The following is a 72,089-nucleotide window of genomic DNA, read 5'->3' as shown; positions in this document are numbered from 1 at the left end:
TATTCACACTCGCAATATCGTTATAAATTGCAATTATTTCATCAAAATTTTCATTATCGTCGTCCTCAAAATGTGGCGGCGAATTGTTGTCGTTATCCATCCCAATAATGTTGACCTCCATAATACACAACCATGTAATAAAATTTTATTCAAATGGTTGTATTGAGTTACCATACTAGTCACAATTTTAGAGTTAGGATTAGGGTTCAACTATTAGGTTAGGGGGTGATGCTAGTATTGTGGTTAGGGTTACTATTTATGTAAGGGATTACACAATAAATATAAAAAAAAATGTAACTTAATTTTTTTATTAAATAAATAACAAATTATTTCTTTTACTAATTACAACAAATTTGTATTTTCTACAACCCAAAAAAAATATAATGTAATTAATTATTCTTCTCATAATAAATACCTTAAAATTATTTCAATTATTTTTCAAAATAGATCATAAACAAAACTAACATATAATATATTATTTAAATTATAAAATTTAATTAAAATCATTGAAAAATATCTTGCGTAGATTTTTTATACAAATAAAACAAATATATAATTGTTTAATTTTATATATAAAAATATGTTTATTGTTGATTTATTATTATATCGAAATTATATAAACATGGTTTACATAAAAGTGGCACTACAAAAAAAAATTAATTTTACCAGGAGTTTTTTAGAAGAGGTTATAAGAACCTCCATTAGTACATATGGGGTTTTTTTAAACCCCTGATAAGTTCCTATAGTTTTCTCAAAAATAATAGTTTTCTCATGTTTTATTTTTTCACAAACTACAACCTTTCTCAGATTTTTACACATTCTTCATTCGAAAGTTCATGTTCATTCATCTCACGGTTAAACATTTTTCACTGTTCCTTCAGCTCACGTTCCTTCGGCTCTCTCATGTTTTTCCCTACGTTCTTCCCTCCGTTTTTGCCCTAGAAAATCATCTTCAGCTTCCCCGTTCTTCCCTCTGAATTGAAGGTTCATTTCTCACTCTACTTTTGTTATATTAGGTATTCATTTTCATTTTTTAAATTTGGTTTTCATCTTCTCCATTTCTCATTTCCAAAGCTGCGGTGCGTTTTGCACAACGTTCATGCCTCGGGTTTTTTCTCAAGGATCGAATACAACTCTTGGAACACTGTCTCTGATTAGTCTCAGGTACAATCTTTTTTCATTGTAATGATTTTTAGTTTTTTTTGTTTGTTAACGTGTTCTTCGAGCTTTGTTTTTCTTATAAATGTTATGGATATTTTTTTAAAATGTATGCATTTTGTTTTTAAGGATATAATGTGGACTGGAGTATAGGGAGACTGTTTTTTGTAAGTTGCCACATTGTTACTGTGATGCTACTATGAAGTGTTCTTGGAAAGGTTTTTGGTTGTGTAGAAGTGAAGGGGTCTAGATAGATGTTGATGAACTTTGTGTGAAAGGATGTTGTGCTGTTGTATAGTTCTGCATAATGTTGATGAACCTTGTGTGAAAGGATGTTGTGTTGTTGTATAGTTCTGCATAATGTTGATGAACTCTGCTTTTTTTTCTGCTTTTTTTTGTCTCTGCTGCATCCTGTTTTAATTTGCAGTTTTTGGCCTTAGAAAAAGTTGCTTCTGTTTTGGTTAGTCTCACTGTAGAGACTGTGTGGTTTTAATTAGTTGAAGTGTTTGTATCACTATCAACTAAGATTAGGCATGAGGAGGGGCCACTGCAACCAAGCCCCTACCTTCCTTAAACAATAGTGGATGTTTTAAACCGTCAGGAATAGAGGGGGTTTTCAAACCGCCGACAACGCCGGTAATCACTTAACGACGTTGGATCTACCAAGGGAAAAGCAAACCGCGGGTAACGCACTTAACGTGGGTTAAAATCGCCGGTAATGCCAAATATAACATCCGTTAAAAATAATTTTTTTTGTAGTGTGGGTGGAGACTTTTTCCCTTAATTTCTGTTAATTACGAGTATCACCTTTTCGAAGAGGTAACTAATTTCTTGAAAAAGTTATCGTCCCTTTAAAAGAATGACAGTTTATATGAACACATTCTTAAAATAAAAAATATCTCTCCATTTTTAAATAATAACTTTTTAAACATTTTTCATTATTTGATTATTTTTATTGTTATTATAAAAGTGTAAGATTTAGAATCATATTCTCATGTAAATTATATCAACCGAATATTAATTGAAATAAGAAATAATTAAACATATCTTCTTTGTTAATGTATAATAAAATTTTATATCAATTAATGATTTCTTTAGTAGTTTTATAATGGACATATCTTCTTAAGTACATATAATTATTTAAAATAAATAAATTACACTTCAAAAGCCTATTTTTTACACATTTTATCTTTTATTTTGATCCATTTGAACTTTAAACCTAATAAAATCATTTAAGGTACCATTAAGAAATAATTTAATTAATTAAAATCTTAGAAAAGGATGGAACAAAAATTAGTAATTTTCTGGAAATTTAAATTTTAAAATTGAAAAAAAATGGAAAAAATCAATTAAAATAAACAATATATTTATTTTAAAAAATTGCATATCACAAATTATTTAAATACACAATCAGGACCTATTGACTAACATAATGCTATATACAACATTAAAGAGATATATTAACTAACATAAAAGTGAATATAACATTATATATTAACTAACAAAAAACTAAATATAACATAAAGAGTCCCTTAATATTACAGTTGAATTAAATATTTGATCATTTTACATCCATACAAGTTGAACAAACAAATTTAACTTTTATTTCTAAATGCTTAAACAAATCCAACAAACTTGAAAGCTCAAAAAAATTAAGGACTAACCAGAAAGAAGATTAGAAAGTCTCTAATATTATGAGAGGCTATAAATTGATTCTCTACACCCAACAACTACCGTCCCTAAACTCCACCTGCTATTGAATAGAACAAAAAAACACAAAGAACAAAACAAAACAACTCTAGTGACAATACAATACAAGGCAACGTAGAACACAAAGGAGTGTGCCCAAACCTGAATTGGAAACAAGTATATTTGAACTGGAATGGAGGCACAAGAACCTATGCTTGAGAAGGTAGAACTGTGCTGAGAAGAATGCTTCTAAACAAACCTCACATGCAACATTTCACGAAAAAATATTCAACCTTCTTTGCTTTTCACACTTTATATAATATATGACACATTACCGTTGCATGTGTTGATATTCACCCAGTGCCTTGTAAATCACTATGGACCAAGCTCTTGGTCAAGAAAACTTCACGAACCTCTGTTGCCTTTTTAGAGAATCTTCTCTGCATACATGAGTTATCTAAAAAGTACTCTGACCGTGAAACCAAATGAAACACAATGTAATACATAAATATATATTTTAATATATCAATTATTTTTTAATTTCTAATAAATAATTTAAGTTATAATAATATTATTTCACCGCACTCTTTTGAGAAAACAAAAAGAAAGGAATACAAGAAATTCTAAATCACCCATAAAAAAATCTTGTCGTAACACTACTCTTTATTATCATCCATCACTTTGACTTGTGACAGGGAAACATGTGATTGTAAGGCTTCCAATGCTATCTTCATTTCAAATATATATATATATATATATATATATATATATATATATATATATATTATTTTCTATAAGCAATATCATGCAAATTATAGTTATGTTTCCACGGCTACAAATTGGGATGAACCATAACTTCTATTATTCACATGAACCAATACTAAGGCTAGAACCTTATAAAACTCATTTCATAGAATTAGACAATCAAAGATATGGTAAATTTAACCCATGAACATGTTTATAATGCAAATGCAGGAAGGAACTTGCTTATAAAACCGCATTGAAACTGTTGCAAACTTCATCCCTGTTAAAAATTTGTCCTACATATTTTTGGCACTTAACCAAGGATACTGTTACAATTTGTGAGGCCTAGTCAAACAAAAGGTACATTGCGGCCTTTCTCATGAAGGGTGTTTCTTTTTGCACCCTATCAAAATTCTTCCTGTATCCCATCATTTTCTAAAACACATTTTTACCCTTTTTTTTAAATGATTTCTGGATTGTTTTTTACGAAAGCTTTCCAAAACATATTTTCTGATAATTAACAAATGTATTTTCGAAAAAAAATTTATTAAAAAAAGGATTTCTAGAATACACTTTCTAGAATGTAAATAATATGTTCTAGACCGTATTTTTCGGAATAACTCTTTTTGTATTTTTCGGAATAACCTTTTTAGAGTGTGTTATGGAAAGAACTTTCCAAAATGAGAACAAATTATATGGAAATTATTTAGTGCTTTGGGAGGTGTGAGACCAAAATCAAATGTGTAGTTGCACCTTGTTTTCACGTTGGCTTTGACTTCATGTTCCACATTGTCGAATTTTCTTTTTATTTGGATGTATATATACGTTCTTCACCCATGTAGGAGGCAGCTGGATGGTGCAGCCAAGCCAATGGTGGCCCAGGTTAGCGTGAATTGGTGCACCCATTGTGCTTTGAATGCTCACAAACAAAGTGAGCATTGAACTTGGTTGAATGTAGTTGGATTGGTCAGCACTTTAACCTTTTAAAGTGGTGAAGCCCACTTATATTTCATACAAATTCTATACGTTGAGAGTTGTCTTTGCCCACTTATATTTCATATAAATCCTATTACTCCTTAAAATGTATGTTCTCTTATCGAAACTTCATCTTTTTCATTCTCTTAGTCGAAGATGTGGTAAATTACTCTTTAAAATGTATGTTCTCTTATCGAAACTTCATATTTTCCATTCTCTTAGTCGAAGATGTGGTGGCTTGGATGATTTTCCATCACCGCCACTCATGAAGCACTATAGAACTTGGTGTCCACCTCTTCAACGAACAAGTCATTGTCCTAAGAGTTTGAGACTTTTTCTTGCATAAACTTCAACAATCATCCTTGTAAGAAACCATCCCATTGGAGTTGGAGGTGGACCAGAACCAAATGTATGCCTCATGGTTCTAGTTCCTTAGAGTTAGGAACTTCGCTCATCCCATTGGACAAAAGACCTTGTCCAACAAATATCCAGTGCGCTTAAGGTTGTTGAAGTTGAGAAATCTCCTCGGCATGAATTGTATCTCTCGAAATAATAACATTGCTTCAGTAGTGTTGGAGAAGAAAGGGAGCATTGTGGTCTTCTTGAGTGCCATTTTGATTTTCTGAAACACAAGAAGTTTGAATGAGAGATAACAGAGAAATCTCTAGAGTTTAAACTTTTCTCAAAGAGTAAGCTTCTAAAGAAGGAAAAGTTTTTTCTGAAAAAGATAAAGAAATTTGAAATCAAGGAGAAATGTGCAATATTCAAAATAACCTAACTTTAAGAGAGAAAGTTAATGCTAAGTTAGGGTAAATAACCTAGCTTGGACATCAAGTTAGTGCTTACATAGGTCTAGGTGATTCCACCTTCCATTGCCCCTTGTCATACAAAGAGAAGAAAGGGTCAGTAGTAATGCTTGTTATATTAACTCCTATCCATCACCACATAAACATCATCAAAAGCCTATAAATCATCATCATTCTACAGAGTCTAAGATAGACATTCCTTCTTTCTTTGAAAGTAAAAATGCTAAGGCATATTTAGAATGGGAGATGAAGGTTGATAAAAATTTTAAATGCCACAAAGTAGATTAATATAGTAAGTTTTCAAGAATATGTCATGTCTTGGTGGACACAGAGGCAAAATGATGCTAGAATTGACACAAAATTAGAAGTATTAAATTGGAATGAGTTGAAGGCATGTATGAGAACAAAATTTGTTATGCCTACATATGAGAAAAATAAGAAGTTTAAAGAAGAGATAAAAGAGCTTGTACAAAATGGAAGAAAATTTGTAGATGGAGAAAATAATTTCTAAGAGAAAAAGAATTTAGAGACAAACTACAAGCTCTTATGAGAAACAAAGAAGAGAAAGAAAAGATAGAGAGAGAAGAGGAAGATCAACAACCAATTTTTGTGTTTTTCTGTGCTCTTCATTGATCATCTGGAAATCCAAGAAGCAATCTATTGTGTTGTGATCATCATCATCCGAAGTGAAATATTGTGCTCTCGCTACTTTAACTTGTAAGATTCAATGGCTGAAATATTTGATCGATGAGTTCAAGATAAAGGTTCAGACCCCAGTTGTTGTTTACTGTTGTACGCGTGAAAAACTACAATAAGCTCTTCCAGTGCTGCCAATCTCCTCCAATCATCAAACTGTGGACTTTAAGCCTAACTCAACCCCATAAAATCGGCTCATAGGGTTGAGGTTTGCACCCACTTATATACAATGAAAGGCTCTAATCTCTAGTCGATGTGAGATCTCCAACACTTATATATATGCATTGTATCCTCTTCCCATTTTTATAATATGAAAATGACACAATTCTTTCTTCCCTCTTATCCTTTACTCTTTTTCTCTCTTTTTTCACCACATAATCTAATGTGTGTTATATCGTAACGGTGTCATTTGTCACAGAGGTTAAGCAACACAAGGAAGGTTGTTGCACACAAGTGCGCTTTGAAGATTGATTTGTGATAGTGTCTTACTTGGACAAAAGCTTTTTGAGATGAAATTGCACTTGAATGTATGATATGTGGTGGAGGATGGTTGAAATGATGAAAGATGGAAGTAAAATAAAATTATGAAAGAAAGGGATTGAGAAGGAACCTAGGATGGAAGATGATCAAGTGAAGCCTGAAGCCTGCAACTTGAATAGCTTCCTTCTCTCTTATAACTTTTTCAATTGAATTGAAGAAATAACATAAAAAAGAAGAAAAAAAATAACCACTGACCAGGTAAATAGCACTTCTGAAAAAAGTGTATAAAATTTGAGTCAACCTAAACGTGAAATGAAAGGATGTACATCCAATTTTTGAAACCCTAATTTAGACTTGAAGTTGAACACACACATATATATATATATATATATATATATATATATATATATATATATATATATACATCACGTAGAAGCCATTTTTCTTGCATATTATAATTTGTTCCATTAAATACTATAGAGGAAAAAAAAATCGTAACTTGAAGTAACACTTAAGTAATATCTTTCTCTACTTCACTTTTTATCGAAGTTATGGCTTACCTCCATTTCTTGAATTGAACTTGCAATTTGTACACAGCAACTTAGCATTGCCAACTTGTATTTATTTATTATAATATTTTTTTTATTAATATAATTATTAATTTTTCAACAAGTTGGTATTGAAGGAAATTCAACTCATATATCATAAATAAACGTAGAATTTATAATTATACACCAGATAAATTTGTGCCCAACAATTTATCTAATCTCAATTCAAAATACAACGAATTAAATAAGAAAAAAAAAGGTTATGAACTAAAATATTAAATTGACTTTTTTTATTTTTCACATATATCGTTATTATGATTAAGTTATATTATAAATACTACTTCTAATAAAATATTATATTTAAAATAAAACTTTAAAACGTAATAATAGTTGTGTTTACGTACCCAATTTTGTTTTTAAAAAATAAAATATATTTTAAAATACGACTTACAAGCGAGGCTTCACATTTTTTTTAAAGAATCACATTTTAAAATGCAATTTTAGCATTATTTAAAATATAAAATCGTGTATTTAAACATAATTTATTCATCTCTCATTTTTTAAAAATCTATCTAGTTGTTAAATTTGTAAAATGTGTCCTTAAAAGATTAAAAATTCAACATAAAAAACTTCAGTCTTGAGCTTTAAATTAAAGCCTATTTCTTTGCCATTCCAAAATTACGTGAATCAATGCGTGAAAGTAATCTTCTTCTTTTTTTTATAATAAAGTTTATAAAGTCATCCTACAAAATCTTCTGCCTAAAACTTTCTATAATTTCGTATGAAGTTTATGTAACATGTCTTACACAACAACTTATCAATAAAAAATCAATTATATAACATTAATTTATAATGATTTATTTTACGTAAAACTTAATTAACAATAAAATTCCAATTATACACATTGATCCATGATTATTAATAAATTTAAAATTTATCCTCCGAAAACAAAAAGACGTCTTCTCTATTTTTGACGTCGTTTCAAAAGTTTATACAAGAACAAAATTCTATTGTTTCCTCTGTTTTCAATATCAATATATAGCCTTTTCAATATTTTTTATCATAATTTATCTACTATTCGATTATTTTTATTTAAAAGGTCCTAAGTAGACAGCTTTATTTAAAATAAAATTATATACTTAAACTCACTCAACCTTTACTTAAAATAAAAACTCTAATATCATTTTAAGTAAATTTTTAATTTTAATTCAATCTCACAAAATAAATTTTTAAAACAAGACATGCAATCACTTATATCACTTATATAATTAAGAATAAAAAAAATAAACTCAATAACAAGTGTCATTAACAAGTGACATGATAAATCTAACTTATATATTTTTTAATATTAAAAATAAAAATTATATAAATGACAATATATCATGAAATATAACGTCAATAAAGTATATATACAAAAGATACGACAAATTAATAACAAAATAATAAAATGATAGATTCTTTGATTAAAATACCAATAAGGTTCATCAAGTTTAAAAGTAAATTGAGCATAATTAGAAGAATATCAATAAAAGATTTTTTCATCGATGAAAATGTTATTAAAGTATTAAGAGAAAAGTTATTTTAATCACTAAAAGTTGATTCCTTAAGATCTAGATTAAGAAGTTAAGATTACATGTGTCATAAGATAATTAAGGAAAGACAAAATGGATGAATTTTTTTTTTATGGATAAATAATGATTGAATTAATTGGAGAATTTTAGAGATGTTTTAGTAATCATTTAGAGAATTTAGGTTTTCTTGCTTACTTTTTTTTTTTTTACTTTAAGAAGAATGGTTAATAAAACTGATCTTAGAAATTAGTCTATATATAGATATTTGTATTAGAAAACACGTGTGTTCAAAAATATTTTATTAAGAAACACTATAACACCGAGAAACTGAAAATGGCAAACAAATAAATTAGGAATGATGTTTGCGTGCATCACAAAAATCTCACTTTTTTTAAGCATTACTACATTTTACTTATAAAGAAATATTTTTAAAAAACAAATTTAATTCTCTAAAAATTAAGGGTAGTAATGCTTAGTTATATTTTGTTATAAAAGTGATGAATGAGTTATTTAGTAGTATATTTATAAAAGATCCAACTTGTTTTTATCGAATTATCTTGTTGTAAGTTTAGTTGATATAATTATAATTATCTACTTTTTTTGGATGCTATTTTTCTTTTTTTTACTCAATTTTAGACATGAAAAAACTAATTGAAGAAAATATAAGTTCATCTTAACTTTGTAAGAACATTTGACATCCATTATGGGACTGAGTTGAATTTTTGAATGTTGCATGGTATCAAAAAGAAACATGGCCAACAACGACTGTCAAAATTCCAAGAGAACTACACAAGTGAGATTGGACTACTTGTTAAGCTCAAAAAAAGCAAACCGAACGTAAGAAGCCAAACACTAAATAAATGGATGTGTTGAAGGAAGAAAATGAATAAATAAGGAGAAAGTTGGAGGAAACCTCCAAAGCCCTTAGTGTTGAGCACGAAATGGTGGACACAGACATCCCAAGCTATTTGTGATCACCGTCATTCCATACCCTCTATACGTTTCGAGAACAAAAGTCGATGATACCTAGAGAGTCGGTTCACATCCAAACATTGACCCATGCCTCTTTAATGATTGGATGATCCCACATGCACCCTTTTGTCGACAAAATCATGGAGAAAACCTTGCAATTGATTTGGAAGAGTTTATCCATTTATCGGTGCAATGAGACAACTAATATGAATGAACACATAGACATCTATATTACCTAGGTCAGTCTCTACACACGTTCACTACTACAAGACCAAATCCTTTTGCGATAACTTATGCAAGAAGCTCACACTTGTGAAAACATGTCAATACACAAGAAGGAAGATTTGAATTGTACATTTAAACTTTTCAAAATTTTCACAAAGTAAAATCTAATAATGTATAACTAGAGGATAGTTTTATTTGACATATCATCTGTCAAAAGCTTTTATGAAACTTAGCTCATAAAAACTCTCATTCTTTTTTGTTATTGCTAAGTGATAATATGCAATGAATAAGAGGTAAGGGGAAAGAAATATTTTTTTTCTTAAAGTTTTATATTGGTTTGTGTGAAAACATGGACTACGTCCAACTCTTGATTAAGTTCTACTATATACACTAATGCTGCAAATTACAACATAATTAATTTTTGGACCTCAACCACTATCGACTAAAACAACCCCAAGTATTATTTGAAACTCAACTACTTCTGACTAATAACCATAGTATTATTTGGAACTCCTACATAAACAACTGAGAATATTATTTAGAGCACAGTTAGGTCTAGCTAAGACCCGAGTGCTATTATTTTTTGCTAAACAATTAGGGTTGGTAAAAAAGGAAGTGATATAAAAGATCACAAATTTTTCCTTGTTAGAAAGAGGAATAATGTCTTTTGAAGTATAAAAAGGTTTAACTATCTTCTTGGTTGACATTTAACACAAAAGTGTTCCTACAAATATACAAAAATAGGAAAAAACACAAGAAGAAAATGTTGAATTATGTTTTGAAGATAAAAAAAAATTGTAAATATTGTATGAGTTGATAACTATTCCAGTGATAATTTTGTTTGGCAAACAATTTATTAATGACTTGTTAACATATATTGCATTTGATATACCATAACAACATAACTTCATAATTTCACAAATTTACTTGTTTAAATAATTTTTAAAACTAGTTTTCATATGGACTCTCCTTTTAAGGTTGATGCAAATAATAATAATAACATGTAATGTAAATGATATAAGAGAGAGAGAGAAAATGCACAAGATATTTTATACTGGTTCATATGTCTCAATAGACTACATCCAAATCTCAATCAACAAATTAAGTTCCATTAGGTAGACTAATGTTGCAAAGTACAATCGAGTATTATTTGGGCTTATAGTCACTCTTGATTAACACCTTGAGTATTCTTTGGGCTCGTAGTCGCACCTGGTTAATCCCTTGAGTATTCTTTCAACAAGGCACTCTTGGCTAAACCAAGTATTCTTTTAACAAATCACTCCTAGCTCAACCGAATATTCTTTAGGATCATAATCACTCATAGCTACCCCGTGAGTATTATTTCAACAAGCCACTCCTGATTCAATTGAGTATTCTTTCAACAACCCACTCTTGGCTTAACTGAGTATTCTTTGGGATCGTAATCACTCCTTGTTAACCCCTTAAGTATTATTTCAACAAGTCACTATTGACTCATCTGAGTATTCATGCAATAAGTCATTCCTAACTCCATCTAGTATTATTTGGGATCGTAATCACTTTTGGCTAACCTCTTAAGTATTCTTTCAATAATTCACTCTTTGCTCAACCAAGTATTCATGCAACAAGTCACTATTGACTCAACTGAGTATTTTTTGGAATCATATCCACTCTTGGTTTGCTAGATGAACATTCGTAGTGTCATCTATGAAGCTTTTGAGCATAGTGCAACATTCTTTTGCTTGCTCTTCTTCTTGAAGGATAACTTCATATAGGCGTCGAAAAAATATAGTCTTTGTAAAATCGTTTCTTAACCTTTCATTTTCTTAAGCTAGCCTATATAAGCATGTATGCATCCATTTGTAAGACAACTTACATTGAATCAAAGATTGACAAAGATTTTTCTCTCCTTTGTGAGTTCTTCAAGATGTTAGTTCCTCATTTATAGAATTTTATCTTGAGTTTTAAAAATTCAAGTGGTGATTTTCTTTCTTGCACTTATCTTTCTCTTAAAAGTAATGTATTATTCCTTTTCTATATTCTTCGTCTTTTTTATTTTCCTTATTTATTCTTAGAATTCAACGTTCACACTTGATTAATCTCATTTTTAGTGGAGAGATTTTAAGGACTTGGTGTGTTCTTGTTGTTTCATTCTATAATCAATGGTTGAATCATATCCTTGTTATTTCCATGAGTTTCATTAATTTGTATCCATTAGTTGATTTTTTTTCTTGATTTCTATTGAATATTCATCAAGGAAACAACACCTTAATTAGTTTGGTTTCATCTTATCATTAATTACATTTATTTAATGAATGCAATATGAATCTAAACAAGAACAACGTGAGTTTTTTTTTTATCCTAATCATATTTGATAAATCCTAATTACTAAATCACTAAGTTAAACTTCATCATTATGTGTTCCGGTCTCCAATGGATGGGTCATGATGGAAGGGAAAACTGCGGAGGATGAATGTCCTTCGCTTGGGTGTCTCCAGATCTTATTGTTGTCCTTGCGATGTTGAGTTTATTATAGCTAATTGTCTCCTCATTTCTTTGTTTTCTTCCCTAGGAGTTCATATCTCTTCTTAATTTTTTTTTGTCTCATCTCTGCCATCTCTTTGTGTAACGACATAAGCAATGTTATTTGGTCATTCTTGCTTACTCTTTGATCTCCTACCATGTTTCGTGTTGATACCATTGAACTTCTCCTGGTTTCCTACCTTCTTGACCCCACGGTGGGCGCCAATTGTTATTCCTGGGGCTGAGATAACAATCTCTCTCATACGAATACTTCTCGGTTGATGTTCCTAATGTGGTGTCGATCTTAATCCTTAGTCTCGGGTTGTGGAGGGTATCTGCAAAAGGCTCTATAATGCTCAAGTCAATACTCGGTGTTTGAAGATAATAAATGTTGTATTAAATGTGTACCTTTATATGGTTTCAAGTCAACCTTTTATATGATTGTGTTAGGCCTTCATGTATTGGATCTAGATTAGAACAAATATCATGACTAAATTTGTCATTAGTCTGATATTGATACGGTTTAACCATCATAGGATTGTATTAGTTAAGGTTTAGATTCATGTTACATGTTCTATTATCTTTAGGGAGATCGGTCCTTTCTTTTTAGTGGTCTAGACCCTCCGGCCCTTTGGTAGTACAATATAAATAAATAATTTTTAAGAGTAAAAGTTTAATTAAAGATTATGATGTTATTTTTTAAGATGATGGATTATGAGATTATTTTTAGCTGAATAGATGATATGTTTGTGTATTTTGTTAAAGAACTATTATTTTTAATTTGATAAAATAATAAAACTGTCTAAGAAAATAACACAAAAAATAATAAAAAATTATATTTATTTTATATGATGGTATAAATTCAGATATTAAAACAATAATTATAAATCTATATTACAAATGAAATATTAAGGATGTATATTAGGTATGGACTATGTGTTCATTGTAATATATGGTATGAAATATTTATTGACACTTTATATCATCAACTATAAAATTATTTTTTATACAGTAAAATTACTGGACAAATAGTTTTTGTATCATATAACTCAATTAGATTTTGGTTTAGCATGGTAGGAACTCATAAATTTGTTACCTAATATAGTTTTAACCGAGTAAACTAAATGTAACTCAGTCTAAAATCCAATTCAACTTGGAAAAAATTTAATTAGGTTAGGTTGGTTCATAGATTGAATACAACTCACTTATACTTGACTACCACTACTAATTTTATTGTTATTATCAACCCACTGTCACCATACATATATACATATGTACTTTTTAAACTAATTCTAATTATATAGTGATTTATAGATAATTTTATTTTGAAATTATAATTAAAAAAAATGTAATTTTTAAAACTAAAAATATTCTCAAGTAAAAACTAAAAGTTAATTGTTTTCGAATGGGTGTTGGGGTCTAGAAAACGATTGCCTGCTCCTCTTCTCGGTCAGTCGTTTCCACACTTAGCTTCCTACTATTTAAGTCCCTTATTCCTCCTTTCGGTCATCTGGTAACACAGGCTAAGATGATACCTGCAGAAGACATTCGGACGATCAAGTTAACAAAGGTGTCGACACTTAGTTGTCGTAGATAATGACATATCTGATTCTTGGAATCTGCACTATTTATATTATCTTAATGAGCCTTCGTTGATGAGCCATATTAGGAGATTGGTTCGTGTTTAAGGTTGTGCTAAGTAATCTTTAATTATGGATTAACCCTACTGATTTGATCATCCCATGAATTTATCGGCATCGTGTTACCACGTGATCTTCCTTATCATGGATGATGTTCAAATGGTTTGGAATTCTAACCGATTGAGGACGAATGGCTGGTCGTACCAGTACAAATTGCTTTTTTTTTTTTTTTCAAGTTTTGTAACTTACTACTACGGGTGCAGATTTTTTTTTGTCATCTCTAATATCGTTGATGAGTGCGTCTAAATTAAATATATATATATATATATATATATATTTATATTAAATGGTACAATTTTATTTTTCCTACAAAACTTCTATAATTTCCATATTCAAATTGGAAGAACTAGTCTTAGCGTTAATCCACAGTTCACTCCACCTCACGTAACCCGAAACGACAAGACGTGCAACGATAGAATCGGGCCGGCAGCCAACGACGTCGTATCTCGTTTCCCAAAGCGGTGGTAATAGCATCTAATTTGCAAAACCAGACTTCCCGAAATTCCAAACCCACCCCTTCTTTTCAAATTACGGTACAAATTGGCAATTTCGCACTTTCCCAGGGACCCCCACCCCGAAAATATAAAACAACAAAAATCAAAAAACGAAAACACAATTACACATCACGATAGACCAGGATCGGAGAGAAGAAAAAGAAGCAACGGAAAAACACACACAGAGAACACCGAAGAAGAGGAGGAAGAAGAAGAAGAATATAAAGAGAGAGAGAGAGTGTGTGTGAGAGAGAAGGTGATGACGATGGACAGAGAGAAGGAGAGAGAGATAGAGCTGGAGAGTGCCATGTACACGAATTGCTTGTTGTTGGGACTGGATCCGGCGATTATCGGAGTCGGAGCATCCAACGCGACTCCTCGGGTCGGGCATTTCCGTCACTCGAACCCTAAATTGGGGGAACAGCTTCTCTACTTCATCCTTTCCTCTCTCAGAGGTCCAATTCAATCCGCCAAAGTATGTCTCAATCCACTTTCGCTACTAGTCTCGTTTCCTATATGATCTCCTGCTCTAACTCTAACTCGCCTTTTCTCGATCTCTCAGGATTTCGACAAGGTCTGGCCGATTTTCGATTCCGCGCAGTCGCGTGATTTTCGCAAGGTATATCGAATTTGTCTTTTCTTCTTCTTCTATTTTTTTTATGTAATTTGAGTGAATGTGTTTTGATGGCGCCGGGACAGGTTGTGCAAGGGATTATTAGCGAGCTTGAGTCGCAGGGAGCGTTACCGAGGAGTAATTCGAGGGTTTCTTCACTTGCCACGTGCTGTGGACCTAGGTTAGTGTGTTTGTGTGTGATTGATTGCGTGATGCTATGCTGATTTGTGTTTGCGTGTAATTGGCTGTCTTGATCCTGTGAGTAGGGGGAAAGTGAGTTTGATTTAAGGGTTTTGCCTTTTAGCCAATTGGTGCATTGTTGACGGATAGATATTGATGAAGTCAGTGAAATCATGGGCAATTTGTAATCTGCTAACAGTTTAAGAGTTATTTGAAGAATTGCTGAACTGAACAAAGTAGTTGGAGGCATAGAGGGACTGAAACTTTTCCCCTAAATTATACTCAATACTGTACTATTAAAGGTAAAATCCTTGGTTTATGATGCTGAATGCTGGTTGGTAAAGACCTAAAACAAGCATAAGCTAAGTGTTTTCGATGAGTGAACATGCAAGACAAGATTGGGAGTTATGCATTTTCGAGATGGTACAATTAGAATATAACCTAAAATTGTTTGGTCATATGAGAAGAAGACTAATAGAAAGCTATAATACGAATAACTGATATGGTGGAAGGCGGGTAAAGAGAGATCAAGAAAAAGTAAGTGAATTAAAAAGGACTGATCTAAAGACTTGGTTTATTCCTGTTGGAGTTGCTGGAGCCAACCATGTAAGTTAAAGCTTTTGCTATGTTGTAATAGTAGTCTCATATGGTAAGATGGTAATGGAAGCTCATTGTTTGGATTTTGTTAAAGACAGTTCTGAAGTTATTTGAGTCTACATGCTGATGTAGGTTTGTTGAGCTTCTATGGCAACTTTCTTTGCATGCTCTTCGAGAGGTTCATCGAAGGACATTTACTGCTGACATATCTTCTAATCCATTGCCTGCGCCATTGACTGATGTAGCCTTCTCACATGCAGCTACTCTACTTCCAGTTACAAAGGTAATGGTGGTATTCCATAAAAATGTTTAGTTAAGGATGAAGTGACTATCGTAATGTGGAATATGTGCATGTCTTGTTGTAATTGATGCCATTATATTACTAGTTTGGCGTGTTTTCATATGATTCCGAAGGGTCATTCTGACTGTTCTCAAGGTATTTTTTGTTCTTTTTGTGTAATTGTTTTTCTAAAGCTGAAGTTGTACAAAGTATCAATAATATGTTGTCTTCGTGCGTTTCCTATGACTACTGTAAAAATTTCTCATGACCATACTCATAAAAGTGGGTAAGAAAAGAATTTTAATTTCTATGTTGATTCACTTGGTCTTTAAGTAACTCAATTGAGGCTTTGGTCTTAAACAGGCAAGAATAGCCCTTGAAAGAAGAAAGTTTCTTAAGAATGCAGAGATGGCTGTACAACGACAGGCTATGTGGTCAAATTTGGCTCATGAAATGACAGCTGAATTTCGAGGCTTATGTGCTGAAGAGGTATACCGATCACTGAAGGCTTTCTACCAAATACATCTTGCATATGTTGTGTATTGTGTATATAGTTCATGTCCTCTCTCCTATCAGGAATATTCCTTATGTATTTGTCACTTATGCAATTATAATATCTCTCCCATCAGGAGTATTCTATGTATTTATCACTTATGCAATTATAATATAAAATCTGAATTCAGGCTTATTTGCAACAAGAATTGGAAAAACTGCATGACTTAAGGAATAAAGTGAAGTTGGAAGGAGAGCTCTGGGACGATCTGGTCTCCAGTTCAAGTCAGAATTCCCATTTAGTTTCAAAGGCCACTCGTCTATGGGAGTCTTTATTAGCCCGTAAAAGTAAGTGCATTTATTAATATTGCTCTTGCACTTTCCATGTCTAATGGATCATGTTATTGTAGTGAGTTTGATTTCTTGCATTATATCTTTACAATTGTATTTCTGTATTTATGAATGGGGTGATAGTAAGCTTTTGCTCTTCTCAGTGTAGTCTAACATGATTATGCCATTTTCGTAGTTTAGGTATACAAAATTGTAAATTTTTGAAGTTTTTATTTTTACTTTATCATTTCTGATATGCCCATTACGTTTTCAATGATGAGTGCTGATGATAAACCATTGGTATTAGTATCCTTTCAATTATGATATTAAGGTTCCTTGCTTTGTCGCTCCACGGCCTAGAATCCTCGTTTTTATATCATTTTTAACTGTTTTATAAAAAAAGAGTACATATGATGATTTTGAGCTTTTGATACAGGTCAACATGAAGTTCTTGCATCTGGTCCTATTGAGGACCTGATAGCTCATCGAGAACACAGGTAATGTTGTGATGTAGTCTGCCTTGCCTTTCAAAATACATGTTTACCAAATTTACCAGCTTACCTTTTGATACAAGAATTTCAGGTATCGAATATCCGGATCATCTTTGCTGGCAGCAATGGATCAGAGTTCTCAAGCTCCTTATTCAGATGTATTATCTGGTCAGTCTGGGGATTTGCCTTCGATTGATAACAAAGAAGAGAATGATGGATCACATTTTAGCAATGAGACTTTAGCAAGAGTGGATGATAGAACTGGAAGAGTCCACCCAACTGTTGATGTAGCAGAGGTTATACGGCGATGGACCCATGCCTTGCAGCGTATCCACAAACAATCACTTCATCTGGTATGTTCTTATATTTCCTTTCTTTCAAGCTTGATAGGATAGCCTCTGATATTCTCTTGTTGAAGCCAAATCTGAGCCCTGCAACTGAGATGATTTTTCTTAATCTGAATAAAGAAAAGAATCAATAAAGCCTCATTGTTTATCCCCAAAAGATTCTGCATTGAGCTAGACTGTCAATGTTCGCTCTCCAGTGTATTATTTTTGCTCAGATGTCACCTAAATGATCCTTAAAATCTGAAGCTGTTGAATGAATGTGAGAAAAAAAGGGAGTGAAATAAAATGAGCTACTGTTCTTTACTAAATTGATGGCTACTAGAGTCATCTGCTGGTTAGTCTGAAGAACACATGTCTTGCATGCTTTGAGGCAAGGAATCAGGGATCCTCTTTGCTGCTTTGTGTATCATTTTAACTTAGTGGATGACAATTATTTTTATCCCTTTTGTTCTCTTGTTTTCTTTTCTTCATTTTTTGATCCATTTGGAGAAAAGAGGTCGAGGTTTTGATGTCAAGTTTGAAGTACCTGGTCATATTTTGCCTATTATAGCTGTATGTGTAATAATAAACACTTGTATGTTTATTAGTGATATGGGTTAAAAAATGGTTTAATAAACTGCTGTTATAAATAGGGAATCATTTGTAAATTTGAATCTTTTTAGCATAGAACACAATAAAAAAGTACTTGTAAGATGGATATCATAATATAATCAAGCACTTCATAGTTGTGTTATTTTTGTTTTCTTTTTATTATCAGTTAAAATCTGAATATGTTGATATGTTTTGGGTTCATAATGAGATGCAAATATTGTGAGATAGGAAGCGTTGATGTAAATATTATAAAAAAATAATTTTGTTTCCTTGTTTTGTTCCCTATTATTGGTAGTTAGTACATTAGTATAATTAGCATAATCAGGAAAGATTGAAATCCATGATTTGGAGAAGGAATTTATTGTCATAGCTGTATAAATAGGGACCTTGTACATTTAGGTTATTATCACAATATTAAGATTATTTCTCTCCTCTTTAAGTTGGTATAAATATTTTCCCATCATGGGGGCCTTGCTTTTGTGCTTTTCTCATTTTTCAGTTGTCTTCATTGCAGCCCGTTCGTTTCATTCCATCACTATTTATTGTTGGAGTTTCTTTTTCAGTAACCATACCAGGTGAATCGATGACCCTTAATTGGCCTATCCCTGAAACACCCAAACCCTAGATCGCTATCACACACGCCATTGTGCATTAGCATTTGTAGCATGTGTAAGCCACATGTCGCCCTACTAATGTCGGAACTTGACGAAACCACCATTGCTAGACTCATTGACCTATCCTCTTTGTTTTAGAGTAGGTGCAACTGTTGAGGCTGAACCCTAGCCAAACCCAACCTTCTATTTGCCCTTTTGTGTGCATGTAATTGACGATGGTCGAAGAAGAAACTTTCGGGAGCACCTAACAACCTTGATATCATTTTAGTGCCCTTGACATCTAATGATCTTCCTGCATTACCAACATCTAATCGACGCAATGGTCAAAATTATCTTGTGTTGTCACAATTTATTCGAAGGACGTTGAAGGTTCAAAAGAGGTTGCTTCATATTGAAGGAATGCTCCCACTAACTAGGATCTTTAGTTTGAGACATGGGATAATGAGGACTCTCTCATTATGACATGGTTGTGGGGTACCATGATACCAAAGATTAACTATTAACTATGTATTCTTTTCCACCACTCAGCAGATATGGGAGAATCTTCGTTAGATACTATTAAATAGGATATTTGTACCATTCATGAGTTGGAAAGTAGAGTCTTTGGTGCCAAACAAGATTATCTCTCGGTGATTATTTACTTCAAAAATCTAAACGGATTGTGGATAGAACTCGAGCAACACTAGAATCTAAAATTGGAAAATAATATTCATGTTGCTCTTGTTGCACAAGCTACTCAAAGGTTAAGAATTTTTAAGTTTTTTTCTGGACGCAATCATGAATATGATCCTATTCAAGCTCATATTATTGGGAAGGAGACACTTCCATCACTTTCAGAGTCTTTCTTCATTGTATGTGGTTTAGAGAATAGGAGGATGGTTATGATGAACGAGAAACCCATTGGAAGCATTGCCATGACATCTGACAAGATTCCAAAAGTTAGAGATTCTTTGAGTATTAAGAAAGAGGAGTGTTGGTGCTTGTATTGCAAAAGAAGTGGCCATACAAAAGTTTCAAACTTAATGGGAAGGAGACGATGTTGAAAGACAATGTTTTGACTCATGAAAGTCAGGATTAGAGGTAATGTGTTATACACATATAAGGTGCATTCATAAAGTTATCTTCAAGTTTAAGCTTTTTGAGGTGTTTCCTTAGCCATATAAGCTCACAAGTGACTAATGCCATTGTTCTATATTATGCTTCTTCACTTGATCTTGTCACAAGATTTATTTCTTGCTTTTCCACGATATTAAATTATCCCCAACAAGAACTCACTACCTTGAAGTGGAGTGTCTATCTCTTGGTGAGCCTGTCCAGTCACTCTCAGAATACTTAACAATTTGAGTATTTCCTTTATCTTCATAAATAAATAAATTAATAAAGCCTTTGGCATAAGCATTCTTAATATGCTCTAGAATTTGTGTGGCTGCATACCAATGATCTTGACATGGGGGGTTTAATAATTGACTTACTAAGCGATTGCAAAAGCAATCTCAAGACTAGTAATAGTGAGGTAATTTAGCTTACCAGCTAATTGTATGTGTCTACCATGGTTAGAATATGACTCTCCTTTGTGTGTATCCTTTGTCAAGTAGGTGAGCTTTATAATTATAACAATCTTTTACCATCAAGTCCTTCTTTAAAAGTTTACAACCACTGACACCTAGCAATTGATTTGTCAGCTGGAAGGGGAACTAGCTCCTTGGTACCACTACTTTGAATGGCACACATCAATCATTGTTTGTCAGCACTCTGGTGAGATAAAACTTTACCTAGAGGCTTATAAATAGGAACAAAAGACAACGAGGACAAGCAAGTATAATTTATGGTGGGAAATTGTTGATAACTTGAGTTAGTATAGTAGGAGAAAGGGTTGTGGGTAGAACATGTATCTTTTTAAGTAGGAATAGGCTAATCATTTTTTTAGAGAAGACCAAATCCAGTACAAACAAGAGATAGTGTCTAAGAAGGATTAAGCATTTTGAGAAGACCTTCACTATATCATTATTTGTCGAAGATGGGTCTCACTAGAATGTTAATAGGGCGTGGATTGCATTAATATGCCTAAAGAGGTTCTGGAGAAGCATCTTGAGGCTTGGTAGAGTCATTTGGTGGTGATGAAAGAAGATTGATAGCGGTGGGGAAATGAGTGCAAATGTCTTCATAGGAAGGAACAAGTGTGTAATATGGGACAAACTCAAAGAGACATCAACAAACACAAAATAATGATTAAGATTAGGAGAAAACCATTAATACCCTTTTTGAGAATGATGATATCCAGGAAGACTTATTTGAACGACGGTGGAGAAAGTTTATCTGCACTTGGGTTATGTACAAAATATGTGGTACCTTGAAAAAGAGACATCAACAAACACAAAATACTGATTAAAATCAGGGAAAAAACATTGATACCCTTTTTGAGACCGATGATATCTAGGAAGACATTTGATCAATTAAGGAGAAAGTTTATGCTCGAATAGGTGTGAGGTTATGTACAAAACAAGTGGTACTAAAAACATGTGGCGGAAGAATGTGCAGATGGAAATGAGAAAAAAAGACAGAGTGAGGTGAGGTACTTGAGCACTAAGGACTGGTGATGGTATCTTGTTAATGAGATAACATGTTAGGACAACATCCCAAAAACGATGAGGAGCATGAATGTGAAGAAGTGTATGATGAGTAGTTTCAAAAGATATATGTTTTTATGTTCAACTTCATTTTGTTGAGGAGTATGGAGACTCCAAGTTTGATGAAGAATATCATTGGAGACCATGAACTGCAGGAATTGGTTAGATAAATATTTATTGTATTGTCACTACGAAGAACATGCATGGATCTACCAAATTGTGTTTTGATTTCATAAGATAAATTTTCATCAACCAAGTCGAAGTATATCTAGAATAGTCATAAGTGAAGGTAACAATTTTTTGAAACCAGAAGGAGTAGCAATAGGAGAAATACCCAAAAAATCAAAGTGAACTAAAGAGAAAGGAAACAAAACTTGTTTAATAAACTATCACGAAAAGATTGGCGAATATGTTTATCTAATTGACAACCCTTACAAATCAAACTTGACAAATGTTTGAGACTTGGTAATGTCTTCTGCATTTTTGTCGACCTGGAATGTCCTAATTGTGGATGATTATGAAATGTATGTGCCTTATTTCTATTATTATAACATTGAATAAATACCTTGGGAAAAATATAGACCTCTATAATCATGATAAAGGTTATTTTCTTAACATTGCTGTCTTGTTAATAATTTGTCCCAAGCTTTTGTAATGTGTTTCTAATAATACAGTTGTTGCTTTTATTGTCCAAACTTTGAAAATTAAAATAATCAAACTTTGTTGCTCCAAATAACTGGTGATTATTACTTATTGTTGTAATTAAATAATTTTTAATTGTCCTTTCTCTGGATCATGATTATTTTCTTTTTTATTCAGTTGAGAATAACAATGACTAGTAGTAAGTTAATTCATGTCATATTTTGTTACTCTCTTATTTATTGCTTAGAAAAACATCTAAAGCATACTGTGATCTGTAGGCAAAAGCGAATGATGGAGAGGGTCCAGATATATTGCGCAGTGGACAGGAAGAGGGTTCAAGTGGCCATGCTGAGTCTTTAGCAGCAACCCTTGCAGAGCATCAGCAACATTTAGCTAGCTTCCAGGTAATGCATTAAATCATCAGCTAGATTCTACAAGCTTGAAATTCTTTCTAATGCAGTTTCATTTTAATTATCAATTGCTTGTGATAATGCTTTTATACCAACTTGATGCTATGGAGAAGGAGAAATGATGTCCATGTCCTTAATATTTTTTATACTACTTAGTTAATTGACCTTTTTGGGACTATTATTGTGCATAAAGTTATATATATTTACTGGAAAATTTACTTTGCTTGGGGATGTATTGCTTATAAAAGTAGAAAAAGGGATTAGATTTATATATAAACTCTTTACATTTTTTAGTTGGTGGACTGTATCTTTAAGATACAAACAGACCCTTTATTTTCCTTGTTTGCTGACAGCTTCTTGTACATGATTATTGCTGGGTTGTGGCTTATGTATTGATGCTAGTAGATGAGTAAAATACAGTTAGCTTTATTATTCAGTCTATAGCACTGGCCATGGTGGAATTGCATTCCCTTTCAGTTAGCTGCTGGTTTTACACTTAAACATTGATGTATATTTTGAGCCAACTTTGCTCTATCTCTTCATATCTTTTGCAGTAGGAGTTGAGTATCTTGTATATAGTTGACCTGTAAATGTTGTTCCTATACTAGAAGATTCTTTCCTAGGAATTTCACACTGTTGCATGTTTAATTTGCAGGTGCTTATCAACCAACTCAAGGATGTTGCTCCAACCATACAGAAGTCAATATCAGAGTGTACAGAAAAGGTTAACTGTATAGCCTCAAATCTACCTCCAATGAGCAGACACAATGGTCGGTCAACGTCACCTATCCAGTCACAGAGTAGTGGGAGGATGGTATTCTTCTATTTTAGTATAATGTGATTGTTGGTTTAATCCCTTCACAATACCATGTCTGATTTTGCCCCTGTTCTTTCGGTATCACTTTATATTGTTTAGGACAATAGCATTGATGATGCTAGTGAGGTGACATCAAGATTATCTACTATTCAGCTTGACAAGGTTTCTGTTAGTCCTCCCACTTTAAAGCTTCCTCAATTGTTTAGCTTGACCCCATCTTCTGGAAAAGCTGGAAATGTCCAAAGGCGCCAGAGTAATGCTCCTCAAACCAGCCAAACGGAGAATCTCTCAGACAGCAAATCTCTGGATCCTCCTTCAAATAATGAAGTAGCGAGTTCAGCTGAAGGTATGTTTTGTCGTCTTAAGAGTTCTGTCTAAATGTTTGTCATAAAACATCCTTGAGCCTCCATCCAATTTATGCTTTTAGGAGACTAGGTCCTTAACATCGTATCAAAAGCCTGACCAAGTGGTTCGGAATTCAACCCTTGGCTCCATGATCCCCATTCTTTGTAATTAATTAAGCTTCAGCACAAAGGAAAGTGAGTTTGTTCACCATCTATACTTATTTTTATAGAACTCTTGCGTGAGCTGTTATGTTAGAGATATACAATCATTCTTGGGCTGGGATCACCTATTAGCTTAAGTTTTTATTGAAGCTTATGATATTTTTTTCAAGGGCATTTCATCGTTTTGTTAGGAAAAAATTGCTGATAATGGCTTTGTTTTGTAGATAGTGACAGTTCTTTTGTCCAGAATTTGAAGAGGTCGGTAAGAGAAGCTGCGCTGTCATTGCGGTCATGTAATTCAGATTCATCACGGGATAGTCAATCTGATGGAAGTTCAGAGCACTTCTTTGTCCCTTTTTCAGAAACCGGCTTTTCTCATTTAGAAGCTGAAAAAAGGGGAGCTTCATTGAGGAGCAAAAGATTATTTGTATCACAAATGGATGATTCCTTGCTTGAGAGTCATGTATCCGGTGGGTATGGGGTGAGTAAGTTTGATGAACTTCCAGATATGCTGAATGATTTGGAAAGACTCTCTGATTATGACAATGTAAATGGGTTTCTCTCGTATACTGGTTCAAATGTAACATCTGGTTCAAATGCAACATCTGATGCTCAACGGTCAATTTTTGACTTTGAGGACGCACAGGATCAAGTCTTCTCACCACCCCTGTTAATGGATTCATCACTTTTGACAGATTCATTTGAAGACTTGCTAGGTATGATGAATTTTTGGACACACTTCTTCGATTCTTATCATCTGATTTTTTTAATGCTTTTCTGGGTATGGTGAGGGAGGACTGATTTTTTTTTTCTTTATTTTTCCTCCTTCGAAAAGGTTGTCCTTTTTCCATCTTTTACAGAAGAAATTACATTTGCATACTTGTAGAATTGATACATATTCTTTTTAATAAGCAAAGCCTAAAATATATTTAAATTTTGTTTGTTTTTTGGGGTAGAGAGAGGAAATTGTACTTGTGCCCCCTTCAAGCATTATTACCACAAGTTTCTAAACTTACCTAGTCCATTGAACCTCTCACGTTGGTTAATTGAGTTTGGAATTTGTTGTTGCATTGCAGCCCCCCTATCGGAGACCGAAACGGCCTTGATAGACCATTGAAAACTTTGTAGACAACTGGAAAACTAAATTGAAGAACAGAATAATTGATGTGGTGGATTGCTATTCTTTTGTTGGGTTGTACACTCCATTCACCTTGTATAACACGCTACTTGTATAACTTTATTCTTGTTTGCCATATTTTAACCATCTATTTACTGTTGATGCCCTAGTACCGGGGAGGGAACCATGAGTGACCCGTGTTCTTCATTGGTGAATGATGATTTGCTTTGGGATGAAAATCCAAAATCCAGAATGCTAGCTCGGTTGAAGGGTTAAGTTTTCTTCAACTCACTTGAATTCACTTTGACATTTTCATCCACTTTTTTGTCATTCATCTGCTTCAGTAGACTCACATCATCATATGGGCAATTGCTTCCTGCATCCACCCTATCATTGACGTGAAATGATCTCTTTAGTTTTTAAATTAAGTGTATGGTTGCAAGTCAATGTATTCTCGAATACATTTCTAAATTTGGGTTTTCGAAACAGTTTTTCAGAATAGTCTGTTTCTGGATTTTGTTTTGTGGAATCTTCTGAAATGTATTATTTGTATTATGAATTTACCTTTTCAGAGTCAGATTTTTTGTTTTTCAATTTCCCATTTCTATTTTGAAGTTTCATTTCCATAACGTACAAAATCTATTCTAGATTTCGTTTTCGAAATATATTTTTCAATTTTGGATTTCTAATTCTGGAGTTTTAGAAATTCATTGGTGTAAGTTCAAAATCATTGGGGGTAGAGGAAGTAGCAATTCGTGTGGATAAATAATTAAAAAAACATTAAGATAATGGGGAATTGGACACATTTTTAGTTTTAAAATGAATATTGTTTTACCTTTTCTACGAAGTTTTCAATTAAGTAGTTGTTATCTTTATGTTTTAGTAAAGTTATATTTTTTTCTATTTTTTTTAATTAAAAAAATTAAATATATAAAGAATTGAAGAAATTGTAATAACAAAAGGTGATTGATTTAATTATTATGAATTAGCAATATAAAAATAATTAATACTGTTAATTATAATCGTCTTACAAATATATTAGATGTTATATTTATGAGAAAATATTATTTAAATATAAAATTAGTTATAAAATATGATTAAATTTATTAACTTAGTAGTGTAGTAATACGTGACTTTAATTGAAGTATTAATTTATTATTAGTATTAGTATTTATTTGTTGAATTTTTTAAAAAAGAATTTATTATGTTTTTATAATTTTAATGTAAAGGTAATATAATTTTTATTATATTTATAATTTTTTTTCCTGTTTTTGACAACATATTCAATATCATTTATATTTTAGAGGATTTTATTTTGGTGTTTGTTATTACTATTTTAAAATGTACAATAAAGATCTATTATCCTTTCTTTTATATACTAGTGGGAACATAGATGCATATATTTTGTATATGCATTTTTTTATTTTTATTATTAATGTGTATTTGTATTTTTTTTATTAATATTATGTATCCAATTTTTATCTCTATTATTGTGTATCTGTATTTTTTATTTTTATTATTAATATGTATCTTTATTTTTTTTATTATGTATTTACATTTTTTATTTCTGTCATTATTACGTATGTATTTTTTATTTTTTATTATTATATATGTATTTATATTTATTAAAACGAAGTATAAATTTATACTCAAACATTCTAATTCATCTGTTGTATTTTTTAAATATTAAACTATATCTGTATTTTTTAGTTTTATTATTATCATTTGTATTTGTATTTATTAAAATGAATTATAAATTTATATTGTAATATTTTAATATTATCGTAAACTTATGTGTATTTATATATATATATATATATATATATATTTTTTATCTTTGTATTTTTTAGTTTTGTCATTATCATGTGTACTTGTATTTATTAAAATCAACTATAAATTTATATTGTAATATTTTAATTCATCGTAAATTTATGTGTATTTCTGTTTATTAAAAAGAACTATAATATATAATATATTTTTTTTTATCATTTTTTTAATTCTATTTTGAATTTTTTTTTTATAAATGTATTTTTTTTAATGAAATGAATGGTAATTTTAAAAAAAAAATGGATGCATATCATAGGTTCTAAGGTGTAGGAATTTACCTAATAATATAAGAAGAATGAATGCAACACTAGTATATTGTGAGTGATTTATTTTGGTTAATTAACAGTAGAATTGATTATTAGAAGAGTGGAGAAAGATAAAGGGGATTAAGAAGGGGAGTGGAAGTTTTGAAGAAAGTTACATTTAATTTTTAGATAATATAATTAAAAAAAAAAGTGAATACAAAAAAAAGGAAAAAATAGGAATGTTCAAGATAATAATAAAATGTCAAAACAACCAAAATAAATTAATAAAAAATAAGATATTGATAAATATAAAATAAAAAAAAATTGTGTCAAAAACCAGTTATAATGGAGAATTCATATATGTATAGACTAGATAGGGACTTTAGCAGTACCATAACTTTTGAAAACAATCAGCCAATTATGGTATCATTAATGGATTATTATTACTCTTAAAGTATGGTTTTAGTGACATAGCTAATTACTATAAGGAAAATGATGGTTGAACAACTGGTATCGCAGTTGCTCCAGCATACAACTGTGACGTCATAAAGTTAATATTATTTTATTGAATTTGTGGGGGCATGCGTTTAATAGATTAAAAATTTTCTTTAAGGGTCAGAAAGGGGAAAAATTATGGTTTAAGATATTGGGGCGCCTTCTTCTCTTCCTTCATTCTCGTTCACGTTCCTTCATTCTCATGCAAGTGTCATGCACAATGTCCTTCATTCTCGTGCAAATGTCGTGCGCATTGTCCTTCATTGCTGCAATCCTTCATTCTCCTTGACATTCTCGTTGACATTCTTGCTGCAAGTGATATTTTTCGTCGTCTTCCACCTTCTTCTCAAGGTTGCTCGTCCAGCTTCTCTTCCAACGTGGGTTCAGGGTTTGGTGACCAAAGGTAATACATTTTCTATTCATTTCTTCATTAAGTGAAACATTTATGTTGTGTGCTTTTGTATTGGGTGATTTGTGTTTAAATATGTTGTGGTCATTGTTGTTTGAGTTTATTATTTGGTTTTTTATGGAGCATGACTTTTTTGTGTGGAATCTATTGTTAAAATTATATATTTGCGTTTACTTAGTTTGTGTAAGTATGTATGCTTTTTTAGTATTTATTTTCTCCAAAAAAGACATTTTCTGAAGCTATTCTGGTTGGGGTGGGGCATTATTTAGGGAGAAAGTGAGTTAAATAAGATTTTTAGAGGGTGATAGTATGTGGTGACCCACATTACACTTCCTGCACAGACCCATAGAAACTTTTTATGGAAATGGAAAGTGAGTGTTCGTCTTAGTTGGGGAGGGGCATGGGGCAAGAGGTGGGGAGAAAGTGGGTTAAATGAGTTCCTTAGAGGGCAAGAGAGTAAGACAGTGTGAAGTGAGCACAAAAATTCACTCAACTTATAGAGTGACAGTATTTGGTGACCCTAGTAGGAATATGTAGTGACCCACATTACACTTCCTGCACAGACCCATGGAAACTTTTTATGGAAATAGGAAGTGAGTGTTCGTGTTGATTGGGGAGGGGCATGAGGTGGGGAGAAAGTAGGTTAAATGAGTTCCTTAGAGGCCATGAGAGTAGGACACTGTGAAGTGACCACAAAAATCCACTCAATTTAGAGGGTGACAGTATGTGGTTACCTTAGTAGGAATATGTGGTGACCGACATTACACTTCCTGCACAGATTCCGGGAACTTTTTATGGGAATAGGAAGTGAGTGTTCGTTGCCTTTTAAGGGAGTTATGTACTAGGTAGGTGGAGAGGAGTCACAATTTTGTAGTGAGCTTTAGAGTTGTTCCATTTATCGTGTTAGATGTTTCTTTAAGTATAGGTCTTAGAGTTACAAATTTTACTCAACAAAAATAGAAAACAATTGTAAGAGGAGGAGTTTTTTCAAACATAGTGATGTATCTGTGAAAATGATTTAAGATGAAAACAAATGCTATATATATCTATGTTGGTGGTTGTGTCTACTTGATGCAGGTAATTTAAAATATTTAGTTCGTATGTGTAATGACTTCCCATCCATTTTGTGGTTACTGACATTAATTTATGACATGAATTGTGTAGATATAGGCTCTTGAACATTTGTTCTCTTACAAGCACCAAGTGTTGAGGATTGGAAATAGATATCCTCGTATCACACATTGGATGGATGTTAGGTTGGGTGACATTGAAATTGCATCTAGGCTGCAACAAAATGTGGTTTGTGGAATACATTGACATTTTTATTAAATGTAGAATACTTAATTTTTTTTTCATTTATGTTGGTATTTGTTGTGTGCATGAACAAGTTATTGTGGACTTATCTGCGTCCAATGAAGAGCTGCAAAATGAATTCGTTCTACAAGCATTTGAGGTAGTTCGACGTGGATTTACAACTGACATGTCATAAAAAAGGACTATGGTAAAATGAAGGTGAAAGTAGTTGATATGCTTTTTGCCAAGCGAAAGAACAACAAGTTGTCATCAACAATTTGGAGAATGAGTTAAAAGAGTTACAAGAATTTTTAACTGCATGGGCAAAATCTGATGTTCATGATAGTCCTTTTGCAGAGGATGACGAACATCTGCAGAGGTCTTATGTTGATGATAAAGACGTACCCGAAGAGCAATATGAGAGAAAAGAAAAAAAGTAACAATTTCACCTGAGTCAAGCATAAAGCAAGGAAACGCGTGAAGTCGGCTGTCATGAAAACACCATGGACTAACTGTGCAAGGGCAAAAAAATGAATTTCTTAGCCACAATTGAAAGAGATCGTACATGAGGTGTTTAATACTTAAGTATGTTTATTACGAAGTACTTGTTAGGAATGGTACATGTTTATTTCATTGGGTGTAATGTGGTTACAAAATTTAAGACATGTATTTAACAACTACCTTCTAATTTTGGCAATGGTAAATTGGTTGGATTTTTTCAAGTGTTTTTTATTCTTAACTGTCTTCCATTTATGTGGTAGAAGTGAACATACTTTTTAAATTTGAAGTTAGTTTGGTTGAACCCAATTTTTTGTAATGTCATTGCCAATGTTGGAGAAAGTCACTTAAAGTACTTCCTTGGACGTGATGAAGTTGTGACTTAAATCAAGTGTTTAATGGCCAAAATGATCCAGTGGTGAAGGATTGCAGTTTAGCTTGAACTAAAAATATTGGATCGAGCCAAAATGGTCCAATGGTGAAGGAGTGCAGTTTAGGTTGCACTAAAAATATTGAGCCAAAATGATCAAGTGGTGAAGGGGTCCAATTTAGCTTGCACTAAAAATATTGGATCGAGCCAAAATGGTCCAATGGTGAAGGGGTCTAGTTTAGCTTGCACTAAAATTATTGGATTGTGCCAAAATGATCTAGTGGTGAAGGAGTGTAATTTAGCTTGCACTACAAATATTGATCAAGCCAAAATGATCAATTGGTGAAGGAGTCCAGTTTAGCTTGCACTAAAAATATTGGATCGAGCCAAAATGGTCCAGTGGTAAAGGGGTCTAGTTTAGCTTGCACTAAAAATATTGGATTGAGCCAAAATGATCCAATGGTGAAGGAGTGTAGTTTAGCTTGCACTAAAAATATTAATCAAGCCAAAATGATCCAGTGGTGAAGGGGTCCAGTTTTACTTGCACTAAATATATTGGTTCAAGCCAAAATGATCCAGTGGTGAACGGGTGCAATTTAACTTACACTAAAAATATTGGATTAGCCAAAATGATCCAGTGGTGAAGGGGTGCAGTTTAGATTGCACTAAAAATATTGGATTAGCCAAAATGATCCAGTGGTGAAGGGGTGCAGTTTAGATTGCACTAAAAATATTGGATCGAGCCAAAATGGTCCAGTGGTGAAGGGGTTCAGTTTAGCTTACACTAAAAATATTGGATTGAGCCAAAATGGTCCAGTTGTGAAGGAGTCAAGTTTAACTTGCACTAAAAATATTGGATTGAGTCAAAACGATGCAGTGGTGCAGGGGTGCACTTTAGCTTGCACTTGTTCGCATCCATATAGGTCGACCCCTCCTCCCTCACTTGACACTCACATCATGCTCATGCATCGCCCTTCCCAGAGAATGCACTTTTTTGTGTGGGTCAAATTAGAAAAATGTACTCCGTGTGCAGAAACTTTGTCATGGATCACCAGTTATTCCCTACCACTTACTGCAATTTTATTCTGTTAGCTATTTTTAAATTGTATAGATGATCAATTTTTGAGAAACAATGAGTAAAACTTTTTGATCGAATGTTGCCTATGCATAGTATTATGAACTTTTGTCTTCCTCGCTTGGATCCTAGTTGTATATCTTTTACCCAAAGACTTGGTAAAAAAGTTGCCAAATTTTGTACTTTAACTTAATATTATTCACTTTACACTTATTTTAGTGTAGCAAAATGGAGAAATGTAAATATTTATAACTTTATTTTGACTGAGTCCAAGGAACTAAGAATGAAGTCATCCTTCACCATGGACGACCATTAAATTTACCTTCCAAAGTATGTGGCACCTGCTAATGGACCCTTTGGCTTTCTATACCAATAAAAGCATTTCTGAAAAAGCTTGTCATCATAATCAGAAATCATGGAAAGTAATATTAAGTGTAATTAGAAGCTTTGTTGCATCATATGATAGAACAATATTGGTCTTCAATTCTCGATTAAAAAATTGGAACATTGTTCAACTCAATGAAAGTCTATGTAAGCCATTATGTTTCTACATTTATGAATGCTCCTAGGACCCTTATTAGGTCTTTTAATACACACTTCATACATCATTTAGAAAAATTCATTCAACAACTGCACACATTTGATTACAAAACACATGTAACAATTTGTTCAGATCCACTAAGACATCTAACGAATAAGTAGACAATTGCACGACATGAAACTTCAAATCTAGCACACTTTGAACCACCACCATTCTGAACTACCACAAAAGTTGAAGTCCGTCAACACACTTTCTTGTTCTGCATTAAGTGTATCTTGGACCCAATTGCAAATCATTTCCTTACGGAATGCTTGAAGTTCGTCCTGAAAAAAATTGTGAAATCAATTTTAAATGAACAATAAAACTTAGAACTTTTAGTCTAATAGTGAAGGGAACAAATACGTACGGTGTTGTATTCAGGCATCGTCTTTCCCTCATAGTCAACGATACCATTCCACACCTCAATATATTTCAAAACCAAAACTCCGCAATCATAACTACATAAATGAAAGCACATAAAAATAAATTACATATTCATATGATTGAAAATAAGAAAAGTTTTCATTTTAATACTAACCCGTTTGGCTGTAGAGGAAATTTTTGTTTGACTAGATATATGGGGGGGACTATTCTCCCCACCTCATGCCCCTCCCAAACTAAGACGAACACTCACTTCCCATTTCCATAAAAGGTTTCCCTGGGTCTGTGCAGGAAGTGTAATGTGGGTTACCACATACTGTCACCCTCTAGGTTGAGTGAATTTTTGTGCTCACTTCACACTTTCCTACTCTCATGACCTCTAAAGAACTCATTTAACCCACTTTCTCTCCACCTCATGCCCCACCATTCACCAACACGAACAAGCACTTCCCATATCCAGAAAAAGTTTCATTGGGTCTGTGCAAGAACTGTAATGTGGGTCACCACATATTCCTTATAGAGTCACCATTTGATGTTATTCTCTAAGTTGAGTGAATTTTGTGGTTACTTAACACTGTCCTACTCTCATGACCTTTAAAGAACTCATTTAACCCACTTTCTCTCCACCTCATGCCCCACCCTTCACCAACACGAACACTCACTTCCCATATCCAGAAAAAGTTTCACCGGGTCTGTACAGGAACTGTAATGTGGGTCATCACATATTCCCTATAGGGTCACCATTTGATGTTATTCTCTAAGTTGAGTGAATTTTGTGGTTACTTAACACTGTCTTACTCTCATGGCCTCTAAAGAACTCATTTAACCAACTATTTCCCCACCTCATGCCCTACCCTTCACCAACACGAACACTCACTTCCAATATCCAGAAAAAAGTTTCATTGGGTCTGTGCAGGAACTGTAATGTGGGTCACCACATATTCCCTATAGGGTCACCATTTGATGTTATTCTCTAAGTTAAGTGAATTTTGTGGTTAGTTAACATTGTCCTACTCTCATGGTCTCTAAAGAACTCCTTTAACCCACTTTATCCCCACCTCATGCCCCACCCTTCACCAACACAAACACTCATTTCCCATATTCAGAAAAAGTTTCACTGGGTTTGTGCAGGAACTGTGATGTGGGTCACCACATATTCCCTATAGGGTCACTTCATGCTACCACCCTCTAAGTTAAGTGAATTTTTGTGCTCACTTCACATTCTCCTACTCTCATGGCCTCTAAGGAACTCATTTAACCCACTTTCTCCCCACCTCATGCCCTAACCCATCCAACACAAACACTCACTTCCCATTTTCAGAAAAAAGTTCCCTAGGTCTGCGCAGGAACTGTAATGCGGGTCACCACATATTCCCTATAGGGTCACCTCATGCTGCCACCCTCTAAGTTAAGTGAATTTTTGTGCTCACTTCACATTCTCCTACTCTCATGGCCTTTAAGGAACTCATTTAACCCACTTTCTCCCCAACTCATGCCCTAACCCATCCAACAGAAACACTCACTTTCCATTTCCAGAAAAAAGTTTCCCTGGGTCTGTGCAGGAACTGTAATGCGGGTCACCACATATTCCCTATAGGGTCACCTCATGCTGCCACCCTCTAAGTTAAGTGAGTTTTTGTGCTCACTTCACATTCTCCTAATCTCATGGTCTCTACGGAACTCATTTAACCCACTTTCTCCCCACCTCATGCCCCAATCCATCCAACATGAACACTCACTTCCCATTTCCAAAAAAAGTTTCCCTAGGTCTGTGCAGGAAGTGTTATTTGGATCACCACATGTTGTCACTCTCTAACTTGAGTCAATTTTTGTGCTCACTTGACATTGTCCTACTCTCATGGACTCTAGTGAATTCATTTAACCTACTTTCTCCCCACCTAATGCCCCTCCCTAACCAGGAAGAGCACTGACTTCCCATTTTCATAAAAAGTTTCCCTGGGTCTGTGCAGGAATTGTAATGTGGGGCACAACATATTGCTACTAGTGTCACCACAAACTGTTACTATATAAGTTGAGTGAATTTTTTTGCTCCCTTCACACTACCATAATCTCATGGCCTCTAAGGAACTCATTTAACCCACTTTCTCCTCACCTGATGCCTTCCAGAACCAACATGAACACTCACTAGAGCTAATTTTGGGTTGTCCAAATCAGGTTTAGGGTCCAAAATTAGTTGCGCCATGATACAACCATCAACGTGGAATAAAATAATAATATTTTAATTATGTGTGGACTCCACGCAATGTGTTGGATTATTTTGAAAAAATTTAAAAATTGAGTGTTTAAGTTTTCATTTTAGGATTGGTGTGGCTTTTGTTTCTCTTCCGATTCTCCTCCAAGTTCTCTTTAAATCTCTCTTCTAGAATCTCTTCCAATGTTTGTTTCTCTTCCATTTTCTTTCAGCCTCTCTTTCAGATTCTGTTCCAGCCTTTGTTTGTCTTCCACCTTCTCTTCCACCCTTTCTCGTTCATCGTTGTCAGGGTTGTCCAAGCGGGAAGTGGTCAAGTGCGTTTCACCTTGTTTTGATGGTGGTTGGGTGGCGCGGTGGCATTACATTGGGAGTGGTTCAGTACGTTTCACCAAAGTTAATACATTTTCTATTTATTAGTTTATTTTTTAAAGATTGATGTTGTTTGATTTTTGTTAAGTGATGAATATTGTGAAGTTTATCCTTATTTACCCTTTGGATAAAGATGCTAACTGTATTGTCTGTCAAAAGATTGTTAGTTTCTGGTTGTTTTGTTGAATTTAATACATTTTGTGCCCTAAAATGTTCTACAACCCGTGAGTGAGTTTGACTTGAAAATAAAATTCTAAACATATTTAATATCCCAAAATACAATGTTTACTTGACTATGTTAACTTGACAAATTTGCACAAATCGATTTAATGTGGAAGATGATGGAGGATGTGACACATGTTCTTAATCTCATATTTTATTTGTAATTATAGATGTTATCCTTTTTCGCTTGTCCATGTTATTTGCAGTGGAATTATATGACATTGGCAATGAGTAGAGGTGTATGTGTAGTTTTTTTTGTCCCATGAAGTAGAAAAAGAGGAAAAAGTTTAATTAACAAAACCAAGAACTTTTTTATGGCGAGGATCGTGAAATTAATTGTTGACAATTTTACCAACTTCCGTCTCTATCTAAACAATATAGAAATAAACAAAAAATAATGATCACTTTGAAACAACTAAAAGGTACTTCTTTAAAAATGTTGCCTATTCAAGTTCTAAAAACAACATTTGATTGATAATTAATTTCTTTGAGTAAATCTCATACATAAAAATTGTGTCAATTATGTATAGGTTAAACTGCCATGGTTTTGCAATGATAGGACTAAAACTAAAGATCTTTTTTAGTACCAAGGAACCAAAAACACCTAGCTAAACTTTATATCCATTAATGCATTAAAGGTATAACAATGAGCAATGCCTTCCAAAAATAAGTTGTTGCCTTGCTGCTATGCATAAATAGGATTTTCTAATTCTTGAGTTAATGTCAATTTTGAAAAAATTAATATATTGTTATACTTCAGAATAAATCTTGTTTCACTTATTTTTTTTTTATATAGGTATGTCTCTTTTTATTTTTGTGTAAAGTTTCTCGTTCACCTTCTATTTCACCGTGGGTTTAGGTACTGGTGAAACATTCATTTCTTCATTAAGTGAAACATTCATGTAGTCTAGAGAAGCGTTTGAAGGTGTCCACAAAATGGATTTAGATATTGTTAAGGGGGATGTTTTGTTGTTGTAATTAACATTATTATGTTGGCAATTTTGTTCAAATTCCCATGAGATGAGCACATGTCAATTTTGGAATTGTAATATAGTAACTTTATGTATTGTGTAGTTCAAAGAATGAATATTTGATGTTCATCCCATGTTTTATTTTTAATACAATTTAATGTGTATTAATCATAAGTTTAGGTTGTTGTCATATTTTTTTTCTATTTCAGTATAATGTAAAATGAATGATTCATATAAATTATTATAACGAAAACATTATTTCCTATTTATAACAAAATTTGTCATAAAGGAAACTTTACATGAATATTATAATTTTATTTTTAATTAAAGCACAATTTTTTATGTTCAGATATTACATGGTTTGTATTTTTTCCAAATTCGGTTACTGCACAATACCGAAAATAATATTTTAATTATAAACAACTAAAATGCACAAATTAATAAATCATATTTTTTAAAAATTATTTTAAATATAATGGTAAATTTATATATGTTTAGATAATATTATTTTTATCAAGACTTTCCATGTTCAACAATAGGACATATAATTTACAAAAATTTAATTAACTCAAATCTACACAAAAATACATCATATTTCATTTTTTCAAATAATTTCAAAGACAAGAGTAAATCTGTAAAATTATAATTTACATTTTGAAAAGTTAAAAATTCTCTCACAATTATCACATTACTTATAAATTTTCTTAAAACTCTGAATAAATACATTGAGATAACAATGATTGGTGAAGAATCAAAGTATTAATTAATTTATGAATTTTGGGTTTTCAAAGTATTAGTTTCTCTTATGCTTGGGATCCTCCTTTTCTCCTCATGCCTCTAACCTCTCATACTTTTTTGTTAATCATAAACCTTTCTCCAAACACTCTATCCCTCCATTCATAATAATACTTCTCATATTTCATTATTCAAATAGTTTTAAAGATAAGGGTAAATTTGTAAACTTACATTTTACACCTTTTACAAAAATTAAAACTTTTCTCACATCACTCACAAACTTTAATAATTTTTCCTCACAAATTCACCTTAAGATACCTTAATTCCAACACCTTAATTCAAACAACTTCAGTTTCATCACACTTTCATCTTAAATCACTTCAAACTTACTCTTTCAAATTCTCACACATCCGCTTCTCACTCCAAACACAACCTAAATAATTGAAGATATATTATAAAATATATAATACATAAACGAGTTAAATATTATTCTTCTTCATTTTAATAAAATGTCACAAATAAAAATTTAAAGAATAAAACCGCATTAAAAGGCTCATTTAAATTAAGATAAAACATGATGATATATTATTTAACGTTTTTATCGGCACATATTATTTATTTATTATTTAATGTTATAATTTTGGGAAAAGAAATGAGTAGTAAATTGACTTATCTGCAACAGATTATTCCTTTTATTGCATTTCCAATTTTGTTTTTACAATTTCCAATAATGAACTTTAGGCTTAATTTTTTTTTTTTGAGAAATGAGGACTTTTCCTAAATGTGTTTCAATGTTTTGTTATCATTTTCCATCTTCGTTGTAATGGGTAGGGTGTGTATAAACAATGTAATTAGTCATCATGGTGGAAGTACGAGTATTGAAAATCGATTTTTGGGTTATCTTAAGTATAAATTATATTTTTTAACTATGTTTTCTATAAAGTATGCATGTTATGTGAAAGTTATTGATTTTTTTTATTTTATTTTATGTTTTTGTTTGATATAATGTTGGACTTTAATTTCTTTAAATGGTTCATTAAAGACGTTGATCATAAAAGGGATGCAATTATTGTTAAATAATTATGAGAAGTGTTTGAAGATGTTGATTCAGATGTTTTTAGGGAATGTTATTTTGTTGTTGTAATTAACTTTATTATGTTGACAATTTTGTTCAAATTTCCATGAGATGAATATATGTCTTTTTTGAGAACTTTATGTATTGTATACTTCAAAGAATGACTAATTGAGGTTCATCCCATGTTTTATTTCGATACAATTCAATGTGTATTTTAATCATAAGTTGAGGTTGGTGCCATATTTTTTATTTATTTCAGATTTCAGTATAATGCAAAACTAATGAATCATATAAATCATTATAACATAAACATTATTTCCTATTTATAACGGAAACTTGTCATAATGGAAACTTTATAATTATGAATATTATAAATTTATTTTTAATTGAAGCATAATTTTTTTATGTTCAGACAAACTTACATAATCTGTATTTTTTTAAAGTCAGTTCCTACACAATATCGAAAATAGTGTTTTTATTACAAACAACTAAAATGTACAAATTAATAAATCATATTTTTTTAAAATTATTTTAAATATAATGGTAAAGTTGTACATGTTTAGATAATATTAATTTTATCACATCTTTCCATGTTCAACAATACTCCATATAATTTACAAAATTTCAATTAAGTTAAATCTACACACAAAAAATACATAATATTTCATTGTTCAAACAGTGTTAAATACAATGGTAAATTTGTAAAATTAAAATTTACATTTTGAAAAATTAAAAATTATCTCAATCATCATATGACTCACAAACTTTAATAAAAAAATTTCACAAATCCACTATAACATACATTAATCCAAACAACCTCACTTTTTTCATACTTTCATCTCAAATCACTCTCTAAATTTATTCCCTGAAATCCTGAGACATTCTCTCTCCAATCCATACACAACCTAAATAACATTTAATATTATTAATAACATTTAATATTATTAATAATATTTAATAATATTAATATTATTTAATAATATTAATAATGTTTAATAATTACTATAATGTTTAATAATTACTATAATGTTTAATGATATTTAATAATATTTAATCATGTTTAATAATATTTAATAATGTTTAATAATATTTAATAATAATTATTAATATTTATTAATATTAATAAAATTATTATAATAATTAATAATGTTATTAATTTGTATAATAATAATATTAAAAATTAATAATATTAAATCATGAATAATGTAAATAATATTTATATTATTAATTATATTAATATTGATAATTATACTAATAAGTATAATAATAATTTGTTAATAATAATCATAAAAATGGACATAAAATAATATTTGTAAATAATAATTGAAAAAAAAAGATTTACCCACGGGCACATTACCTATGGATTGAAGTTGGTGGGTAACTACTCTTTGAGTTATCCGTGGACACATTGTTTGTAGATAATGCTGATTTACCTATGAAATTCTTTTGTAGATAAATTAAATTTTTCTTGTAGTGATCACTTTAATTACTAAATGATATTTTAATATCTTAAAACCATTAAAATATGAATTTTAAGTGATTTTAAATACATTATAAATTTATTTTAATCTATTAAAATAGAAAAACAAAAATGAACTTGAAATTTAAATGGTTTTACTAGATTAAAAAACTTATTTTAATCGGTTAACCCATAGTAAATTATACAACTTTGAATTTTAGGTCATTTTAATAAACTAAATCATTATTTTAATTTATTAATGTGTCATCTCTTTTTCTTCTCGCAAATATCGATCTCCACTTGTATCCACCTATCTACTTATGAGGTGTCTCTTTTACATCTTGAATCAAACGCCTAAAAAATTAATCAAAACAATACAAACTAACAAAAAAATCTAAATTAGATAAAATAATTGAACCCTCAACATTCATATAAAAATCAGATGTCAAAAAGACCATAAGGTTAAAACAAACTGCTATCTAAATGAAAGTCATATTTACTTTCAATTAAGTAACTTGAACTTTCACATGATTCGGGTCATTCGCAATATCTAGTCTGACTGTCTACTTTGAGAATGATTAGACTGTCTACTACAACTAAAAACAAGATTAGCATAAATAACATTTAAGGTCAAAATAAACCTAAATAGATTAATCACAATTAAAAGAGTGAATTTATTGATTACTATAATATAAAAAATCATGATTAAAGCTTTAAAGTGTAAAATGAAATTATGTTCATTAGACAAAAATTATATCTAGAAAAAAAATAATCTTAAAATATTATATGGATTACGTAAAACAAAAGGTATTGAAATGAAATACATTATTTTTTAAAAGATAAACAAAAAATTTAATTTATTAGGTATCTAATTTTAAAAGCATTAGAAACTAAAAACGAAAATTGGTCAAATATTAGATATTTGAAATATATTTAAGTAATAATTTTATCCTAGGTAAAGTACCAGCTACATTCTTTTTATGTGTCATTTAAGGATTTTATGGAGAAACCGAAAAATACAATGTTTCTTTACTTTAATAAAATATTTATAAAAATTTCTGTTTCATATTTTTAATTTTTATATCACTATGTATATTACTATAAAAAAAATATTAAATAAAAATTAATTTTAGAAATTAGAATAATTAATTATATTTTTATTAACTTAAAAAATATTATTGATATATAAAGTAGTTTATATTATTAATAATTTTTTTTATATATATAAATAAAGTAATTAGATATTTGAGGAAGTTGAAAGTTAGATAGATAAAAAAATCCTTAAAAAGGAAGTGAATAAAGTAAAACTGGAAGTAATAAATATATAATGAATTACATTAATTATTTTAAGGTCAATTGTGTTTATTATTTTAAGATTAACTGTGTGTTATTATATTAAGATTAATTGTTTTTATATATGTTAAGATGTTAATTAATATTTATAATTATAAAACATTAATGTTTACATTTTCAAGGCAATGAAAACTCCTTTAAATAAGAGAAACATAAAACACACCAGACACTCTTCTGGTAAGGATTTAGGACTTGTTGTGATTAGAAAATGGCAACAAGTTTGAAGTACCTAATCTGCGTTCTCTTTCTGAGCTTTGCCATGAAAGGTAGATTCTATTAAGTTATTGAAGCTTTGCCATGAAGCTTTAAGTTTGTGAGTGTGATTGTGTGTGTTGTGCATGAGTTTGATCCATTAATTTTGCAGGGTCTAGTTTCTGTAACTTGAACAACATCAACATTGGAACAACCAGAAGTGGAAGAACAGTAGGTGGAAAACCTGAGTGGAACGTGGTTGTGAAGAACAACTGCAATTGCTCACAGAGTCAAATAAGGTTGTCATGCGAAGGGTTCAAGACTACTGAGAGTGTTAGCCCATCACTTCTCTCCATTCAAGGGAATTCTTGCCTCCTTATCAGTGGCAATGCTTTGTTGGGTTTTCAAAGCATTAGCTTCTCTTATGCTTGGGATCCTCCTTTTCTCCTCCTGCCTCTCACCTCTCATACTTCTTGTTCATCATAAACCTTTCTGCAAACACTCCATGCCTCCATTCATAATAATACTTCTAAGCTATTTTGCTTTCTTCAATGTTTAGAAACATCATTTTCATGTTATATGAGAAGAATACCAACATTGTTCTTAACCCTACTGTCTTCAATCTGCAGTTTTAGCTGTTATAATCTGATGCAGATACAGTCAATAACATTAAATAGTTTATATTGTTAATGACATTTTGTTAAAAAAAATAATAACATCCAACTCTTTTTTACGTTACATTTTGTAATCTATTTTCTTCAGTTATATATTTAGGCTGTGTATGAATTGGGAAGAGAATGTCTCGGGATTTGAGGGAATAAATTTAGTGAGTGATTTAAGAGGAGATTATGAAAAAAATTGAGGTTGATTGGACCAATGTACGTTTATAGTAGAGTTGTGCGGAAAATTTATTAAAGTGTGTGATTCATATGATGATTGTGAGAGAATTAATGTAAATTATAATTTTACATATTTATCCTTGTATTTAAAATTATTTGAACAATGGAAATATGAGGTATTTTTTTTTGTGTGTAGATTTAAGTTAATTGAAATTTTGTAAGAAAAATGATTTTTTGACACGCCATTTATTCTTTGCTCCAAATTACACCTTCTTTAAGTGTTGGATTACTTATGTGATAGGGGTATTTTTGTAAAATAATAGGCATAAGATGGATGTAATTTGGAGCATTGGGTGTTATTGTTCAACATGGAAAGTTGTGATAATAATACTTCTAAGCTATTTTTGTTTCTTTTTTAGAAATATCATTTTCATGTTATATGAGAAGAATGTCAACATTGTTCTTAGCCCTACTGTCTTGAACTATCTGCAGTTTTAGCTATTATAATCTGTTGCAGATTCAGTCAATAACATTAAATAGTTTACCTTAATTTAAATTAGCATTTGATGAGGTTTTTGTTGTTTCAATTATTGTTAATGACATTTTGTTAAAAAAAAATAACATCCAACTCTTTTTTACATTACATTTTATAGTCTATCTTCTTCGATTATATATTTAAGCTTTGTATGAATTTGGGGAGAGAATGTCTCGGAATTCGAATATTTTGGTTGTGTATGAATTTGGTGAGAGAATGTCTAATATTGCAAAGAAAGCACATCAGCCAGGATTCGAACCCAAGTCCTTCCAGTAATCAGGGAAGGGTTAACCACTGGACCAGAGAAGTTCTTTGGTCATATTACCATTTTTATTTTACTTATAATTATTAACATAATTTATACATATTAATATTAATATTATTATAATGAATAGTTTCCAGTGTCTGATTCTTCAAAATTTGATACTGCAAATGTAACCAAAAAATAAATTATGATGATGTATATATGTGATAGGTTAATGTCACTTCACAAACAACTTATTTTTACTTATTGAAATTCATAAAAACAATCTTTAAGAATTGAATAATAATTTCAATTAATGAAGTGCCATTATAAATATTATTATTATAAATATTATTATTAATATTATTATAAATATTATTATTAATATTATTATAAATATTATTATTAATATTATTATAAATATTATTATTAATATTATTATAAATATTATTATAAATATTATTATTAATATTATTATAAATATTATTATTAATATTATTATAAATATTATTATAAATATTATTATTAATATTATTATAAATATTATTATTAATATTATTATAAATATTATTATTAATATTATTATTAATATTATTATTAATATTATTATAATGAATAGTTTCCCGTGTCTGATTCTTCAAAATTTGATACTGCAAATGTAACCAAAAATAAATTATGATGATGTATATATGTGATAGGTTAATGTCACTTCACAAACAACTTATTTTTACTTATTGAAATTCATAAAAACAATCTTTAAGAATTGAATAATAATTTCAATTAATGAAGTGCCTTCTAACTTCAATTAATGAATCAACCTCTAAGACCTAAGTTCAAAGCATATTTAAATATATATACCAGTTTAGGCTAAACTCACTAAAAAAATTAATTATATCTATTTATTAAGAATTGAGAAAATATAAAATATTTTATTGATGTTTTACAATAAACTTTTGACACTTAAAAAAAATTAAAAAACTCTATTATTTTGATGAGATTTTAGAATAAATATTTAGAATTTAATGAAGGTTTTAAAATAAACCTTTGGAAATTAACGAAGGTTAAAAAAATCTTTGTTATTTTATGGAGGTTTTAAAATAAACCTTTGTAAATTAACAAAGGTTAAAAAAAACCTTCGTTATTTTGTGGAGGTTTTAAAATAAACCTTTGGAAATTAACGAAGGTTAAAAAAACCTTCGTTATTTTGCGGAGGTTTTAAAATAAACCTTTGGAAATTAATAAAGGTTAAAAAAACCTCTGTTATTTTACTGAGGTTTTAGAATAAACCTTTGGAATTTAGCCAAGGTTAAAAAACCTCCTTTATTTTGTTGAGGTTTTAGAAAAAACCTCCATTAATTAAATCAATTCCTAAGGTTATATTAACCTCCACTAAATAACCTCTATTAAAACCTTTTTTTCTTGTAGTGAGTGTGTGATTCATTTGATGATTGTGAGAGAATTAATGTAAATTATAATTTTATAGATTTACCCTTGTATTTAAAATTATTTGAACAATGAAAATATGAGATATTTTTTTTTGTGTAGATTTAAGTTAATTGAAATTTTGTAAATTATGTGTGTTATTGTTCAACATGGAAAGTTGTGATAATAATACTTCTAAGCTATTTTTGTTTCTTCAATGTTTTAAAAATGTCATTTTCATGTTATATGAGAAGAATGCCAACATTGTTCTTAGCCCTACTCTCTTCAACTATTTGCAGTTTTAGCCGTTATAATCTGTTGCAGATTCAGTCAATAACATCAAATGTTACCTTAATTTAAATTAGCATTTGATGAGGTTTTTGTTGTTTAAATTATTGTTAATGACATTTTGTTAAAAAAAGTAATAACATCCAACTCTTTCTTAGGTTACATTTTATAGTTTATCTTCTTCAATTATATATTTAGGTTGCGTATGAATTGGGGAGATAATGTCTCGAGATTCGAGGGAATAAATTTAGAGAGTGATTTAAGAGGAAAGTATGACAAAATGAGGTTGTTTGGACTAATGTACGTTTATAGTAGATTTGTGCGGAAGATTTATTGAAGTGTGTGATTCATACGTTTCAAAATGTAAATTATAATTTTACAGATTTACCCTTGTATTTAAAACTATTTGAACAATGAATATATTTGGTATTTTTTTTTTTTTTATAGATTTAAGTTGATTGAAATTTTGTAAATTATATGTGTTATTGTTCAACATGGAAAGTTGTGATAATAATACTTCTAAACTATTTTCCTTTCTTCCATGTTTAGAAATATCATTTTCATATTATATATTATATGAGAAGAATACCAACATTGTTCTTTCCAAAATATTCATTTATTGGGTCATTATTTGCAGTTTTAAACGTTATGATGATTGACTGAGTTTACTACTCATTTCTTTTCCTGAAATTCATAACATTAATTAATACTTTGATTCTTCACCGATCACTATTATATATATATATATATATATATATATATATATATATTTATTAAGAGTTTTAGAAAAATTATCAAAAAACATGTATTTTGAAATTTTTACCTTTATTTGTTTGTTAAAGTTTCACTGCGGATGAATTGAGATCATGGAGTGAAAGGTAAAACAATTGGTATTTAATAAAATTTATCATAATTAAAAATAACATTTTATAACATTAAATCACATATCATCATGTTTTACCTTAATTTAAATTAGCATTTGATGAGGTTTTTATTGTTTAAATTATTGTTAATGACATTTTATTCAAAAAATAGTAATAACATCCAACTCTTTTTTATTATCTTCTTCAATTATTTAGGCTATATTACATTTTATAATATATATTGTTCAATTATCTAGATTTACAGGGAGTGAATTTGGAATGATTTAAGAGAAAAAATGTGAAGAAAAGAAGGTTGTTTGATTAAAGTACGTTAGAATGAATTTTGTGAGGAAAATTTATTTAAGTTTGTGAGTGATGTAATTTGGTTCAATCATTGTAGTTCACAAAACAACAAAGGTATGTAAGGGTAGCTATTGGAATAAATTTCATCATAAAAAAAAAGTATAAAACAACATTTCAATCAACAAATCACAACCATTCAGTCTTTGTCAAATATCATACAACATCAATATAGACTACACATGCACTACAAAAAAAATCATGAAATAGAAACCAATTTTTAGAGACCAAAATAATTAGTTACAATAGGAACTAAAGTAGAGACCATTTTAGAAACTAAAAAAAAAATTGGTTTCTAAATTAGTTTATATTATTGTTAAATAGTTTCTAAATTGGTATCTAATTAGCAACTAAGGTTTTAACTACCAATTAGGTTGCTAATTAGATACCAATTTAGAAACTATTTAACAATAATAGAAAAATTGGTAGTTAAAACCTTAGTTGCTAATTAGATACTAATTTAGAAACTATTTAACAATAATAAAAACTAATTTAGAAACCAAATTTCTTTTTAGTTTCTAAAATGGTCTCTAATTTAGTTACTATTGCAACTAATTATTTTGGTTTCTACAAATTGGTTTCTATTTCATGATTTTCTTGTAGTGATGTATCCATACTATCAAGGATATTCAATCAGCAGAGTATCATGCATTCCAAAAGACTTGTATTAGGTATATTCTATAAGAGACTAACATATGAGAAATACATAAGACTTAACAAACGATCATAAGATTAGGATAAGTTCATTACAACCCAAGTCGTGTATCTACATATGGTTAGAGTATGTAAGAACTCTCCCCTCGGTGTCTCACTACTTGATATCTTAGTCTATGTGACTTAGATCATCAGTGAGGTTAGATGGTTTCTATTACAACATAAGTGTCAATACTTAATACACAAATCAACAATCATTCACACATTATCCCAAATGTATAACCTCAATTTCATATGAATTTCATCATTCTTGAAAACCATTTTCATACATATCATTTAATTTTTTCACAAATCAATTGAATATAGAAACTAATATCCACTTTACATTTATAAAAGCATTCATACATAATCCAATTTATTAAAGAGACAAGAAGAAGAAAAAAGACAAAAAGAAAAAAGTTTTCTTAGCAAAAATATTTTAGTTTGAGTGAAAATTTGGCTGAGAGGGTTGACTTTAGGGATTGTTTACTCCTGAGCAAAAATTTATTCGCTTGAGTCAAAATAAGCCCAAAAACATTGAGTGCATGACTATTTTTCTTGAACGAGAATTTACTTGCTCGAGTGAGAATTGGCTTGCTTGAACCAAAATATAAGAAAATCAATCTCTACAACAACACAACCCATTTTTAAAGTTGTATCCAAATATAATAATCTAACACAAAGATGATAACACACAACAAATTTCATTCATTCAATTACAAAAATCTTATTTCAAACTCAAACTTTAAAAACATATTCAACAAGATACAGTCTCACATAAAACATAAAGAAATATGACCACATCATTCTCTAATCCAAATTATTTATACTAAGGTTCTACCTAAAACATAATTACCTGAAATGGAGATTATCTTCAAAAAATTTCCAAAACCAAAGAGTAAGATTATTCAAAGATCTAAAGACCTAAAAGAAGGTATTTAAACATAACATAATTTCATTATATATGATAAAAACAAGTTGAAATGATCATTTTTTTCAACTAACCACAAGATTGATGACAAAATGATAAGAAAAATGAAAGAATAAGAATTCTTTAGAGTAAATAGGAACTTTACTCTGTTTGCAAATATAATTAGATAGTTGAATCATTGCATAATTTTTCCAAAAAAATAGTTAAATGATAGTATATTTTTTCTAAAAAAATAGTTAAATATAATTATTATGAAAATGGACTTTAAGCCTAACTCAACCCCATAAAACCGGCTCATAAGGTTGAGGTTTGCATCCACTTATATACAATGAAAGACTCTAATCTCTAGTTGACGTGGGATCTCCAACAATAATCACAAATAATATCTCGTTAAATGATTGTATATTTTTTCCAAAAAAAATAGTTAAATAAGATAGTAATATAACTAGATTATCTCCTTTAATACAACTATTTCAACTAAATGAAAGACAAACAAAGTATGTGTGTTCCCAACTTTTAAAAAATTTCTATTTATTTTAATGAGTTAAAACTTAGGATTTATATTAATTTTAATTTTATATGTTTATTTTAATAAAATATACGTATTATTATTTTTTGTATTTAACATTTATAATATATGATTTTAATATATAGATTGCAAATTTTCGTAAAAAAGAAAAAAATAATAATTATAATGTAAAGTAGAAGAAATAAATTAGTAATATTTGTAGTTATTTTGAATGGATAAATAGTTTATTTCTTCTATTTATTTATTTTTTTACTTTTTTGTATAAATAATAGAAGGATACTTAGGATAGCTACAAAGATACAAAATGTAATCATTTTAAAATATAATTAAAAGTGATACAAGAATATGAAATTTGTATATTGATTATAAATTTATACAAATAAATAACATATAAAAAGAGGATCAAACATATATGTGTTTTGTTATTTTTCTTAAATCAAAATTATAATTTTATCATTAAAAACCTTTATGATAAGGGTTATGCTATTTTGACACCTTACTCTATCTTACACCCACAACAAAATATTAATATTTATAATAAAATAAATTAAAAAAATATTTTTAATAAAAATATAAGTAAAATATTAAAAAATATTTTTAATAAAAATATAAGTAAAATGTAAAATATTAAAATAATTTTTAAAATTAAAAAAATTATAAATTTTATAAATAATTAAAATATTAATATTTATTGAGTTGTAGGATGATGTAGAAACACATTTATTTTGAGAGAGGATATCCACAAAAATTATTATTTTTTATTTATAATTATTGATAACATCAAGGGTGTGAACGTAAATAGTAGAAAATGGAGGGGCATGTGAAATCGCAGTTGCCACTTGAGGAACACAGTTAACGATTGATTCACCCGGGGAAATTCGTTGAACGATAACGTCGTAACTGATCCATTTTCAATCCTTCAAAGATCAATCAACACTGATTTCAATTTCTGTGTGAGCTATGTAATTTTCATTACCTTACGTATATTTCTTGACTCCTAAGCATTATTTATCTGTAGTGTGATTTAAATTTTACAAGCTTCATGATTCTATGCTATGTTTGATTTCTTTTCCTTTTTGTTTTTAGTTGAGATTGAATATTAATTAGATTTTCTACCAATATCAATTTGTTTGGAATGGTACTTTTTGTTCTTGTTTGGGAAATTACCCACTCGATCAGATACTGCTCGCGGTACTTGGTTTGGAATTGTTTGATTGTGTGAATGAATTTCGTTTCTAAAAGGATAAAGTAAGTAATCTTTGACATCGGATGAGAAATTGAGTATGATTTTCCATCATGTTCATGATTTGTTACACATATCACGTATTATGAATGGATGATTTTTTCGTGAGTGAGTAGTATGTGTTTGGTTTGGTATTTGGAATTTTGGATCCACTTTTGACTGTATCAGACACTAAACCAAACTTGGGCTACCTTTTGAAAGTTAGGTGCTCAATTTGGAGGAATTGGTCTTGTAGGAATTTGTGCTTTAAATTTATGAACTGTTTTTCAATATGCTTTCTGCGATTAACATCATTGAAGGATATCTGGTTACTTGCAACTTGTTTGTTTGATGCCAGATACAAGGTTATATTTGTTTGGTGCTGCTGATAGAGGATGTCGTCAAGTGAATGGCATGTTGAAAGAAGGCAAAGTTCAAATGAATCCCCTTTATCAAGGGATTTGGAAAATGCGCCTGAGACTGGGTCACTCTCCATTGTTGTACTTGGTGCTTCTGGTGATCTTGCCAAGAAAAAGACGTTTCCCGCACTTTTCCACCTATATGTGCAGGTTTGATAATCTAGGATTTCTGTGTTAAGTAAAGGAATAAAGAATAACCTTTCTGGACCATGTTATTTAATGCTTTGTTCTTTGAAAGACAAAAATAATTGTATTAGATAGGTTGAGTACATGACATACTAACAAAATTGAAAATTTGATAAAGTCTAACTAAATCTCAGTTGCTGCTAAAGCTGTCATGTACAAGACCTGATCCAACACTAAACTATCCAATACCCTGCACCTATTAAATACCACCAATAGCTATAAAATCAGTACGTACTGATAGAAACTGAGTAACTAATTTCCGCCAGGATCAAGAATGGAAGGAACGAGTTCGGCAGGGATGAGAAACTGAGGGACCAAAAACCTAGCCTATCCTGAGTACATTAGGAGGAGAGAAGAGGGAAGATGCTTTCACTGAGGTGGTGCTTACAGTCCTGGACACTGTTGTCCTGATAAGAATTTAAGGGTCATTATCTTGGCTAAAGATGAGGACCTCGGTTTGCAAGCACAATGAGGTTGAAGAGTTCATAGAGGAAAAGCGGCCCGAAGATTTTGATAGAGAATGTTTGCACATGGATCTGTCTATTTTTTCCGCAGGGGGAATGACACCAAATCAGACTATGAAGTTGCAAAGAAGAGTTAATGGAAGAATTGTTTTGGTTCTGATTGATAGTGGGGATAGTCATAACTTTGTCTCAGAATGTTATAATTCTAATCTAGCAATTGTTCCGAAAAATGTCTCTCTATTCATATATTCTACCTGAAATTAAGATTTGATTAAATTTTAATTGGATGTGAATGGCCTAACACATTTTCCTCTTTTGTCTGGACTTGGAAGTTGAGACTGGATATTTAAACACTAGTTGAAACCATTTAATAGGATTTTGATCTAAAATCTAAATGGTCTGTACAAAAAATTGGTTTATGACAAAACACACTGACATTGTTTGATCCGTGTAGCAAATCCACTATGACCAACGGGGTTGGATCTAGTAGAAGGGGCTAATTCTCACAACATGCGGAACCAAAGTTTGAATGCTGGGAGAGGTGTCCTAGATCTAATACCCGGGAAGTAGATAATGTCTAGAGGAAAATAAAGTGGGAAACCATAAAAGCTATATTCTACACGATAACCTGAATAGATATCTATCACTGATTCATCTTTTACTAGGAGGCCTTTTTAAGTGAAGTATGTTTTTCTAAAAGTAACCAACAGTTGTTCTAAATTTTGGTGACCTTTTGCAGGGATTCCTACCACCAAATGAGGTTTGTATTTTTGGCTATGCTAGGACAAAAATCACTGATAACGATTTGAGAAACCGTTTACGTGGGTGAGTTTTTTTTTAAGTTGCACAATCTATATCTTAATATATATATATATATATATATATATATAAAATAAATTAAAAAAAATCGGAAATCAATTTCTTTCTACTATTTCACAACCATGATTTCTTTTATGTAAGTATAACATTATTTTAATTCCAGCAGTCTCCTGTGAAATAACAGAGCATATTTCATGGATCCGTGCTTACATAACATTAAAATTTTATAGCATGTTTGGTAAAACTTAATTTTGGTAAAAAATTCACTTATTTCTCAAAAGATATTTAATCTAACAAAATTAAGTGACTATTTCTCAAAAATAAACTGAACCAAATATGAATCTGAAGTTTGTTCCATGGTTGTTGTCTTATATGTTTGCTTGCTGCTTCTTTCATTCTTGTTCTATATTCATGATATGTGGCTTCATCATCCCTTCTTATTTAAGAAGATTCTAAGTACCATAAATGATCAGAAATTGGTTGTTGTTTGATGTGCAGCTATCTTGTTCCTGGCAAAGATTCCTCCCTTGAGCAGTTGGAGGAAGTATCAAAGTTCTTGAATCTGGTTAGTGTTGGCTGCCGTGAATCATTTTATAATTTTCTGCTATTCACTCACTAAAATTACTCATCTGATTGATCAAACGTTCATTCTTTTTCCCCTTTCTCTTCCCATTAGATCAAATATGTAAGCGGCTCTTATGATTCTAAGGATGGTTTCTGTAATTTGGATAAAGAGATTTCAGAGCATGAATCTTTGAAAAGTAGCGCTCAGGGTCCTTCTCGAAGGCTTTTCTATCTTGCCCTTCCTCCTACAGTATATCCATCAGTTTGCAAGATGATAAAGACTTATTGCATGAACAAATGTAAGATTTAGCATCCATTGTTTTGACATGAATCTTGTAACATTTGGTTGCTAACGTTTAGTAAGAACTCTTAACTGGGAAAGAATAACAAACCTCGTATGCCATAGCTCAAGACCAGCTAGAAGTAATTCTCAGTCGGACAACTACTCTAGTCTGTACTTCAGAGGTCACTTTCAACTCTTCATTTTTTTTTAAAACTAAAATATAAAATGCAGATTTCTTGTCTTCTTTCTTTGTGATTTTTTTTTTCTTGATAACACTGGATGTGCTGTTTGTCTATACTGTAAAATATAACTGCTTCCAGAGGATGAAACGCTGCTTTGATTTTGGGTTTACTGCATAACTACAGGTGGCTTTGTCATATTTTTTGTATTTATGTTAGAAAATAATTCTGAAATAAACTTGGAAGTCTGTTTCATAGATATCTTCAACTAAACAGATCTCAGGGTTTTAAGTGCCTTGTCAGTTTTTTAGTTGTAACCTAGATGATTGCTTCAAGTTTGGTTGCATGCTCTCACTTACTACAATTGCTTCAATCCTCAATTTTAGCCACCTCAAAATATGTCTAATTCTGGTATGCAATCGTCATCTGTTAGGAATCAACACTATTTTCAGAGAAGAACAATGAAAAGACAATCAAAACTTATTTATTTTACCAAACGTACAAAAAAAATGTTCCAAAACTATAATATACTGAATTTTGTGGTTCCATTTGAAGAATAAATGGTCTTTCTAATACTGGAAGAGGACGTGGTGGTCATAGCTCCATTCAATGTCTTTTTTTTTTTTATCAACAAAGAATAAATAAAATTAAAATGGGACACTTCAGGGGTGTCCCAACCCGTATACAATAGTCAAGAACTCCATACAACAGAAGCTTTTGGTTCTTGATCACCATAGAGAACCTACTAGACTCACACATTGATGCAGTAAACAACCTGCAGGCTACTAGAAACCAGCACATGCCTTAGGTCAATCAGAACCACTAGAAAACAGAAAAGCACAAAAAACAGTGGCTTCAAAACTGTCTAAGTTTGGTTGCATGCTCTCACTTGCTACAATCGCTTCAATCCTCAATTTTAGCCACCTCAAAATATGTCTAATTCTGGTGTGCAGTCGTCATATGTTAGGAATCAACACTATTTTCAGAGAAGAAAAATGAAAAGAAAATCAAAACTTATTTATTTCACCAAACATACAAAAAAAATGTTACAAAGGAGCATTGTTAGGATATCAGGAGAAGAGAAATTTGTTAAAATATTTAGAATATTAATGAGTTCGTTACTTACTTGAAGTGTTTGTTAGATATAAATAGGAGGAGAGAAGGGAAAAGGATGTTAATTTTGTAGATTGAGCATTAGCTCTTTGTGAAGCGTAAACCCTTGGATCGAGATAGAATTCTTCTATATCTTGTTCTTTTAATTCTATTCAATAAAATTCTTTCTTTTCTTTTTCTTTTCAATTCTTGGTTCCTAACACCTTTCCACTGGATTATTCTAGTTATAGGTCTCTCAAATCTCAAAACTGTCGCCCTTTCCCTCTAAGCTTCCTATTAAAGGGCTCCTTCCTACTAACTACCTTAGAATTGTATTCTTAGTTTTTCTTTTTAAACCTCCTCATATAATAAACCTGCAATCCTGTCTTGTTATTGTGCTTGCTCCTGCCTAACACCATCATCCCAAGGAAATGCGTCTAATTTCTCTACCTGGCCTAAGTTGCATCTTCATGTCCAACATTGTTTTTATTGATGATTTCATCTATTTTTGTTTTGTAGCTGATCTTGGTGGGTGGACTCGTATTGTTGTTGAGAAGCCTTTTGGTAAGGATCTAGAATCTGCAGAGCAACTCAGTACAGAGATTGGAGAGTTGTTTGAAGAACCCCAGATTTATCGTATTGATCACTACTTAGGAAAGGAACTAGTGCAGAATATGGTAGTACACGACTACTTATTGGCTCTCTTTTGTTTGCTTCATAAACTTGGCCTAAACCCTCTACATTTGACTTCTATTTACTAGTTAGTACTTCGCTTTGCAAACCGATTATTCATGCCGCAATGGAACCGTGACAACATTGCTAATGTGCAGGTGAGGGAGTTACCTTTGAAATCAAAGAAGGCCTTATTAGTTGCCTTGACAATTCGTATTTCTTAATTTGCCTCATCGTAACTGTCAAATCTTTTTTTGTGTTGTCTGTTATTACCTTGTTCATCTACTTATGACCAAACATTTACATGCCACATTTTCAAATTGAGTTTTTGGCTGTTTTTCTGTGGCAGATCGTTTTCAGAGAAGATTTTGGAACTGAAGGCCGAGGTGGATATTTTGACCAATACGGGTATGTGTAGTAAATAATTTATTTTTTAAACTAAGCTGCCTAATGACAAAATCACAGCCATAATAGGTTGTCAAATGAAGTAATATTGAGAAAACAATTGTGTATACCGATTTTTTACTTTTGTTAACGATGTTGATAGTGAAACTTCTCTAGCTTTTTAAGTACCATCTGTCAATGCTTAAGCTTTATTGTGTATTGTTTTATATTATTGCGATTAAAAAAAACCCCAAAATCATTAACGTACTTTTTATTTGGCAGAATTATTCGAGATATAATTCAAAATCATCTACTGCAGGTACGGCCTTTATTTTAGACTGAAAAAGATCTTATATGTCTTTTTACATTACTATTACCATGGTTGACAATACAAAATTATCAAATGCAACAATATTGTTTAAATTCACTTCCCTCAAAACTTCTAATGTTACTAGAGTTATTTTTTGTAAAACAAAATAACGTTGGTGTGGAAACTAAAGTACTAAATATTTTTTTGTTGAATATTTATGCATTGCTTTTTAATATTCAGGTGAATAATCATATTGAGAGATGAATGTGTACTAGGAATAAAGAAACATTTTCCATTCAGAGATTTGGAATAAAGAAACTTTTATTGCTCATTGCTTATAATTTTTTTTGTCATGCACGGGTTCTTCGGATCCACTTGGTCAAGGACTAATCCCGCTTGCAGTACAGTGACTTTCGCTAGAACCATTGAGTTTTCGTATTCAGTGGGGATCTAACACAGGTTCCCTACTCATGAATTGACCCCACAACGTGTGTCTAACCGTTATGCCAACTCATTGGGTTTGCTGATTGCTTTTAGTGACTTCCCATATCTTGGAATTTCTTTACCTATTAAAGGAAAAGAAAGAATAGGGTAAATCCCTTGTGTATATTGAACACATAGGGTTATGTTTATATAGGAAAAAGAAACATATGGGCTAAGCCCATTACATAAATATGAGATATCTAACAATATCTATAATATCTCATAATATCAAATAATATCTAATTATATATAATAATATCTAACACTCCCCCTCAAGCTGGTGCATATAGATCATATGTACCCAGCTTGTTACAAATGTAATCAATCCTAGGTCCTCGTAAGGGTTTAGTAAAAATATCTGCTAATTGATTATTTGAATTAACAAACTCAGTCTTGATATCTCCTGATATAATCTTTTCTCGAATGAAATGACAATCAATCTCAATATGTTTTGTCCTTTCATGAAAAACTGGATTTGAGCTAATATGAAGAGCAGCCTGATTATCACATATCAGTGTCATTTGAGTAACCTCTCCAAATTGCAATTCTTTAAGTAACTGTTTAAGCCAAATAAGCTCACAAGTAGCCGAGGCCATAGCTCTATATTCTGCTTCTGCACTAGATCTTGCCACAACACTTTGTTTCTTGCTCTTCCAAGAGATCAAGTTATCACCAATGGAGACACAATAACCAGAAGTTGACCTTCTATCAGATGGAGATCCTGCCCAATCAGCATCTGAATAACAAACGACTTTAGTATGGTTATTATGACCATATAACAAACCTTTTCCAGGAGAGCCTTTAATGTACTTCACTATACGAATGACTGCATTCCAATGATCTTCACATGGAGAATTAAGAAATTGACTCACCACACTGACTGCAAAGGAAATATCAGGACGAGTAACAGTGAGATAGTTCAATCTTCCAACTAATCTCCTGTACTTCTCAGGATCTGAAAGAGGCTCCCCCTGATTGGGTAGAAGCTTGACGTTGGGATCCATGGGAGTATCAACAGATTTCGAATTCATCAACCCAATTTCCTCCAAAATATCTAATGCGTATTTTCTTTGAGAGATAACAATACCAGTATTGGATTGTGCTACCTCAATCCCCAAGAAATATCTGAGTTTGCCAAGATCTTTGGTCTGAAAGTGTTGACAAAGGTGTTGTTTTACTTGTGAGATGCCATGGTGATCACTGCCTGTAAGAACAATGTCATCAACATATACTACAAGATAGATACACCCAGCACTCGAGTGACGATAAAAAACTGAATGATCGCCTTCACTGCGAGTCATACCAAATTGTTGAACATTGCTAAATTTTCCAAACCAAGCCCTAGGAGACTGCTTGAGGCCATATAAGGATTTGCGAAGACGACATACCAATCCAGAAGACTCCCCCTGAGCAACAAAACCGGGAGGTTGCTCCATATAAATTTCTTCCTGCAAATCCCCATTAAGAAAAGCATTTTTAACATCCAGTTGATAAAGAGGCCATTGTTGAAGAGCAGCCATAGCTATGAATAAGCGAACAGAGGTCATCTTTGCTACTGGAGAAAAAGTATCACCATAGTCTAAACCAAAAATTTGGGTATAACCCTTAGCCACAAGACGAGCTTTGAGACGATCAATAGTACCATCAGGACCAACTTTGATAGCAAAAATCCACCTGCAACCAACAACAGATTTCCTAGATGGTAAAGGAACAAGTTCCCAAGTTCCATTATTCTGAAGCGCATTCATTTCATCAAGCATGGCCTGACGCCAACCAGGATGGGCTAAGGCATCACCTACAGATTTTGGAATGGATATAGAAGAAATAGACGAAAGGCAGGTATAAAAGGGTTGAGATAGTCTATGGTAACTCAAAGCAGTATAATGTGGAGAGGGATTACGAGTAGAACGTATACCTTTACGGATAGCAATAGGAAGATCAGGTTCAACAGTCGGAGGTTCAACTATAGGAGCCGGAGGGGGATGAGGTGTTGGCACCAGAATAGAGTCTGCTGATGGACGATGAGACGGTTGACGACGACTATACACCTGAAGAGTTGGCGGCGGTGGTGAATTGTTAGGAGCACTAGGCACAACAAGAGGAATATTAACTTGATTAGATGAAGAAATTGAAGGAGAAGGACAAGACTTAAAGTAAAGGGAAGATTCACTGAAGGTGACATCTGCTGAAATAAAATAACGGTTTAAAGACGGTGAGAAACATTTATATCCTTTTTGTGATCTAGTGAACCCTAAAAAGACACATTTGTGTGACTTAGGAGATAATTTATCAAGACCAGGACTAAAATTATGAACAAAACATGTGGACCCAAAAACTTTGGGAGGTAAAGAGTGGAGAGGGTCATGTGGAAATAAAATAGAATGAGGAATTTTGTTATCTAAAACTGAAGATGGCATGCGATTAATGAGATAACATGCACTAAGAACAGCATCACCCCAAAAACGCTGAGGAACATCACCATGGATTAAAATAGTACGAGTTGTTTCAACAAGATGTCTATTCTTGCGCTCAGCTACCCCATTTTGTTGAGGTGTATAAGCACATGAAGTTTGATGAAGAATACCATGAGAAGCCATAAAATTTTTAAAAGAATGAGAAAGATACTCACGTCCATTATCACTGCGCAAAATTCGGATGGAAATTCCAAATTGATTTTTAATTTCATTGTAAAATATTTGAAATATAGAAAACAACTCAGAACGGTTTTTCATTAAAAAAACCCAAGTACATCTTGAATAATCATCAATAAAAGTAACAAAATACTAAAATCCTAAATTAGACTTAATACGACTTGGTCCCCAAATGTCAGAGTGAACTAAGGCAAAAGGAGATGAAGCACGTTGTGAGACACTACGAGGAAAAGAACTACGAATGTGTTTCCCTAACTGACACGACTCACACGATAAAGTAGACACATTAGACAAACTTGGAACAAGCTGTTGCATCTTGGCAAGACTAGGATGACCCAACCGAGCATGAATGAGAGATGGAGAATCCATAATTGCTCCAACATGTGCAGAGATCTGTAGTTGATAAAGTCCATGAGACTCACATCCGGTGCCAATCATCCGTCCCGAACTCCGGTCCTGTAAAGTAACAGAATCTTTGGTAAAAGAAATAACACAGTCAAGGGAACGAGTGAGACGACTAATGGATAATAAGTTAAATGGAGACCCAGGGACATAAAGAACATTATCAATAGATAAAGATGAAAAAAGATTAATAGTACCAACACCATGTGATGGTACCCTATATCCATTGGCCATGGTAACTGAAGGTAAATAACCCGTAGTAGATAGGGAAGAGAAAAAAGATTTATTACCAGTAATGTGATCAGTGGCACCTGAATCTAGAACCCAAGGGCCATGGGAAGTGGAGTGAGTGAGGCCAACAAAAGATGTACCTGAATGTGCAACAGAAGCCGTGGAACTAGGGTTCTGACGATCCTCATACCATTTAAGAAATTCATTGAAAATAGCAGGCTGGCTTGGGGTATCAATTGAAGTATGGTCCATGGTAGAAGGTTGCACAGGGGCAATTTGAGCAACCGCAACAGATCTAGGAGGACGACCATGTAAGGCATAACATCTGTCAATTTTGTGGCCAAGTTTGCCACAATGGTCACACTTGTGACGCCCTTTGCCCGGCTTGTGAGGGCGAGTACGATCATTATGCTGAGATACTAAAGCAGAAGAGTCATCAACATGAGACGTTATATCAGCGATGTGTTTACCTGGCACGCGCAAAAGGGTAGAACAAGTGGAAGTAAAATTGGGCACAATAGGAGATCCCAAAATTTGATCACGAACGTGAGAATAATCATTAGGAAGACCATGTAAACCCAATAACATGAAGAACTTGGATCTTTGTTCTAGTTCTTGAGAAGGAGTAGAGGCAGGAGGTAATAACTCATTAAAATCATGAAGAAGAGCATGAAGTTTACCTAGATATTCTGTCATTGTACCATCAAGACGTTTGGGAGCAACAATTGTGAGAAGATTTTGACACACACCATAAAGACGTTGAGTATCATTTGTGTATAATAATTTTGCTTGTTCCCAAACTTCTGAACATGTTTCATAGGTACGAAAAATTTGTTTTAAAGATGAGTGAATGGTCGATTTGATAACAATGCATAATTGAGCATCAATTTTCGACCAACGAACAACCTCATTTTCAGCAAGAGTAGGATGAGTAAGATGATCAACATAACCTTGACTCTTAAGCCATAATTTAATATCTGATGCCCAAGTGTCATAATTGGTTCCATCCAATTTGTCAATGGAAAGATGAACATTGACGTAATTAGTATAAATAGATGAATCCGGCATAATGACTGAAGAAGAAGCCATAGTGGCAGCGGAAGCGGAAGAAGCCATAAAAGATAAGGACAAATCCAGTCACCGGTTAATTGGCGGGAGCAACAAAGATGAAGGCTCCGACAACGATTCCGGCGAGATTCCGGCGGCGTCTCCGGCGAAGGTTCGGCGAAGGTCCGGAGGCGGGTACGGCGAGACAGTGGGGGTGGTGGCTGGAAAATTCCAGTGAATAGTGGATTCACCAATAAAAATTGAACCCTAAACCCTAAACTCTAACCTTATGCTCTAGATACCATATTAAAGGAAAAGAAAGAATAGGGTAAATCTCTTGTGTATATTGAACACATAGGGTTATGTTTATATAGGAAAAAGAAACATATGGGCTAAGTCCATTACATAAATATGAGATATCTAACAATATCTATAATATCTCATAATATCAAATAATATCTAATTATATATAATAATATCTAACAACCACTATCACTGATTTGTTTTTAGTTTGCTTTAAAAAAACAACATTAAATCATTTAACTTCTGATTTTATTTTCCATTTTAAGCATTAAACTGAATTTCAAACAGACCTTTGCAATTCTTCTAAAAGTGCTTGAATCTTCCTGTAATCAGTGATTATAAGACCAACTACACTTCACAGTTTTTGCAGTGTCTACAGTTTTTTCGACTATGTTTTATGTCAGACTATATCAACCCAATAAGACCTATGATTACTTCATAGTTTAAATCACGTTAGTCTAATATGTCTATCTTATTCATTGTTTTTCTACAAACTCAGGTTTTTTGCTTGGTTGCTATGGAAAAACCAGTTTCTCTCAAGCCCGAACACATTCGGGATGAGAAAGTGAAGGTTTGTCTCTTTCCATTTAATTTTTATGAAAATTGTTTTTGTCCTATGTTAGACATCAGAAACAAGAAATAGGAAAATAACAAAACAAGTGAAATGATATCAATATTATTACTCAAAAAGGAAAAAGAAATTCAGTAGGGTGAAGATCCTACTACCATTGAGCAAGTTCCTTCACCTTTGTTAGATATTATTAGATATAATTAGCTATTATTAGATATTGTCCCACACATGAGTTGTCACTCTCGGCTTGAGAGGGTGTGTTGGAGATCCCGCATTGACTAGAGATTAGAGCATTACATAGTATATATGTGGGTGCAAACCTCCCCTTATAAGCCGGTTTTATGAGGTGGAGTTAGGCTTAAAGTCCACTTCTTAACAATGAGCAACTCCACCTTCTTGACAGATTGCCAAAACTCATCAAACGGGTTGTTGTTTGGGTCAATGTAACCTCTCGTGGCCAAGCCATTGGCATTTGTGATTCCACTATTTCCTTACAATTAACTCCATGAGTTTCTCATGGTTGGAATCAGCCTTGAGTTTCATAACCTGCAATTTGTTTTTAAAGTCAACAACTTCTATCTCAAGTCAATGACCTTATCAATCATTTTCTTTGGTGACATTTCCTAAACCACTTTTGACCACTAGGCTATTCACTCTTATCTGGCAAGTCAGACCAAATGTTAGAGATCAGATATAAGAAATAGGAGAATAACAGGATAGGTGATATAATATTAGTATAATTACTCACAAAGGAATAAGAAATATAGTAGGGTGAAAATCCTGCTGTCACAGAGCAAGCTCCTTCAAAGAAAGCAACATTCCCTATCCAAAACAAAATTCCCAAAATCCCGACTTCTTTCTCTCCTATTTTTCTCCCCTGCATTCTCACTACCCCTCTCACTCATTAATTGATTATGTTACATTACATCTTTTTTCACCTCAGCATTTATATTCATACATACCCATTTTTTTCTCCTTTTATAAACCCTCCAAACCTTGGACTTACTACCAACATCTAAGCCCACATTCCTAGTCCCGTCATCCTTTTCTTGCTCTCTTGGTTTGTTCTCTTGTTTTGTTCATAATTTGTAACTCACAACTAGATCAACAAGGGTTTTTATCTGTAATGAATTGAAACTTGACACAATCCATCTTGATGATTACCTAGAATTTTGACTGTGTTCCAACCTGAGTCAATACCACCTTCTGATTGATACAAAAATTGCAGGTTCTTGAATCAGTACTGCCTATTAAAGATGATGAGGTTGTTCTTGGACAATATGAAGGCTATAGAGATGATGACACTGTACCTGACCATTCAAATACTCCTACTTTTGCAAGTGTTATTCTGAGAGTACACAATGAGAGATGGGAGGGTATGTGAAAGCCTATCTATCTTGTTCCTGAAACAAATTTGCATTTTAAGTTCAGGGACGCATTTCTGACATTTCTTTGCTTTATTTATGCTGAATTTTAGGAATATAATTATTCAGTCCATCTTTTTATGTGTATGTTTGAGTGCATTATTTTGTATTTTTGTGCTTTATATTTCTGTCCATTTGATCAATAGAATTGCAATTGAGACATTTTCACACCAAGCTCCTTTCTGATGCTAGGTGTTCCATTTATACTAAAGGCTGGGAAGGCCTTAAATGCAAGAAAGGCAGATATAAGAGTTCAATTCAAGGATGTTCCTGGTGATATTTTCAAGTGTATGGCACCAAATTTTCAATGTTTGGGTGAACTCTCTTCAATTCATGCATCTTTAATTACATATAGTAAATAATACATCAATCTTGACCATGAAATTTAATATATCTATTTATCATCCATCATGTGCAGTCAGATACAGTTTATAACCCATTACTTTGAAAAATAAGGCATTTTTGTGATAGGATTATCTAGTTAGTAATTTTTTGTACTTCGCTGTTCAAATAGAAATATTTGGGTATGTGCATAAAACCATCTTATTTCTGCAGAAAGTAATGTTTTTATTAGTGGTTCATCTGTATGATCCATAATTCCAACAAAGGCAACATGCATGAGGAACTTGTTCTTTATTGACACAGTATATATGCATTGAAAAATAAAATAAATATTAGCTAGAGTGTAATTTTTCATTGGTGATAAGTACAGAAGTACATATTGATCTAAATACCAACCTACGTTTAGACCTTATTGTAAATTTATTCTTGTTTTAGGTCAAAAGCAGGGGAGAAATGAGTTTGTTATACGCCTGCAACCTTCAGAAGCTATGTACATGAAGCTTACAGTATGTATATCATGATGATAACACTTAAACGAGAACTGTTCTGCCATTTGTTTGGCCTAATTACCTCTGGAAGTTTCATTTGTGTCATTGAGGAAAGTATTTTTAAGTGTAGAAATTTAGATATTTAGTGTATGTATGTATTAAAAAATGCAAAGATATCATGACAGTTAGGAATCAATTATTCTGAAATGCAAATGGAAACTTTGATTGTTAATTTGTGGTGAGCTTCTGCAACATCTTATCTCTTTACTTGTTATCTTGAGTTCATGAAAGAACTCTATATGTTAAATTCTTTTGGAAATATACTTAATGCACTTAGGAAATGGTATGTTTGTATCGCATATCACAAGATAAAATGCATTTAGTACTTAAGAGTATTAGTTTCTAGGAAGTTCTTCTTAATTAATAGTAGTCTCAGAAATAGTCTCGATCCATTAAGTCTATTAAGATATATATGTGGATGATATGTAGAAGATATTTTTCACATTTTGACTGAATAACATAATATTTCAATTTTCTAAATTCTCACTACAATATTCTTCTATATCTTCCTCTAAATCTCCGTTCATAAATTCAACATGTTATCTAAGTGTATTCAGTCCTACAAGCATCACATGCTACATGTCTAGTCCTAGACATGAAGGGTTTGTGTTAAATACCGCAAGTGGTTAGGAATATGGCCAGAACTCTCCACAAGAGTGAGGCATTTCTCCTCTCTTGAGCTAGCCTTATTGTGTGAGTTATGTGCAATTCATTTCTGATATGGTATCAGAATATACCATCCACTTTTATCTGTCTTGTCACAGTTCAGCTGACTTGCTTTTTGTCATCATCACTGCTTCTGCTCAACCAGTTCTAAATCACCTCAACTGCTAAACTAATTCGATGATATATCTAAGAATGGGCTATTCTCGGATTTGTGCAGGTCAAGAAACCTGGACTGGAGATGGAAACAATTCAAAGTGAACTAGATTTATCATATAGGCAACGTTATCAAGGAGCAACCATTCCAGAGGCTTATGAACGTCTAATTCTTGACACGTATGTTGCTTTTACAACTTCATGTTTAATTGTTTAATGGCTTGTTACCAGAGAACAGCATCTCAAGGTGTTAAAAGAGTATACATGAATTTGGAATACATGAAATACTTATAGTTTGAGTTAATATCAATGACAAACGGATTTTTCTTTTACAGAATTAGAGGTGACCAGCAACACTTTGTTCGCAGAGATGAGTTGAAGGTAATATCAGTACATGCTTCATAGACCCATTTCAACATTAATTTTATTCACGAATTCAGTGATTGTATTTTGTTTCTTATCAGGCGTCGTGGGAGATCTTCACCCCTCTTTTGCACCGGATAGATAAAGGGGAGTTCAAGTCAATCCCTTATAAACCTGGAACAAGAGGTCCTGCTGAAGCAGATAAAGTATTGCTGGAAAAAGCTGGTTATGTTCAAACACACGGTTATATATGGATCCCTCCTACGTTGTAGAAAGAACAGTTTTATACTATCTTACACTGCCTTAAATTTTTTATGCTTACACTTGATAAGCTTGCGAAGATCTCCTCGGAACAAGATTCTTCCTTAATGGGTGGTTTTATCAAACATTTTGAATAAATGTGGTTGGCATGGTTTATGTAACCTCTGCAAGTGCAAAAAAATGAGTGGTTTACATGGTGTAAGTATTGTGAATGCAAAACAATGAGTGGTTGACATGGTATATGTATTGTGCATACAAAATAATGGAAAATGAAGTTCATTTAGTAGTATTTGTGTTTCATTATGCAATAGTCTTCATTCATTGATGCACAATCTCCAAATCAATGAAATTTCTATTCAATTTAGATTTTGGTATAATTGTTTATGATAAAATTGAATTGATGTAAATAAATTTGTGTACGGGCAATAATCCGATAACATCTCGGCTTACACCAAAGGCACCTAGGAATAAAATTTGTAAGGTTTTTGCTTCGTGCACTCCCATTTTTGAACATACATCCTCATGTTAAGGAAATGACATAAATGCCCTCACGGGTTTATAATTAAAAAGTAGGTTTTTTTATTTATTTTGTCCTTCCCCTATTTTCCTTGTTGTTGCATTATTCAGGTTGAATTGTGGCTGCGGTTTTGTTGTTGTTTACTTTGCTTTGGTTACCCTCTAGTGTTTGGTTGTGATTTTCATTCACTTTTTTTTACTGAGTTTCGACGGTCATTGGCACCATTATTATACGACGAACTTTGTTGAGGAGCTGCAGGTTTGACCTTTCTTTTGTTTTCTAGAAAGTATGATTCTTTCTTTTGCTTTCTAGAAAGTGTGATATGAAAGAATTAGGAATTTGAAGTCTAGGATATGTACATTATTCTATGACTTCTAGAATAAACTTTTTGGACTATGTTTTGGAATAAACTTTTCAAAACATATTTCTAGAATAAGCTTTCTCCAAAATAGTATTTTTGGAATATGTTTTAGGAATTGTTCTTTCCGAAACATACTCTAAAAGGACTATTCTGAAAAGTTATTTCGAAAAACTTATTCTAGAGATATGGGTTTTTTTTATGACTATTTAGTTGTTAAATATTAATTTTATTCACGTATGTGTAGAGACATATGGTGAAAACTAGAGAAGGAGGTTCTCAGACTGATCATATATGCTTGATTGTGTTGGTTAGAAGAAGAGAGTGGGGTGGTGCTAGTAACATTGTTGAAGGTGACAAAGGTGAAGAAAATGTGGTAGTTGAGAATGTGAAGAAAATGTGGTAACTGAGAAGGTGCATGTAATGGAGGATGAAATCTATCCTAGAGGGCCAATGGATATGTCATTACTTGTAATTTATGAAGATTATGTGGCTAAACAATTATGGAATGGAGTGGTAAGTAATAATGTTGACATATATGCATTGAAATTAATGTGTTATTTATTATACCCCAATTCTCAAATTATATTCATTGGCTATTGGAGGATTATAGTGAGCTGAAATTAGTGTCTCATGACAGAAAAATGAATAAGTTGGGAGCTCCACATGAATGAATATAAGTTGTAGTTGAATTGTCAGGTTTTGTTGGTCTAATTCGTGCTAGTTACGACATTGCAGACAAAGGATTGTTGGTTGCCTTGGTAGAGACCTAGATACAATTTTTTTTTCATCTAACTATTGGGGAGTTGACCATCATATTAGATGATAAGTAAAATTTGTTGCACCTGCCCATTGTTGGGGAATTCAAAATTTGTGTATTTATTATGTTTTTATCCCTTGCCTCATCACCACTTATAGCTTGTCAAGAACCACCAAAATCTACAAAATAGTTCTAGCCTAAACACAAACCCTCACATAACCAATATTTCTATAAGAAATCAATAAAGAAAACTCACCACCACCATCTCCACCTATCTCTTGACCATCAACCTCTAGGAAACCCTAATCTCACCAATAATTCATCCAACCTAGATCAATACCTTCCTTTGGGTTTTCGTAACATAACTTAACCAATAGCTTTCAAAAAAAGATTTATAAAGATCACCAAGAACCTCCACCTACATTGCTTCACAAACTCTATCCAACTCTCTCCAAGAATTCCTAAAAGATTCACACACAAAAATCCCTTAATTAGCCTAGATACATATCCTTACCTCTTATAGGCTAGCTGAGACAAAACCTTACCAAAAAGAATCAGAAATTCCAATCTCAAAAGCTTAAATTATTTTGACATTTCCCTTTAATTTGAAGCTTGGGTGGACTTTTCTTGACAATTCTTATAAACCTTAAGTTGGTTTCCATTAATGACCCTCTACAAAAGTAATGCCTCTAAAGTATGGAATCTACAATAATCATCTCAAAAAGTAATATCTCTAAAGCATGAAACCTACAATGGTCATATAAAAAATAATGATTCTAGAGCATAGAACCTACAATAGTCATATAAGGACGCTTATATAAGGATGTACAAAATTTCACTCCTAACAATACAAGTACTCAAAGGCATTCCTGACTATCTCATCCTAATTTCATTAAGACTAAGAACCATAAGTATTATCAATTTTCATTTTCATTTCTAACTATATAGAAAAAGGTGAAACTAAAAAGAAAACTATTGTGGAGAAGATATACAATAAGTTTCTTCCTAACATAGTGTATTTTCATAATTTGAATATTATTACAATGGTTTTCCTCCCAATCTAAACAAAACTAAAAATGTGTATGGAATTGGATAAGCTTCTAAGAGCTTTTTGTATTGCACTGATGGGAAAAAAACACACGCGAAAGCAACACACACAATCACGAATCAATTGTAGAAAAATAAACGACACAAGATTTAACGTGGTTCAGTCGTCAACTGCAATCTACATCCACACAGGCAACTATTAGGTTTTCATTTTATCTTGTTGTACATCAATTACAAGTACAATGATCTCTTTAAATAGAGATTATAAAAGGGACACAATGATTAAGCTCACTCACTAAACATGGTGTCTAGTCAGACCAACTCAATTGGCCTTGACTTCATACCCAACAATCTCCCACTTGAAGTCACGAAACAATGTTCACCTACGCTTCAACTGTGTACATGTACTTCTGTAATTTGTCGACGGAACTCACTGTTCCACCTCTAGTTGCCACCAGCCTTCTTAATCATTTTGAAGATTTCGTTAAAACTCCCCTGAGTTTCAACACGTCAGTCACTGACGCGTTCTTTGTTCCTACCGGCTCTCACTTACAAGAACTTCCAGATCCTGGAACAACCTGAGAACAAACACTCTCCATATTCAACAAGAAATTTTCTGGAGAAGTTTCAATCGTTGGAATACTGGTTGTCCTAACCCACTGTCATTTAGGAACCTCAACTGAAGCACAACCCGTGCTCCCACTGCCATAAGTACCTCTGACTGGTCTACCTGAACCTTTCCATGCTCGTTCATCCTGAATCTGACTTGTGGCTCTGGGTTTCTCTCTTGTAAAGACAACCATCATCTGCCCACGAGATTCTGTGAACCGGACTTTGTTTATCTTGTGAACTGGGATGGTCACTTCCACATACGGTAATTCGACCATATACAACGAACCTCTCTTTCTTTCGTAGGCCATGATAAGATTTCCCTTGACGACCTCCACTGTTGATTTCCAAACTTCACTTCATGTCCCTGTTCGTCCAACTGCCTAACAGAAATCAAACTTTTCATCAAGCTTGGAACAACTCTGACATCCTTCAAAGTCCAAAAACCAACTGATGTCTTAAACACTATGTCACCCATGTCCGTAACATAAAGAGTTCTGTTGTTCGCTAGTCTTACCTTTCCAAAGTCTCCAATAACTAGATTTTGCAATGCTTCAGAATCCATGACCCAGGAATCCACATTGTTATCCGCACAACACACTAAAAGATCCTCGTTCGCGAAGTCTTCTGCAATGTTGACTTATTTATCATTTGGGCATTGATTCCTGAAATGCCCCACCTCCTTCTAGTTCCAACATGTTACACTTGAGCAATCCCGAGTCTTTGACTGACTCCTTCTTTTGTTCTTGCTCCCACTATCTCTGATATTTCTCTTACCTCTGGTGACATATAGCGATTCACTAGATAATTCCCCAAATCTCCTTCTTCGGACATCATCGCCAAGAATGAGATCACGAATCTTCTCAAAAGTGAATCCATTGGATCCTGGTGAACTGGTAACTGCAGTAACAGTTCCGGACCAACTGTCAGGCAAAGACAATAGCAGTAGTAAAGCTTGAACTTCATCATCGAACTTAATGCCCACTAATGTAAGTCTGGCTAAGATCAAATATTGATGTTCTCAGTAACTGAATTGTCTTAACTTCGTGCCGCAACGAAAAACAACCACACCCCGCGCCTAACACTGCACCGTCACTGCTACACCAACAGAAAAATGCACACGCCACCCTGCATTTTCCGTCACTGCCATCGCACTGCACCTCCGTGCCGTCTTGCTCACCGCAAGCACCTGCACCTGCGATTCGCCGCCGCACTGGTGCATTGCCTACCTGGACACGACCCTACTACGAGCAAGCCACCTGCACAACGTCGCGACCCACACCACTGCACGTCACACCGCTTACTGCGTGCACCTGTCGCGAGTCGCAGGTCTGGGCTGTCGCGAATCCTGGGCCACCATGAAACTCTAACTTTGGAAGCTCTAAGCTAGAAATCTGATTATAATATATCTGAAGGATGTTTCAATAGAATAGTCCAACTTATGGGGGAGACTATGCCCAAAGATCATCGAATGGTTAATAATTTTTTCCAAGCTAAGAAGTCGGTGGAAAAATTGGGTTTGGGTTGTACGAAAATTGATTGTTGTCCAAAATGATGCATGTTGTATTATAGGGAACATTGTCATAAAAGTATAACTAATTGATTTATTTGTGGAATGGAGTGATATAAGACAGTCACTAGGAGGGGAATTGAAAAGAAAATTGTTGTTAAGAAAATGTGGTACTTTCCCATCATTCCTAGACTTAGAAGGTTATACTCTTCAATGGCAACTGCACCTCACATGAGATGGCATAGTGAGAATCAAAGGGACTCGTCTATTTTGTCTCATCCATCTGATGGAGAAGCTTGGAAGCATTTTGATATAATGCATCCAGATTTTAGTCAAGACCCAAGAAATGTCAGATTGGGTTTATGTGCAGATGGGTTTAATCCTTTTGGTCAATATGGAAAAAGTTATTCTTGTTGGCCAGTTATCCTAACCCCATACAATCTTCCGCCTTCCATGTGCATGAAGAGAGAGTTTATGTTTTTAACAATCTTAGTTCCAGGTTTTTCAAATCCAAAGCATAAGATTGACGTGTTCTTGCAACCACTTATAGATGACTTATGCACCTTGTGGACTGAAGGGATATTGACTTATGACGTGTCACTAAGGCAAAATTTTATGATGAAAGCTGCTTTGATGTGGACAATTAATGACTTTCCAGCTTATGGCATGTTATCGGGTTGGATGACTTCTGGTAGACTTTCTTGCCCTATATGCATGGAAAGAACAAAGGCATTTTATCTTAGTCATAACCACAAGATATTCTTTTTTGACTGTCATCGTCAGTTTCTTTCACCTGATCATCAATTTAGGAAGAATAAAAAGGCATTCAAGAAGAAGTTTGTTGAGACTGATCCCCCTCCTCCACGTTTTTCTAGTCTTGACATTTGGAATAGGGTTGCACACTTACCAGTTTGCACTGAATTACAAGAACAACACAATATTCCTGAATATGGTATTAAACATAATTGGAAGAAACAAAGTATATTTTGGAGGTTGCCATATTGGAAAACTCAACTTTTACGTCACAATATTGATGTTATGCACACACAGAGAAATGTGTTCATGAATGTGTTTGAAACTGTGATAGATATCAAAGGAAAAACTAAGGACACAAACAAGACTCGATTGGATGTAGCACAAATATGCAATCGAAAAGAGCTAGAGTTGAAAGACATTGGTGGTGGCAAACTTATCAAACCAAAAGCAGCATATACATTTACGAAATCCCAAAGAGTCTTTATTTGTAAATGGGTTAAAGAACTGAAGTTTCCAGATGGATATGCTTCCAGTTTGGGTAGATGTTTAGACCTTAATCAAGGCAAGTTACATAGCATGAAAAGTCATGATTCTATGTGTTCATGCAACGTTTGCTTCCAATTGCATTTGACGCATTACCAAAATCAATCTGGAAAGTTCTTATTGAACTTAGTCTTTTCTTTTGAGAATTAAGTTCCACAACACTAAATGTTGAACACCTAAAAGTTATGGAAGAAAATATTCATGTGTTATTGTGTAAATTGGAATAAATATTTCCACCAAGCTTCTTTGATTCCATGGAACATCTTCCAATTCATCTACCTTACGAGGCAAAAGTTGGTGGTCCAGTCCAATATCGTTGGATGTATCCATTTGAGAGGTATAAAATTATTAATCACTATTATAACATTTGTTGTTTATTTATTTAATATTTAAATTATGTACATCCATATTATTTTTTAGTTTCTTACACTCCCTAAAAAAAAGTAAAAAATAAAGCGAGGGTGGAAGGCTCTATTTTTGAAGCTTACTTGGTGGAGGAAACATCTACATTTGCCTCATTTTATTATCCTGATCATGTTGAAACAAGAAGGACTAGGATCCCTCGTAATCTTGAAGTAGGCGAGGGTTCTTCACGTGCTCCTCCTATTTCAATTTTCAATTATCCAGGAAGGGAAATCGGAAAATGCATGACATATTATCTAAATCAAAGAGACTTTGATGCTGCCCAATTGTATGTTCTTCAAAACTGTGAAGAGGTTCAACCATACTTTGAGTAAGATGAAATTCACTCATTTGAAAAGAAAGTTAATTATGTTGCATGAGGTTTGAATAATCAATTTCTTTGTTGCAGTATTTATGTTGAATATTTAAGAGAGATTAGTCCTACTGCTTCAGAAGCTCAAATTGACCAATACATTTCATCCTATTTTGCTACATGGTTCAAACAATATGTAGGTTTTTAATTTTCCTTTAATTAAAAATTTATTTTTAGATAGACATTGTGTAATTTTTAACCTTTTGTTTAGGTTCTAAATCCAGAAAATAATATTGAAGATCCATTATTGGTTAACTTAGCATGGGGTCCTAAGAGAAAAGTTCGATCATGACCTATCTATGTTATCAATGGATACAAATTTCACACTGTTCTTTGGAGTGAAGGCATGAATTCCACTAACTATGGTGTTTATGTACGAGGAACCAATGGTCAATCAGAGTTAGATTTTTATGGAATATTGTCTAATATTATTCAATTGGAGTATACTGGATTTCCAATAATGAATGTAGTTCTCTTTCAGTGCGAATGGTTTGATAATACTCCTAATATAGGAACTAAAGTAGATAAGAACTATGGCATTGTTCAAGTAAAAGAATCACGGAGATATAATAAAGCATATGATCCATTCATATTTGCACAACAGGCAGAGCAAGTTTATTACACCAAATATCCAGAGGGACACCAAGGTTGGTTGGGAGTAATTAAAACAAAAGCTCGTATTAGAATCATTGATAACATAGTAAGTGAGATTGAGCATGACACTTCATACCAAGATGATGAGCTTCTACAACTTGAAGTAGTGCTACATGTTGATCCAGAATTCATTCATGATTCTCTTGCTGATGTTGATGGGAGGGGAGAAGAAGTAGATCTGCAATTACTAAATGAAACAAACATAGATGAACAATACGAGGAGGAATACATTTCAAGTGAGGATAATATTGAGAGTCATTTTAGTGACACAGATACCTCTTCGGTAATTCATGCATTAAAATTTATTGTGTACCTTGTTCAAATTATCTTTAACATTAATTTTATTGTGGTTTCTCATAATTGTAGTGAAGAACAGGCAAGATAACTTACCTATTTGGTTGTAGAAAACACAATCAGGTTTGAGTCTTTTGATCGTGATTACTTTATTTATTTATTCAAAATTGATTGATCCACTTTGATTATTGTATTAATTATATCTTATATATGTAATATGTTTTACTTGTAGATGACACCAAGGGGTAGAGTTGGTGGTCGTAGACCACCTAATCGTGGTGGTCGAGGTGTTCGTGTTGATGATATATCTTTACCCAACACCAACATTCCCCCTTCATTTGTTCTTCCAACAACTATAGAGTCTATACATCCTATTTATGAAGGAGCCGCCCCATTTCCTACACTTCTCGAACAAGATATTGAACATCATGTAGGAGAATCAAATCCTACTACCTTTTCTACAGAGCCAACTATGAATCAACCTTCACCAATACAAGACTCTCTTACACCTGACAATGAGTCTGGCAATGTAGTTGATCAAAGACCCT

At 32.2% G+C, this 72,089-nt stretch overlaps 3 protein-coding genes across 8 annotated transcripts; all 3 read left to right on the top strand.

Moving 5' to 3' along the window:
- Positions 1–14,405: 14,405 nt before the first annotated feature.
- Positions 14,406–25,505, top strand: LOC137837144 (AUGMIN subunit 6). The gene is made up of 13 exons (XM_068646020.1): positions 14,406–15,035; positions 15,123–15,179; positions 15,260–15,354; positions 16,083–16,233; positions 16,594–16,719; positions 16,914–17,070; positions 17,489–17,549; positions 17,635–17,896; positions 22,643–22,768; positions 23,430–23,588; positions 23,691–23,937; positions 24,322–24,813; positions 25,174–25,505. Exons 1-13 carry the CDS (start codon positions 14,820–14,822, stop codon positions 25,212–25,214), a joined length of 2,190 nt encoding a protein of 729 aa, XP_068502121.1. The 5' UTR covers positions 14,406–14,819; the 3' UTR covers positions 25,215–25,505.
- Positions 25,506–40,991: 15,486 nt separating this feature from the next.
- Positions 40,992–41,461, top strand: LOC137838239 (uncharacterized). Its single transcript, XM_068647493.1, has 2 exons — positions 40,992–41,049; positions 41,148–41,461. Exons 1-2 carry the CDS (start codon positions 40,992–40,994, stop codon positions 41,459–41,461), a joined length of 372 nt encoding a protein of 123 aa, XP_068503594.1.
- A 7,001-nt stretch (positions 41,462–48,462) lies between these two features.
- LOC137837142 (glucose-6-phosphate 1-dehydrogenase 6, cytoplasmic-like) lies at positions 48,463–64,007 on the top strand. 6 transcript variants are annotated; one of them, XM_068646014.1, is made up of 16 exons: positions 48,463–48,641; positions 49,260–49,470; positions 50,710–50,795; positions 51,288–51,354; positions 51,466–51,652; positions 53,427–53,584; positions 53,669–53,737; positions 53,929–53,987; positions 54,246–54,282; positions 59,890–59,961; positions 61,190–61,337; positions 61,578–61,673; positions 62,163–62,233; positions 63,159–63,274; positions 63,430–63,475; positions 63,559–64,007. In XM_068646014.1, exons 2-16 carry the CDS (start codon positions 49,297–49,299, stop codon positions 63,727–63,729), a joined length of 1,557 nt encoding a protein of 518 aa, XP_068502115.1. In that variant the 5' UTR covers positions 48,463–48,641; positions 49,260–49,296; the 3' UTR covers positions 63,730–64,007. The 6 variants fall into 6 exon arrangements, with proteins under 6 accessions (XP_068502115.1, XP_068502117.1, XP_068502118.1 ...); XM_068646016.1 differs by having other exon boundaries at positions 48,476–48,632; XM_068646015.1 differs by having other exon boundaries at positions 48,520–48,660.
- The last annotated feature ends 8,082 nt before the right edge of the window (positions 64,008–72,089 follow it).

This window comes from Phaseolus vulgaris, chromosome 4 (assembly GCF_000499845.2).
Source record: "Phaseolus vulgaris cultivar G19833 chromosome 4, P. vulgaris v2.0, whole genome shotgun sequence".
In the NCBI taxonomy this organism is placed as follows: Eukaryota; Viridiplantae; Streptophyta; class Magnoliopsida; order Fabales; family Fabaceae; genus Phaseolus; species Phaseolus vulgaris.
The sequence above is the reverse complement of the archived record's forward strand: the minus strand, read 5'-3'. Positions and strand labels throughout refer to the sequence as shown.

What these genes read in the sequence shown, in the direction of transcription:
- LOC137838239 (XM_068647493.1), top strand. Translation starts at nt 40,992, where the DNA reads ATGGCAACAAGTTTGAAGTACCTAATCTGCGTTCTCTTTCTGAGCTTT. An exon ending in TCTGAGCTTTGCCATGAAAG is followed by an intron (nt 41,050 to 41,147) that starts GTAGATTCTATT and finishes TTAATTTTGCAG; the next exon opens with GGTCTAGTTTCTGTAACTTG.
- LOC137837144 (XM_068646020.1), top strand. Translation starts at nt 14,820, where the DNA reads ATGACGATGGACAGAGAGAAGGAGAGAGAGATAGAGCTGGAGAGTGCC. An exon ending in GTCCAATTCAATCCGCCAAA is followed by an intron (nt 15,036 to 15,122) that starts GTATGTCTCAAT and finishes TCGATCTCTCAG; the next exon opens with GATTTCGACAAGGTCTGGCC. An exon ending in ATAGCTCATCGAGAACACAG is followed by an intron (nt 17,550 to 17,634) that starts GTAATGTTGTGA and finishes CAAGAATTTCAG; the next exon opens with GTATCGAATATCCGGATCAT.
- LOC137837142 (XM_068646014.1), top strand. Translation starts at nt 49,297, where the DNA reads ATGTCGTCAAGTGAATGGCATGTTGAAAGAAGGCAAAGTTCAAATGAA. An exon ending in TTGAGAAACCGTTTACGTGG is followed by an intron (nt 50,796 to 51,287) that starts GTGAGTTTTTTT and finishes TTTGATGTGCAG; the next exon opens with CTATCTTGTTCCTGGCAAAG. An exon ending in TCCTGGTGATATTTTCAAGT is followed by an intron (nt 61,674 to 62,162) that starts GTATGGCACCAA and finishes TTCTTGTTTTAG; the next exon opens with GTCAAAAGCAGGGGAGAAAT.